Source organism: Balaenoptera acutorostrata, chromosome 20 (genome assembly GCF_949987535.1).
Source record: "Balaenoptera acutorostrata chromosome 20, mBalAcu1.1, whole genome shotgun sequence".
NCBI lineage: Eukaryota > Metazoa > Chordata > Mammalia > Artiodactyla > Balaenopteridae > Balaenoptera > Balaenoptera acutorostrata.
In genome coordinates this window covers 16,743,040-16,803,987 of record NC_080083.1, presented here as the reverse complement: position 1 = coordinate 16,803,987, position 60,948 = coordinate 16,743,040, and the positions used below count along the sequence as shown (strand labels likewise).

Below are 60,948 nucleotides of genomic sequence, written 5' to 3'. Positions count from 1 at the left end.
TGATTCACTTTGTTATAAAGCAGAAACTAACACACCATTGTAAAGCAAGTATACTCCAATAAAGATGTTTAAAAAAAACCCAAAAAAACAGTAAACAGATTTTAAAAGACATTTACTTTTTTTTTTTTTTCTGGCCGTGCCTCAGAGCATGTAGGGATCTTAGTTCCCTGACCAACCAGGAATGGAAACTGTGCCCCCTGCATTGTGAGCTCGGAGTCTTAACCACTGGACTGCCAGGGAAGTCCCAAAAGACATTTACTTTTTAAAAGTAAGGAAGGGGAGAAGACTTGGAGATGGGGGATAACAGCAGCATTTTGGAAAATGTTGAGCATATCGCCCAAGTGATTTAACAGAATAGAGAAGCAGAATTCTGAGATAGCAGTGGGGAACCAACTACATTTTCACCATAGAATCCTCAAAATACTCAGTAACTGGAAATTACAAGTATGTATATCTGGAATTGGAGGTGGGGTGGAAGTAAAATTTAAAATAAAGAGGATTGGGTGAAAGCTGAGAAGTAGTTAGATGCCAAATCCCCTCTGCTACTCTACACTATGGGATGAACGCCCCTCGTACATCGCAGCAGATGAGTGGGTGTTTATTCTTAAAACAAGGAATAATAGAAGGTCTTCGAGGGGGGGAGGTCGACTGGCACAGTTGAGGGCTACACTGAAAGGTGAAATTATATATTATATGTACTAATTATTTATACATGCTGAAAGTTCAGACCCCCCTTTCCTCCTACTGGGATCCCAGAATGCTAGAAGTAAAACCTATATCCTCTGGTTGGAAGACTTAAAGAGCCTTTTCTAAGTAATCTGAACAACTAAAGAGGAAAGATCTAAAGACAGAGACATTGGGCTTCCCTGGTGGCGCAGTGGTTGAGAATCTGCCTGCTAATGCAGGGGACACGGGTTCGAGCCCTGGTCTGGGAAGATCCCACATGCCACGGAGCAGCTGGGCCCGTGAGCCACAATTGCTGAGCCTGCGCGTCTGGAGCCTGTGCCCCGCGACGGGAGGGGCCGCGATAGAGAAAGGCCCGCGCACCGCGATGAAGAGCGGTCCCCGCACCGCGATGAAGAGTGGCCCCCGCTTGCCGCAACTGGAGAAAGCCCTCGCACGAACCGAAGACCCAACACAGCCAAAAATAAATAAATAAATAAATAAATTAAAAAAAAAAAAAAAAAAAAAGACAGAGACATTTCCAAACAAATGACCAATCCAGGTCATCATAGTGAAACTCACAGTTGACTCAGAGCATTTGATTTGCTTTTGTTTCCCCATTATTCATCATAACCAAATGCATGGATTACTGGCTTCTGAGAAAAGCCTCTAACACTGATGACAGAGACAAAAGCAAACAAACAGAAAAAAAAAAAAAACTCAGAAGAAATAGAAATTAGGCAGGAAAAAGAAAACTTCAAAAAAATAATCACTATCATCAATATTATCAGAGGATAAGAGAAGATATTGTGTCCATGAAACAAGAACAGGATGGTATCAGAAAAAGAGCATTAAGAGAACAAAAAACATGATAGTAGAAACGGAAAGCTCAAGAGAAAGTTGAGGAAATCTCCAAGATACTAAAGCAAAAAGAAAAAGAAGCAGAAAATGTGGAAGAAAAGATAATAAATTTAGAGAGACTGCCCAGTGACCTGAAAAACCAAATAATCCAAAAAGAGAAAACAAAAAAAACAGAGAAGAAAACAGCATTGAAATTGTTCAAGAAAATGTCTCAGAATTGGAGGATGTGTGCTTATAGGTTGACAGAGCCCACTAAATGTCCAGCAGAATTGTTAAAAATAGACCCACTCCAAGGCACATTATTGTCACATTTTAAAGCCTTAGAGACAAAAAGATGACCTACTAGTTTCCAAAGAGAAAAAACCAGTTTTCATAAGATCAGGAATCAAAAGGACTTTAGATTTCACTTGAAACAAGAAAACAATGGAGCAATGACTTCAAAATTCTGAAGGAAAATTGTTTCCAACCAAGAATTCTATTACCAGCCAAACACTCATTCCAGTGTGAAGGTAGAATCAGGCATTTTCAGATACACAAGTTCTCAAAAAGTTTACTTCATATATCCTTTCACAACAAGCTATTAGAAGTTGTGCTCTACCAAAATGAGGATGTAAAATAAGAGACAAGAAATGGACACAAGAAATAGGAGATCCAACCCAGAAGAGAAGGGAAGGAAATCTTCAGAATGATGATGAAGGTAGGTATCAAGATATAACTATGCTCCAGGTGTAAAGGGAGACCCCTCCACATTGGAGCGTCTGACTCATCAGGCAATCATATTGAGGGCTGTCATAACTAGCCCTCTGCTGGTAAATGTGCTCCACCAAAAGAGAGGAAGTAAATCAAGGAGGAAGGCATAAGACCCAACTCAGAGAAGGGCGAAGGGAACACCAAGGAAGTGCCAGGATGACAGCTGTGCAGCAGGCCTGGAGAGCAACTAGCCTGGATTGAACGAGATTGGAGGTCTCCAGGATGGAGGAAAATGAAGGTCTCCAAGAAATGATGTAGAAATGACAGAGCACCTGATGTGAATAAACTTTGGGAAAACTGTACGATAGGCCTTTAGATGGTGTGAGAAGGGTTAATAATGTATACAAAGAAAACTAAGTTAACAAGGCAATTATTAACTTTAATAAAAATAAAAATAAAGGAATCATAATCATCATATACCACGATGCCCAACTATCAGTATATACATAAGCATTCTAATGTAAACACTGAATATTGATTTAATTTTAAATTATAATCACATTTGATTTGAGAGACCTAAAATTTCCCAGTATACCTTATAGCTAAATCATAATCTAAAGGGAAGCTGATAATGTCTGAAATTGATGAATAAAATATGACTGTATGGGGGCTTCCCTGGTGGCGCAGTGGTTGAGAATCTGCCTGCCAATGCAGGGGACACAGGTTCGAGCCCTGGTCTGGGAGGATCCCACATGCCGCGGAGCAACTGGGCCCGTGAGCCACTACTACTGAGCCTGCGCGTCTGTAGCCTGTGCCCTGCAACAAGAGAGGCCGCGATAGTGAGAGGCCCGCGCACCGCGTTGAAGAGTGGCCCCCGCTTGCCATAACTAGAGAAAGCCCTCGCACAAAACGAAGACCCAACACAGCCAAAAAAAATAATAATAATATGACTGTATGACTTTTTTTTTTTTTTTTGGCGGCACCTTGCTGTTTGCAGGATCTTAGTTCCCCAACCAGGGACGGAACCCGGACCCATGGCAGTGAAAGCATGGAGTCCTAACCACTGGACCACCAGGGAATTCCCAAAATATGAGTGTATGTATTCCATTTTTTTAAATTTTTTTTAAAAATAAATTTATTTATTTTATTTATTTATTTTTGGCTGCTCTGGGTCTTCGTTGCTGCGCACGGGCTTTCTCTAGTTGCGGCGAGTGGGGGCTACTCTTCCTTGTGGTGCGCAGTCTTCTCATTGCAGTGGCTTCTCTTGTTGTGGAGCACAGGCTCTAGGCACGAGGGCTTCAATAGTTGCAGCACGTGAGCTCAGTAGTTGTGGCTCGCGGGCTCTAGAGCGCAGTAGTTGTGGCGCACAGGCTTAGTTGCTCCGCAGCATGTGGGATATTCCTGGACCAGGGATTGAACCCGTGTCCCCTGCATTGGCAGGTGGATTCTTCACCACTGTGCCACCAGGGAAGTCCCGTTATGTGTTTTTTTCACCATAATTTTTTTTAAAAGCTGGGCATGGAGATTTGGAAGAAGAGGGACAGGCTTGCTGCTTGGCTTGCCACAGAGAGTAGGTTCTTGCACCTAAATGTGTCTCTTTTGTGTCCCTTTTAGCGTCAGAGCACTCCCTGGATCCCGGCTCAGCTTCCAGCAGACAGAGCACATGGGCAGGGCCAGCTCTGGAAGGGTGACCCCTTATCTCCTCTTTATAATCTTCTTTTTTTTTTTTTTATTGAGGCATAGTTGACTTACAATGATACCTTAGTTTCAGGTGTACAACATAGAGAGTCTATCTTTTTATAGATAATGTAAAGTTATTATAAAATATTGGCTATATTCCCTGTGTTGTATATTACTTCCTTGTATTTTTTTTTAATGAAAGGAGAGATAAATTTTACTTAGGTAGTAATTTTACTACTATTTAAGCATTAAAACATTTATGGAAATTTATTAGTTTAAAAAAAAGTTGTTATTTATTCTCCTACAATATTTTTATTTAACATCTGTAGGCTCTGTATTTCTTTTTTAAATTTCTTTTTAAAATTTCTATTGGAGTATAGTTGCTTTACAATGTTGTGTTAGTTTCTACTGTACGGCAAAGTGAATCAGTTATACATACACATATATATCCCCTCTTTTTTGGATTTCCTTCCCATTTAGGTCACCACAGAGCATCGAGCAGAGTTCCCTGTGCTATACAGTAGGTTCTCATTAGTTATCTATTTTATACATAGTATCAGTAGTCCGTACCTTTTTTATTTTATACCTAGTAGATTGTACCTCTTAATCCTCTTCCCTTATCTTGCCCCTTCCCTCACCCCCTCCGCACTGGTAACCACTAGTTTGTTCTCTGTATCTGTGAATCTACCTCTATCTTGTTATATTCCCTCATTTTTAAAATTTTTTTAGATTCCACATACGAGTGAAAACATACAGTTTTGTCTTTCTCTGCCTAACTTCTTTCACTAAGCATAATCCCCTTCAGGTCCATCCACATTGTCTCAGATGGCAAAATTTCATTCTTTTTTTATGGTTGAGTAATATCCATTGTACATATATACTGCATCTGTTTTATAAATAACACATTATCTGTTGTCTTTTTTTTTAATTCTTGAATTTTATTTTATTTTTTTTTTACACAGCAGGTTCTTATTACTCATCAATTTTATACACATCAGTGTGTACATGTCAATCCCAATTGCCCAATTCATCACACCACCACCACCACCCCCCCGCCGCTTTCCGCTCTTGGTGTCCATACATTTCTTCTCTACATCTGTTCTCAATTTCTGCCCTGCAAACCAGTTCATCTGTACCATTTTTCTAGGTTCCACATATATGCATTAATATACGATATTTGTTTTTCCCTTTCTGACTTACTTCACTCTGTATGACAGTCTCTAGATCCATCTACGTCTCAACAAATGACCCAATTTTGTTCCTTTTTATGGCTGAGTAATATTCCATTGTATATATGTACCACAACTTCTTTATCCATTCGTCTGTCGATGGGCATTTAGGTTGCTTCCCTGACCTGGCTATTGTAAATAGTGCTGCAATGAACATTGGGGTGCATGTGTCTTTTTGAATTATGGTTTTCTCTGGTATATGCCCAGTAGTGGGATTGCTGGATCGTATGGTAATTCTATGTTTAGTGTTTTAAGGAACCTCCATACTGTTCTCCATAGCAGCTGTATCAATTTACATTCCCACCAACAGTGCAAGAGGGTTCCCTTTTCTCCACACCCTCTCCAGCATTTGTTGTTTGTAGATTTTCTGATGATGCCCATTCTAACTGGTGTGAGGTGATACCTCATTGTAGTTTTGATTTGCATTTCTCTAATAATCAGTGATGTTGAGCAGCTTTTCATGTGCTTCTTGGCCATCTGTATGTCTTCTTTGGAGAAATGTCTATTTAGGTCTTCTGCCCATTTTTGGATTGGGTTGTTTGTTTTTTTAATATTGAGCTGCATGAGCTGTTTATATATTTTGGAGATTAATCCTTTGTCCGTTGATTCGTTTGCAAATATTTTCTCCCATTCTGAGGGTTGTCTTTTCATCTTGTTTATGGTTTCCTTTGCTGTGCAAAAGTTTTGAAGTTTCATTAGGTCCCATTGTTTAATTTTTGTTTTTATTTCCATTACTCTAGGAGGTGGATCAAAAAAGATCTTGCTGTGATTCATGTCAAAGAGTGTTCTTCCTATGTTTTCCTCTAAGAGTTTTATAGTGTCCAGTCTTACATTTAGGTCTCTAATCCATTTTGAGTTTATTTTTGTGTATGGTGTTAGGGAGTGTTCTAATTTCATTCTTTTACATGTAGCTGTCCAGTTTTCCCAGCATCACTTATTGAAGAGACTGTCTTTTCTCCATTGTATACCCTTGCCTCCTTTGTCATAGATTAGTTGACCATAGGTGCATGGGTTTATCTCTGGGCTTTCTATCTTGTTCCATTGATCTATGTTTCTGTTTTTGTGCCAGTACCATATTGTCTTGATTGCTGTAGCTTTGTAGTATAGTCTGAAGTTAGGGAGTCTGATTCCTCCAGCTCCATTTTTTTCCCTCAAGACTGCTTTGGCTATTCGGAGTCTTTTGTGTCTCCATACAAATTTTAAGATGATTTGTTCTAGTTCCGTAAAAAATGCCATTGTTAATTTGATAGGGATTGCATTGAATCTGTAGATTGCTTTGGGTCGTATACTCATTTTCACGATATTGATTCTTCCAATCCAAGAACATGGTATATCTCTCCATCTGTTGGTATCATCTTTAATTTCTTTCATCAGTGTCTTATAGTTTTCTGCATACAGGTCTTTTGTCTCCCTAGGTAGGTTTATTCCTAGGTATTTTATCCTTTTTTTTGCAATGATAAATAGGAGTGTTTCCTTAATTTCTCTTTCAGATTTTTCATCATTAGTGTATAGGAATGCTAGAGATTTCTGTGCATTAATTTTGTATCCTGCAACTTTACCAACTTCATTGATTAGCTCTAGTAGTTTTCTGGTGGCATCTTTAGGATTCTCTATGTATAATATCATGTCATCTGCAAACATCTTCTTTTCCAATTTGTATTCCTTTTATTTCTTTTTCTTCTCTGATTGCCATGGCTAGGACTTCCAAAACTATGTTGAATAATAGTGGTGAGAGTGGACATCCTTGTCTTGTTCCTGATCTTAGAGGAAATGCTTTCAGTTTTTCACTATTGAGAATGATGTTTGCTGTGAGTTTGTCGTATATGGCCTTTATTATGTTGAGGTAGGTTCCCTCTATGCCCACTTTCTGGAGAGTTTTTATCATAAATGGGTGTTGAATTTTGTCAAAAGCTTTTTCTGCATCTATTGAGATGATCATATGGTTTTTATTCTTCAGTTTGCTTGTATGGTGTGTCACACTGATTGATTTGCATATATTGAAGAATCCTTGCATCCCTGGGATAAATCCCACTTGATCATGGTGTATGATCCTTCTAATATGTTCTTGGATTCTGTTTGCTAGTATTTTGTTGAGGATTTTTGCATCTATATTCATCAGTGATATTGGTCTGTAATTTTCTTTTTTTGTAGTATCTTTGTCTGGTTTTGGTATCCGGGTGATGGTGGCCTCATAGAATGAGTTTGGGAGTGTTCCTTCCTCTGCAGTTTTTTGGAAGAGTTTGAGAAGGATGGGTGTTAGCTCTTCTCTAAATGTTTAATCGAATTCACCTGTGAAGCCATCTGGTCCTGGACTTTTGTTTGTTTGAAGATTTTTAATCACAGTTTCAATTTCATTACTTGTGATTGGTCTGTTCATATTTTCTATTTCTTCCTGGTTCAGTCTTGGAAGGTTATACCTTTCTAAGAATTTGTCCATTTCTTCCAGGTTGTCCATTTTATTGGCATAGAGTTGCTTGTAGTAGTCTCTTAGGATGCTTTGTATTTCTTCAGTGTCTGTTGTAACTTCTCCTTTTTCATTTCTAATTTTACTGATTTGAGTCCTCTCCCTCTTTTTCTTGATGAGTCTGGCTAATGGTTTATCAATTTTGTTTATCTTCTCAAAGAACCAGCTTTTAGTTTTATTGATCTTTGCTATCGTTTTCTTTGTTTCTATTTCATTTATTTCTGCTCTGATCTTTATGATTTCTTTCCTTCTGCTAACTTTGGGTTTTGTTTGTTCTTCTTTGTCTAGTTCCTTTAGGTGTAAGGTTAGATTGTTTATTTGAGATTTTTCTTGTTTTTTGAGGTAAGCTTATATAGCTATAAACTTCCCTCTTAGAACTGCTTTTGCTGCATCCCATAGGTTTTGGATTGTCGTGTTTTCATTGTCATTTGTCTCTATGTATTTTGTCATTTCCTCTTTGATTTCTTCAGTGATCTCTTGGTTGTTTAGTAACGTACTGTTTAGCCTCCACGTGTTTGTGTTTTTTACGTTTTTTTCCCTGTAATTCATTTCTAATCTCATAGCGTTGTGGTCAGAAAAGATGCTCGATATGATGTCAATTTTCTTAAATTTACTGAGGCTTGATTTGTGACCCAAGATGTGATCTATCCTGGAGAATGTTCCGTGTGCACTTGAGAAGAAAGTGTAATCTGCTGTTTCTGGATGGAATGTCCTATAAATATCAATTAAATTTATCTGGTCTATTGCGTCATTTAAAGCTTCTGTTTCCTTATTAATTTTCACTTTGGATGATCCGTCCATTGGTGTAAGTGAGGTGTTAAAGTCCCCCACTATTATTGTTCCTGTCGATTTCCTCTTTTATAGCTGCTAGCAGTTGCCTTATGTATTGAGGTGCTCCTATGTTGGGTGCATATATATTTATAATTGTTATATCTTCTTCTTGGACTGATCCCTTGATCATTATGTAGTGTCCTTCCTTGTCTCTTGTAACATTCTTTATTTTAAAGTCTATTTTATCTGATATGAGTATTGCTACTCCAGCTTTCTTTTGACTTCCATTTGCATGGAATATCTTTTTCCATCCCCTCACTTTCAGTCTGAATGTGTCCCTAGGTCTGAAGTGGGTCTCTGGTAGACAGAATATATATGGGTCTTGTTTTTGTATCCATTCAGCAAGCCTGTGTCTTTTGGTTGGAGCATTTAATCCATTCACATTTAAGGTAATTATCGATATGTATGTTCCTATGACCATTTTCTTAATTGTTTTGGGTTTGTTTTTGTAGGTCCTTTTCGTCTCTTGTGTTTCCCACTTAGAGAAGTTCCTTTAGCATTTGTTGTAGAGCTGGTTTGGTGGTGCTGAATTCTCTTAGCTTTTGCTTGTCTGTAAAGCTTTTGATTTCTCCATTGAATCTGAATGAGATCCTTGCCGGGTAGAGTAATCTTGGTTGTAGGTTCTTCCCTTTCATCACTTTAAGTATATCATGCCACTCCCTTCTGGCTTGTAGAGTTTCTGCTGAGAAATCAGCTGTTAACCTTATGGGAGTTCCCTTGTATGTTATTTTTCATTTTTCCCTTGCTGCTTTCAGTAATTTTTCTTTGTCTTTAATTTTTGCCAATTTGATAACTATGTGTCTTGGTGTGTTTCTCCTTGGGTTTATCCTGTATGGGACTGTCTGCGCTTCCTGGATTTGGGTGGCTATTTCCTTTCCCATGTTAGGGAAGTTTTCGACTATAATCTCTTCAAATATTTTCTCAGGTCCTTTCTCTCTCTCTTCTCCTACTGGGACCCCTATAATGCGAATGTTGGTGCATTTAATGTTGTCCCAGAGGTCTCTTAGGCTGTCTTCATTTCTTTTCATTCTTTTTTCTTTATTCTGTTCTGCAGCTGTGAATTCCACCATTCTGTCTTCCAGGTCACTTATCCATTCTTCCTCCTCAGTTATTCTGCTATTGATTCCTTCTAGTGTAGTTTTCATTTCAGTTATTGTATTATTCATCTCTGTTTGTTTGTTCTTTAATTCTTCTAGGTTTTTGTTAAACATTTCTTGCATCTTCTCGATCTTTGACTCCATTCTTTTTCCGAGGTCCTGGATCATCTTCACTATCATTATTCTGAATTCTTTTTCTGGAAGGTTTCCTATCTCCACTTCATTTGGTTGTTTTTCTGGGGTTTTATCTTGTTCCTTCATCTGATACATAGCCCTCTGTCTTTTCATCTTGTCTATCTTTCTGTGAATGTGGTTTTTGTTCCACAGGCTGCAGGACTGTAGTTCTTCTTGCTTCTGCTATCTGCCCTCTGTTGGATGAGGCTATCTAAGAGGCTTGTGCAAGTTTTCTAATGGGAGAGACTGCTCTGTTGTCTTTTTGACAACAGCCATTCTGACAGGTGTGAGGTGGTGTCTCATTGTGGTTTTGATGTGCATTTGCCTGATGATTAGTGATGTTGAGCATGTTTTCCTGTGCCTGTTTACCATCTGTATGTCTTTTTTCATGTGCCTGTTGACCATCTGTATTCAGGTCCTCTGCTCATTTTTTAACTGGGTTGTTTGTTTTTTTTTATATTGAATTCTAAGAGTTCTTTATATTTTTTGGATATTAACCCCTTATCCAACATATCATTGGCAAATATCGTCTCTCATTCAGTAGGTTGCATTTTCATTTTGGTTATAGTTTCGTCTTTACAGTCTTGATCGTGGTAAAAACCCATCCACTTCTTTGCCTTGTTGCCTGACCAATGACCTCTGTCTGTCCTATCTGAAGATCCAGGGACCAGCTTCAGAACATGCTGGAAGGAGGGCTTGGCTCTCTGGTATGAACCTTGTAAATTATCCTATGGACATCCCATCTACTCACCCATCCATCCATCCACCCATCTATTCATCCATCTACCCATCCATTGTTTCAAAATGTATTTGTTGAGTATCAGCTCAAGAGGCTGAAGAGGTGCATATGGACACCCATACAGACAGACCCTGCCTTCATGGAACCTACTGTGGTGAGGGATGTAGGGAGGTTAACAGGAGAATAAAATGCTGTGTGATATGTGCTGTGATAGGGTCTTCTAGCGCTAACTTAGGAGCAGCGCAACTACAACTGCTTTCTCTTTCACTCTGTGATGAGAGTTCACAAAGGAAGTTTAGTTTTAGGCTGTGACTTGAAAGATTAACAAGACAACCAGTAAAGTGGGGAGAGAGATGCAGGGAGAATGTGTCTGAGAGAAGCAAGGTCATAGACAACTCTCTGGAGATAGTAGAAAATGCAGTTGAGGATCTGAAAACAGTTGAGCCAAGGAAGGAGTGGTAAGAGCTGAGGCAGAGGAATGCAAGGAGAGGATCTTGTAGGGTTGTTTAAGCACCTTGCAAGGTGCTGAGGGGGGATGTGAACATGTATAAGACAAAATGAGTGGACCCAGTTTGAGAGGCAGTGGAAGACAGGGGAAGAGATCAGAGCAGACAACCCTCACACCCTGTCTTCTCTCCTCCAGGCTGGGTAGTCTCAGGTCTTACAAATCATTCCTGGGGCTCCCTGCTGTGTCCAGCCATCCCTGTCTTTCCAGGTCCACTTAGGTTGTACCCCTGTGGGCCCCAGGCCCAACCTGCTCAACCCAGTTCCTCAGGGGCCTCTGTCTGAATGTCTGGCTCCCATGTCCAGGTGTGAACTTCCTAAACCTCACCTTTGGGCCACAGCCTCAGCCCCGGCTCTATCTCCAGCTTATCTGCCAACTGCTCCTGAGGATAAACCGGTTCTTGTGAGCCAGAAACCATCTCCTCTCACCTTAGGGCTTCCTCAGCTATTCTCAGATGAACTTCTCAAGGAGGGTCAATGGTCACAGGGCACTCCTCCCTGAGATAGTGCTGACGCCTGTCACCCAAAGGGTGACAAGGACTGAAGAAGGAGAGTCACAGCACCTGCCATGAGTTGCTCATGGTCCATTAGAGGTCACAGAAACAAGAATAGTTATTTACAGCATTAACTGAAGGAAAAGGAAATGGGGCAAATGAGAACTGAACTAAGCCTGGTAGAGGAGGGCCCTGCCTGTGATTGCCAGGCAAGGGAAAGTTCTTGTAACACACGTGATAGATGGAGACTTCCCGCCTTTGAGACGAATTAGTCACTGATGGGGCCTGGCTGCTGGGGACGTGATAGTCCCCCTACACCAGTCCGCAAAAGAGAGTCAGCAGGAGTCCCAAGAGTCTATGACTTTGAAAGGGGCTGTACGTACAAAGCCAGGGGGTCTCGGTGAAAGAGTGGTCATCTAATTTGCAGTCAAATGCTCCACCACTGAGCTATTCCCCCACAGGAGCCATCTAATTTGGAAAAATTGAGTTTTGTCCCAGCACCATCACAGGGGCCCAGGGCCTGGAGGGTGGGCAAAGAGCATGGATGGTCTTGGATATGAATCGGGTTCTCTTTCAGCTCACACGCGCTGTGTGACCCTGGCAAGGGACTTCACTGCTCTGAGCCTATATCACAGGGTTGGTGTGGAGAGTTGGGTAAACTGGGAAGCAGGTTACACACCCAGTGGCTGTAGTTCCTCTGGGGGAGGCTCAGCCCTGCTCCCCTTGTGGCTCCTCAGAGCCGCAGGCCAGGGGAGAGGCCTCCTCCAAGGTCGAGACAAAATCAGAGAATGTCTTAAGTCTCTGAAACCCTTTGTCTCTCCCCGAGCTTCTGGACTCTTCCTCACCTTGCCCTGGGCAGGTGTCAGGTTGGCTTCGTGGGAGTGGAAAGGCCATAAATAGCCTGAATGGGGGCTGGGTGGGGGGATGGGCTGGGGTGGGGTGAAGCAGTCTGTTTTGTTGCACTGTAGCTTCCCACCCAGCCTGGCCCCAGGAGCCCTTTGACCTGGATCCATGCATAGCTCTCTGCCCATCCTGCAGAGGGCACTAGGGTCGGGGCAAGGTTGGGTGGGGGTCTGTCTCACACAGACCTCATTGGCTCTAGGAGAATCTCATTGGCATCACCGCCCAGGCCAAGCTGCTGTACTCCCTGGAAACGTGGTCACCAGCTCTCAGACCTGGTCCCACACACCCACTTTCCAACCACTCAGAACCTTCTTCCTTTCACATCTTTGCCCAGGCTGTGTTGACTTCCTGAAACCATCTCTCTGAGACACCCTGCCTTCTTGTCCCGGCACACAGATCATCACACTTGAATAATCAACAGAAATATGGATTGAGCTTCTACTCTGAGCTGTTTGGGGTGGGGAGGTGGGAGGGTAGCAAGAGACAGAGGCTCTGGGTAGATATATCCACACACTCCATCCTCCAGGTCTTGGCTCACTCTTGCCGCTGCTTGTGATCATACCTCTGTCACCTTGGGGCCAAATTAGACTCAACCTTCAAGTCTTCACTGAGGTGTCACCTTTTCCAAGAGCCTTTGCTCAATACTCCTACTGTTTCCTTTCACCTGGAGTTGCCATACTGGTTTGGACCTCCCCAGGGCACTCCTAAAGCATGTTTGAATTCTGGCTGGCTTGTGTCTTGGGGCCTCGGTTACCCCAACTGTAAAATGGAATAGTAACACCTAACTCCTGGTGTGGTTGTACAGAGTAAATGAAATAGTAAACTAATAAGCTTGTACTGAATGCTGAACAAATGTTGACTATTACTAGCAGCATTTTAATCTCTCTGCATCCTTAACACCGAGTCCAGGGCTGATGATATAATCAGTGTCAAATACTTGTTTGGTGGATGGATGGATGGATGGAGAGATTAAATGTGTTTCCAGAATATGAAACAATCTTTGCCGGTGTTCCATGGGAGCTTGGGGTTGGGAGTGGGGGCCAGGAAGAACCTACAAAAGTGAACCTTTACTGTATACCTATCATACATCAACACATCAACAAGGAAGTGGCTGTTCCCAAATTAAGTCAGTGCAGAGGGCTTCCCTGGCGGTCCAGTGGTTAAGACTCCGCACTTCCAGCGCAGGGGGAGCAGGTTCAAGCCCTGGTCAGAGAACTAAGATCCCACATGCTGCGCAGTGCAGCCAAAAAAATAATTGTCAGTGCATCACACAGCACACAGTGAATACGAGTTGGTCAGTTCCAGTGGCTCTGACAGTTTCCTTGATACCTGGAAGGAGAAGGGCTTGCTCCAGCCCTTCCTCAGTCCTAGACTGGAAATCCCCAGAGGGCAGGATGTCTCTGGAGGCTGGGCTGCCCCACCCAAGGCCCTGTATAAACTGCTCAGAGAACTCCTCTTTGGAGGAGTAAGAGGAGAGAGGGGGCCTGGGCTGGGGAGGGTGCTCTGGGTCTTGCTCTGTGGATGCCGGCTGTGGGGCTTCCCAGGCACCCTTCCCTCTCCTGCTCCTTCCATATTCAGCCCTTAGTAGCCCACACACAGAAGGAATTAACTCTGGGCTCAACTTCTTGAAAGAAACTGAAGGCTTTATTCCTTGATCTTGCCCTCCTCCTTTTCTTTGCAAAGTCTTCCTGATCTTTACACTTCCTGCAGATCCCTCTTCCTTACTCTCACCTCCCGGACTCCAAAAACACTCTGATTGCCAGGGTGGGTCAATGGTTAACCCTCCAGCGGCTTTATATAAGCCTGCCTAGCCGCCTACCTGCTGCACTGTCGGTCCTGCAGTTCCCTGGATCTGGAGGGTGACCCGGCAGCCCACGTGGATCCACACCATGGCCACCTGCTGGCAGGGCCTGTGGGCCTATCGCTTCTACCTGATTGTATTCTTCTTACCCATTATCCTGCTGCCTCTGCCCATCCTCATCCCAACTAAGGTAAGGACGTGGGGTCCTGGGCACAGAGAAGCTCCAAGGGAGCAGGGGAGGGGCCGTCTGGCCCTGGGGTTGGGCATCCTCAGGACCAGCATCACCCACTCATCCCTCCTAGCCTGACAGCCTAGGCTGTCACCTCCTGGTCCTCCCGAGGCCTGAGGACTAAGAGGTCAATGGGGGCTTTTGTTTGGCACCCAATAGTAGGAGCCCAATGTGAATTGCTTAGGTGCACTTGGTATCTACTCCCTTGGGAGGCAGGAAACCAGCTCCGTAAAGGAGGTGCAGATGGAAGCAGTTGAGGTTGATTGGGAGGGTATGATCCGGGCTAGCTGCTTGAGAGGGAAGGAAGGGGATTAGGAGGAAGCTGGTCTCAGGCAGTTTGTGCAGTTAAGAGTACAAACAGAAAGAGAAGGCACTCACCTGTGATCCCAAGAGCTAAGTCTCCTGCGGAGGAGGGGTGGGAATTGAACGAGGAGATCCTGACAGTGGGCAATACAGCTGCACACCTTGAACGGAGGGGCAAATGCCACTGCTTCCTGCCCACCCCCATGCAAGCAGCAGGAGTCATAATTTCGGCTCTCATTTACTGGAGCCCCCACTGCATACCCTGTACCATGTACCCAGGAACCCTCTCTCCCATCTTATGAGGCAGGTCTGACTCCCATTTTACAGATGGGGAAAGTGAAGTTAAGTCACCCAAAATCCCAGGGCAGATCCTGTTTTCTGGAGGTCAGATAGTATACACTTTGGGGCCCCCCTTGTTAGTAAAAGAAGACAAAATTATGAATCTAAGATTAACACGGGACTTTGGGAAGGGTAGGTCCAGGAGGTGGCCTTGAAGTCCAAGCTTCACAGGAAACCTCCCTCTGGCAAGTGGCATAGATAGGCAGTGGCAGAGCTGGGGGTGTGGCCGGGCTACAAAGCCTGTGCTGCCTGCCTCCGGAAGCCTGAGACCGAATCCTGGCCCTGGCCTCACCCCACACCCACCGCCCCACCCTCACTTGCCCATTGAGCCATTTGCTTCCTTTAGTCACAGACAGGGAAATCGAGGCAAGATTTTTGTTCAAGGTATCCCAGAAGGGTAAGGAACTAGGGAGGTAGTGGCACAGCTCCTGGTAGGTGACAGGGCCTGGCTGACCTTTGAGATGACCCTTATCCCATGCCAAAGCCAGTGGCATCTCTATGCTAGGGACCCATCAGATCAGTTTCCAGACAGGCTGAGCCAAGTGTGTTAATCCCGGAAGGAAGGACAGACAGGAACTGTGATTCCCATTTTACTCCCCAAGAAGGTACAGCCCAGAAAGATTTAGAAACTTGCCCTCGGTCACTCGGGAAAGCCTGAGTCAGTATGAGAAGCCAGGCCTCCTTGCGGGAGTGCGATGTGTCAGGAGCCCCTGTCTTCCCTGTGCTGTACCCCTCCCTGCCGCCTGCTTCCCGCCTACAGATGTTGTCTCCCCTGTCCTGATTCAGATGAACTGTCCCAGGTTCCATCTGTGGAAGCCAGCCCCTCCACTGGGGCCCTGGATACCAGTCCCTCTAAAGGACTTTGCTCCTGTAATTATCCTCTCCTCTCCTGCATCATCAACTTTTCCCTCTTTGCCTCATCTCTCCCATCAGCATGCAAACAAGCTCTAATCCCTCTCACATTAAAAGACAAACAAACCCTCCTGCAGTCCCACAGTCCCTCCACAGATACCTTCTTTCTCTGCTCTCTCTCACAAAAGGCCTCAGAGACTGACTACACCACCCACCTCTCCTTAGACAGACAGCTCCAGTCTCCAGGACTCTGCCTACCGAGGGCTCTTGTCAAGTTCCCATCAGCGTCCGTGTCACCAAACCCCTGTTCCATGCTCGCCTTCCTCAACCACTCGGCAGCGTTTGTCACAGCTGGTCACCTCCTCTTTGCTATGCTGTCTTCTTTTGGCTTCTCCTGGTTTTCCTTTACCTTTGACCACTTTTCCTGGCTCCTTCTCCCTATCCTCACTCTCCCCCAGGTGATCTTCTGTTGTCTCCTGCCTTAAAAAGCATCTCTATGCTGATGATTCCCCAATCTGAAACCCCAGCTCTAATTTCTAAACTTGTGTTATCCAACTAACACTGGACACCTCCCCCCCGAACATTTCCTTTCACGCAGCGTACACGTTGGCATATCCAGATCACAACCCTGATTACTCATCTCAGCTGACGCCCCCCGCGATCTTACTCATCAAGATATGGCTCAACCGTCCACCTCAGAGCCATTCCTGATGCCTTGCTTTCCTTCACTTCCACAAGCACCAGCAGGTCCTGTTGACCAGTGTTTTCGCCAAAAATACACTGAATGGAATCGCTTTCCACTACCTCCACTCTGGTCCTGGCCGCCATCGTTTCTCTCCCATCCCTACTCCTCCCCAGACCATTCTTTTTTTTTTTAATTGAAGTAAAGTTGATTTACAATGTTGTGTTAATTTCTGCTGTATAACAAAGTGATTCAGTTGTACATATATGTACATTCTTTTTTATATTCTTTTCCATTATGGTTTATCACAGGATATTGAATATAGTTCCCTGTGGTATACAGTAGGACCTTGTGGTTTATCCATTCTCTATATAATAGTTTGCATCTGCTAACCCCAAACTCCCAGTCCATCCCTCCCCCACCTCCACCTCCCCCTTGGCAACCAGAAGTCTGTTCTCTATGTCCCCAGACCGTTCTTCACCCAAACTCCAGGATGATCTATTCCAAACATAAGATCACTACCCTGCTTAAAACCCCACATAGGCTTCTCGTCAAACTTAAAATAAAATCCAAACCTCTCAGGGTAGCCACGAGTCGTCGGGGGCTCCTGCCCCGTATCCTACCTCTTATTTGCTCTTCTCCAGCCTCTCTCTTCCTCAAATTGCTCATCTTCCTGCCTGCAATGTTCTTCTCCCAGAGGCCTCCCTCTCACTTCTTACATGTCAGCTGAAATCCACGTCCTCAGAAAAGGCTTCTCTGAGCAGCACCAGTCATTCTTTATTACAAACACCTGTTATTTAAAGGGCTTTCGCTCTCTGAAATGATGTATTCCTTTATTTTCTATTTATTCTCTGACCCCCCTACATTAGAATGTAGGCTCCGTGAAGGCAGGGACTTTGTCTTTTTCCATGCAGAACCCCCAGTACCTGGCACATAGTAGGTGTTCAACAAATATTTGTCAAATGAATGAATGTGGGCAAAGAGGGCCCCGTTGTGACTTCCTGCTGAGTCCCTGCTCTCTGCAGTGGATCCCGAGCTTACCTCCATGCCCCTGGGCCCTGAAGTGGGAAAGAGGAGGCCCAGACTAGGCTCAGACCTGTGTCCACATAATACTTGTTGACATTTCTTCAGTATTTTTTTGTGTGCTAGTCATTGTACCAAGCACTTCAAAACACTAACCCATTTATTTCTCGCAATAACCTCTGAGTTACTGTGAGGTTACTACTGTTGTCTCCATTTTACAGACATGTAAATTGAGGTCCAGAGTGATAAAAGAATTTGCCTCAAGTCCCAGCTAGAAAAAGGCAAAGTCTGGACTGGAATCTGGCCTTGGCTAAGGCTGTCTAAGGATGCAGAGTCACCACTTGAGCCATCTACCGTCATGTCCATCCAGCCGTCAGCCAATCCTTCCACTGTCGTTCAGTCTGGGATGTCTGTCGAGCTCTTGCTCTGTGCTGGGGGTTACCAAAAAGGAATACAGATGTTCTGTCCTCAAGTTGCTTTCAATCTAGAGGACCACGGGTTCATGCCACACGGAGTATAGCCAGAAGTCTGCAGGAGCTCAGGGGAGGGAGAAAATCCTTCCAACTGAGTTAAGGGAGAATCTGAGTTGGGCCTTGAAGGCTGAGCGAGATTTCAACAGTCAGAGGCATCAGTAGAGGGCAGGCCAGGTGAAGGGAATGGCAGGAGCAAAGGCATGGGGATTGGAAATAGTAAGGAGTGTTTGAGGAGTCAGCAACAGAATCCTAGAAATGCCCATCGCCCACAGGGGGGTCCCAGTGGTTGGGGGCCAGTGAGGCCTGAAGTCTTCTCAGTGCTTCCCCAACCCTGCAACCAGATACCAAAGAAGCACCATCAGTGTGCCAGAAACCTTACATCTATTCATTCACTCATCCACTCATTCATTTATTAGGGAACAAGTATCGTGTGACAGGTACAGTTTAGGTGCAGAGGGTGGGAGGTAGGATTCAGGGGAATTTGCGATCCTGGGGGTGCGGGGGTGTGTGGAGGGACACACAAAAAGCATATACTGTCCATGCAGTGAAAACCATACAGCAGGCCGTGACTATGGCTTGGGGAGGGGCTGCTGTAGATGCGGTGATCAGAGAAGGCCTCCTGGGGTGCTGATATTTCCCCTAGGACCTGACTGGCAAGTAAGAGCCAGCCAAGCACAGCTCTGGGCCAAGAGCCGTCTAGGCAGAACACGTAGTGCAAAACCCAAGGCCAGGGGTGAGCTTGGCAAGGTGGAGGGATAAATGAGGCCGGCACGGCATGTGGACCTGAGAGAGCAGAAGATGACTGAGGTTAAGTTTAGAGAGGTAGGGAGAGGCCAGCCAATGTCAGCCCTATAACGTCGGGGAAGGAGTGAGGATTTTATGCTGAGGGTCACGAGGGATAAATACTTACTCAGAGGTCAAAGAGCTAGTAAGTTAGAGTCGAAAATGCAAATACCTCCCAGGACCCAAAAGAATCATCTGTGAAAACTATCTGCCCGTGGTGTCATGTTTGCCAGAACAGAGCTTAGCTGAAATTCAGACTGTATTTACAGTAAGAACAGAGGGCAGGATTTCTTACTCTGAATCCCCTGCATTCCTAGGGTATAAGAACAGTAGGTGTGTGTGTGCACATGCACTTTAAAATCTGTGTGACTAAAATACCCTTACTGCAAGCTATTCCTGAACCCCAAAGACAGACCAGGATTACGGGCATGAAAACTGTGCAAGGAATTTGGACCTCGCTTCCGGGGCCTGCCTCTATCCTCCCTGATAAACAATGCTTCCCTGAACCCTCTGCCCCTTGTCTGAATTCCGGGCCCCCGGAAAACACAACACAGTGTTTCGGGCATCGTGTAGATGCCTGACTTATTTCCATAGACTACTTCTCCTGTTCATGAGGGCCTTGGTGTTCCCACCAATGAAACAGGAACGCGGGGTGTGTCTGGTCAACACCCCCACGGCAGTGAGGTGTGGTCCCTAAGTGTGGCCTCGATCAGCACTGGACCGCATGAAGTCTGGTTTTCTGGCCTCTGAAGGTCCTGGGAGTAGGGGCCAGCCTCCAAAGCCAGGGAGATCCCTGGAGAAGAGAGAGAACGTTCCCCAACTCGAACTTCACCCCCAGATTACCAAATCATGTCCACACTTCCAGCACCTGCTAGGTGAAGGTCAAGAATGGGAAAGCAAAGGAGACTCTTTAGCAGTACAGTTTCCTGAACGGAATCCAGCAGCAGGGCCCAGGGCAGTTGTAGGGCTCAGATGCACAGGAGTGCGGGAACGCTTCTCTCATCATCAACTCCCACCTGCTGGTTTGCTCTTTAGGGGACACAGGCGGGCCTGGCCCTGGTCCTGGCCCAAACTGTGATGTCAGGACTCTCCCCCGCACTTTTGTTTTCTCTGACACTCAGACCCATTGTTTTCCCCTTTGGCCTCTTAAAGCAGAAGATGATGCAACAAACGCATTCACGTTAAGGTGCAGAAGTAAACAAAGATCACTCAAATGAGATCAGGCGAGGCTAGGAAGGGAATCAGCCTCCATCCTTGCTTTCGGCAGAGCCTCAAAGGCAGGGGGTGGGGACGCTTTAGAATGGAAAGAGGGAAGGCTTCAGGTGTGCCCTGACTGGAGGTTGTTGGCAGGGGGAAGCTGGAGGGGGGCTAATTAGAAGTGGGGTATCCTCTCTGATTGTTACGAGAGCACATTTGCCTTTCGCTGATTAGTCCTGAGTTGGAAGTGGAGGTAGCGAGTGGGGATAGAAAATTAAGGAGGCTGGCGGTCATTGAGCAAATCCTGCCCATTTGGGGTCAGTTGCTAGGGAGGTGGTGGTTTGGCTACAGGGCTGTTTGCTGCAGAGATTGTAGGACATATATTTGCGTATGGACTGGCCATTGTCGCCTTTTATGTTTAGTCTCTCAAAGGTATTCGGCATTTGGATGGGCCTATTATTCCTGGAATGAATATCACACACACACACACACACACACACACACACACACACCCAGACCACTCTGCACCTTCTTCCCCAAGTCCTGTCACATGGCTCCTCTCCTTGGGGTCACTACGCACCTAGACACTCAGGAAAGGCACCTGGAGCTTTCCTCCTCCCACCCGCCCCAGCAGCCATCACTCAAACCCTCTGTCTTCTGTCTCCTAACATCTCTGGAGTCTGTCCTCTCTCTCCGTCTTTACTGCCATGACTTCTCTGAGCCCCTGTCTTCTCCCCACTGGATATCCCAGCATGGCCACCTGTCACCTCCCAGCTTCTATGTCTGCCAATCCACCTGCCACGTTATCGCAGGTGTAAGCCCCCTATTTTCATCTTGAGGTGATTGATTTATTTAATTAGGTGACACATGCACATTGCACAAAGTCCAACAGCACAAAAGAGTGAAACATTTCCTTCTGTGATGAATGTAGACAACAAACCGCGATAGTAAAGAGCGATATTTTTGACTTTGCCACCAGTAGGAATCAGAGATATTTTCAAATCATCTGAGAGCTGTTGCCAGTCCCTTGACATATTATGTTAACCATGACTTTGAAATGACAGTAGCCATTAGCCAGTGAAGAGCTTAGTAGTTAAGAAAGAGTCACATTATATCACTATCTTACCCATTTTTTCATATTTTAATAACTGTATTTTGATATAATTGGTTTCCTTTGTAATCCTGTGCATTTTATTTAATGCATTTAAAAACATTATTCTAAGAAGGAGTTGGAAGGCTTCATCAGGCTGCCAAGGGAATCCTGGTACCAAAAAAGGGTAAGAATCCCCGAATCAGAGATTTTTCCTATGGGTATACAAACACCTGTGGACACATTTTAAAAAAACACATATGGCAGCATCAGCGTAATCTTTTAATAGAAACCCTAACCTGACCGTGTCACCCTCTTGGTTTACAGTCCTTCAAGGGCCTCCCGTTTTCACCTTTGTCTTCCAGATAAAGTCCTAGATTCCTCTCACAGCAGGCAGGCGAGGCTCTTTCCGAGCATTACATCACTTACCCCACAAGAATGTATCTTGATCTTTTATGCCTCATTCCGTTCCCTCTGTGCTTACTCCCTCACGCTAACACCTTTTGCCCACCCACAGAACTCCTATTCATCCCTCAGTACCCACTCAGTGTGCCCTCTCTGGAAGCCTTCCTCAGCCCAGATGGAGGGAGGCTCGGAGAAGGGGCCCCTTCTCTGGGACCCCATTCTCTGGTCTCTCCTTTGCAGTGGTGCTGGCTGCCACCCAGGGCCTTGCCTCACTTCCCAGCAGCATCCCTACTTACCAGGCGCAGAGGGGCAGTGGGAGTAGCCCACCCCGGGGCTAACCTTCAATCACCAGGACGAATAAAATGTGACACCTTTGAGACTGTGGGCGTTTTTGCTGCTGCCCAATGGCCACAGGCTGCTCTGTGCCCGTAACAGGTAAAGGCCGTGATGCCCACAGGTCCCCACCCTGCCCACACCCAGTGTCCAGAGTCTTCATCTGTATGTCACGCATCCACCCTGGTTCCCCAGCAGCCCGGGAGCAGGTTTCTGTGCCAAGGCCAACCCAGCCATCGGCTCACTGCCATCTACACTCCTTTACAGCTTAGACCTTCGCAGTCACACCCCTCATCCTCACAATAACCCAGCAAGGAGGGTGTTTCTCTTATTCTCATTTGTAGAAAAGGACCCTGCATAAAAGACAGTAATGTGTGTATAGTTGGAAATGCTCAATATTTCTTATCAAAAAAAAAAAAAAACCCAAAGCTGAGAGAGGTTAAATAGCTTGCCCAAGGACATGCGGCAATAAAGCTGGGCCTGGGCACTCAGGTTTTCTGACCTCTGACCCTTGTTTCCTATCACAAAAGAAGAAAGTTGCCAGCCTTGGGGTTTGGAAGCCATCTGAGGCTTTATCTCTTCTCTTCATTGTTGGCTTTGCCAGGCAGCCCGCCGTGACTACGGACCAGCCCACACAGGGCACTCAGACCCCCTGAAGGCCGGGGCCAGTTCTGATTCATGTCTGTACCCCAGTGTCTGACATTCCTTCACTCATTTATCCAGTGTCAGCTCCGTAGAGGTGCCAGGCACCCTGCTGGTGTGAGCAGAAACAGACCCAGACCCTGCTCCCTGGAGAGTATGGTCTGGCGACAAAGGTTGATATTCATCATGAGAAATTCGTGAAAGCAAATGTTTAACTACAGACCGTGATGAGTGCTCTGCAGAAGAGGTACAGCGGCATAGGCTGTGAAAACTGGGGAATATACTCCTGAAACCCATGGAGGCTTCCCTGAAAAAGGAATATTTGAGTTAAGATCTCAAGAATGAGTAGACATCAGGTGAGCAAAGTGGGGAGGGAAGAGAGGAGATTAGATACAAATGCCCTGTGGCTATAGGGAAGATGCAGCATTTGAGAAACTGGAAGAGGGCCACTGTGGCTGGACCAGAGAGAGCAAGGAGGAGAGACACAGACCAGCCCCCAAATTTTCCTAAGAGCAGTGGGAAAGCCTGCAGGGATTTGAGCTGCTTTGAGGTGTGTGTGTGTGTGTGTGTGTGTGTGTGTTGGGGGGCAGGGTGTGGATTAAACAGGTTTGTGCCTCAAGATCACTCTGGCTACAGCAAGAAGAGATTTCAGGGGCAAAAGAGGAAGCTACGAGGTGAATAAGGAAGCTCTTGCAGAAATCTTGGTAACAGATGCAAGGGCTTGGACCAGGCTATTGGCCCAGAGCTGGAGAGAAGTAAAGGGGAACATTGGAAGTGTTGAACCAGCAGGACTGGAGACCTGGAGCAGAGAGGTTATTTGTCCAGTGAAAGCCTGATGAGCAGGCAGGAGGCCCAGTGCCTGCCGCTCAATAGCAGGGACAGCCTGGGGGGAGAGAGGAATGGGGATCTGACCACGGTAGTTTCCTGGCACAGCAGGGCCAGGGGCCCAAGTGGGAAGGAAGGATTTATAGACCCAGGCCAGCACCAGCAAAAGAGGGAGGGGCTAGAGACAGGGAGGTGAAAGAAAGTTGACCCCTGTCCTCCAGAGCCCAGGCTGAGAAAGGAGTACATTCTACAGCCAAGGAACAGCTGGGGAACAACTAGCCTGCTGGCCTGCAGAAGGAGGACGTACTGACAGAGGTAGAAAGAAGAGCATTAGCCGCCAAGAGAAAACTCTTCCCTGCTGGTATCTGAGCTCCAGGAGGGGCTGCCTCAGACAGGGTGCAGGCTGTGCCCTGTGCCAATGGCATATGGAGTCGTGCAATGTAGCATGACTGGGGAGTAAGCCAGTTGGGTCCCATGCCATAGGCCACCAGCTGAGCTTGGCCAGCCCAAGATGCGTTGAGCTGGGCAACAAGGCAGAGAGTATAAGGTGGCCCTGGAGCCCAGGTCTGATTCCCGACTTCCCACTTCTAACAATGGGGATACAGATCGTGGAATCAGACACATTACGGGGCCAAGGAGAAAGGATCCCCCAGGTTCTGTTCCCATTTCTGAGCCATGAATGCCACTGGCTGTCTGGTGAAGACTGTGGGCCCTTCTCAGAATACTGCTCTGAAATGCACAAAATAAAATGTATAGGATGACAAAGGAAACCAACCATTTTGAAATAGTTATAAAAATATGAAAAAATTAATTGCAATTCAGAAATACAGGTGCTTCCTTATTAAAGCATTAAATAAGATCTAGTGTTGGTATAATAACTACCATAATTTCAAAATAGTGATGGATGTAAACAATATTTTGAGATATATTTTGGGTCCATTGCAACCACTAATCTGTGCAGGTACCTAACAGCTGACAGCCACAATCAAATATCTGTGACAAAATCGCCCATAGCACCGTTAACAGCTATATGGTTTTGGGAATTCCCTGGTGGTCCAGTGATTAGGACTCGGCGCGCTTTCACTGCTGCGGGCCCGGGTTCGATTCCTGCTCGGGGAACTAAGATCCCGCAAGCTGCACGGCAAGGCACCTCCCCTTTCCCCCCCGCCACAACGCACACACAAAACAACAGCTATATGGTTCTGTTGCCTCTGTTCATAACCTTAGTTAGATGTTAGCTAAAAGATGAAATTGTTTTCCCATCCAATTTCATGAATCCTGGGTATTCCACGCCCCATTTAAGAGCCCCATGAACCAGGAAGAGCAGGTCAGCGAGTTATGGACCGACTAACTCTACAGTTGGACCGACTACCCAGGAGGGTGGGATGGGGTCACGGGGCCAGAGCCACCAGGGCCAGAGAAAGCTTCTGAATGGAACTTTGAAAGTGGTTTTGGGTTTTGATCCAGAGACAGACGGACAGACACGGAGAGGGACACAGGGAAGTTGTAAAGGAGTAGAGGAGCCATAGATTCAACACACTGGTGCCCACAGCTCTCTTTGGAGGGTGCAGTTGGGGACCCAGAAGTGAAGGAACTTGCCCAGAGCCGGGCAACAGGAAGTGGCAGGCCCCAGCGAAGACAGTTCCATTTGGATCCAGAGCCCTAACTCACTCCCGTACACCCTGCTGGTCACAGCGCACCTGAGGCTGGGGGACACCCTCCAGTAGCAAGGGAGCAAGCTCAGGGTAGAAGGCAAAAAGCTGGGGCTCAAGAACCAGATGGCCTGGATTCTTCGCTGATTTGTGTGACTTTGAGACATTTACTTAATTTATTTGCACCTTTGTTTCTTCATCCATGAAATGGGAACAATAGTCATTACCTCACAGAGCAACTAAGTGTGATTAAAAACCACCTGGAGTGCATAGAGCACCACGCCTGGCATGGAGTAGTCCTTAACGACACTTCTGCTGTCGTTATTAGCAGAGCTTTCTTCTTGAATCAGCAAAGTCATCGGGCCCAGCCTCCCTCCTTGTCTCTGGCCAGAGAATTCTGGGGGGTGAGGGCATGGGGGGCACACCAGGGTCCAGAGGGCTGGCTTGCCCTTAGCCCCAGGGGAAGATGGGTAACAGGCTGTGCACACTGCAGGTGAGAAAATGGTTGAAGAAACAGCAGCTTCAGCAGAATCTACCGCCTGCTGGGGGAGGAGGAGGGGTGGGTCTCTGCTCAAGGATCAAGGTGGCCCCACCCCTTGTGCCAATGAGTTCATGTCCAGGGTGAGAAAGGTGGTGGAAGTTTCATGGAAAGAAAGTGAGCCTGGCATCAGACAGACTTGGCCGGGCAGGCTGGGTGCCACACCACCCCCCAGGATGCCACTGATGTAGACTACTCGGGGAGTGCTCTTAGAATTATGCAATCCTGCACACCTTGCCTGGGTTCCAGCCTGGCTCTGCCACTCCCTAGTTCTGTGACCTTGAGCAAGCCACATACCTTCTGGAGGTCATCTATAACATAAGACCACCACACTCATCCATGGCTGTAACTACAAACGTGAAAACACCCAGCTCCTAAGAGTTACTCAGTAAACAGCAGCTTCGTCTCCCCAAGACCTTCCTTCAAGCTTCAGGGTACTAACGGCATGAAGTATAAGGGGTGAGCCCAGCCTGTACCAGGAGAAAGCAAGAGGGGCAGGGCAGTTGAGACAGGTAAGAGAGGAGGAGCCCCCAGCCCATAGTCCCAGCAGGCAGCCTCTTCCTTTGGCAAACAAAGAGTGGGCAGGTGCCCCGAGGAGGCTCGGATGCCAGGCACCCCCTTCCCTGGAGGCTTCCTTCTGGCTAATGATTCCCCCATCCCCCCTCCCCAGGCCTGCGGAGAGGCTCTGTCAAGGAGGGTGGGCCCCTGACATCTGGGGTTGTCTGACTTCATTCCTGCTCCAGGTCCCCTCCCAGGCCTGAGGTCAGGCCTTTCTAGCTTTGGGAGCCTCATGAGGGAAAGGGGGGGGGTCTCTGGTACCCCAACACTCACAAGACTATGACTCAGGGTTTACTCCACAATTCCCCGCACAACACGGGGATGGGGGAGTTATGTGAAACAGTGGTCATGCCAGGATTACTAGGAAGGAGACCCCACTATTCCTAAAACTTTTCAGTGGTTTATTCATTCAGAAAAGATTTGCTCTGAAGCCTCCTGGGTCCTGAGCTCCAAGGATCCAGATACAAAATTGACTCTGTCTTCATGGAACTCACCTCCTAGCAGAAGGAAGAAATACTACTTAAATCGTCATACAAATAAATATATTCTTACAGGCTCTTGATAAAGCAGGGAAGGCCAGGGTGCCAGGCAGGGATCCACATTTCCCAGGCCCCAGTTTCATCTAGATGAGCCCCCCATCTCATGTAAGGATCCTCACCTGAGCCCCCTGCAGTCCCCAGGGGGACTGGATTATAATCCAGTGGCTGGATTATAATGTCTAGGCCCCCCAAGGTTAAAGACAAGGTGGTGAGTGCTTTGCTTTGTTTTCTATTTCTATTTTTAAATGGGACCTTGGGCTCAGGAATCAAGGACTGTGAGTTTCACAGGCTCTCCCCACACTGTTACAAACGGCCTGCTTTCTCTGGGGACAGGAGGTGACATGACTCTGGGACACAGGCCTGCCCCCTCCAACAGCTTTGCTGTTCCCCTCCCGCCTGCAGGAAGCTTACTGTGCCTACACCATCATCCTCATGGCGCTCCTCTGGTGCACCGAGGCTCTGCCCCTGGCCATCACCGCCTTCCTCCCCACCGTCCTGTTCCCCATGATGGGCATAATGGGTGCCTCCGTGGTAAGCCTCCCCACCCACAGGAGGACGTGCTCCCAGGGATGGAGGGGGGTCTGCCCTAGGACGCTGATGACGGGGGAAGCCTCATCACAGACAGGGCACATGGAAGAGGGGTCCCCGCCTCTGCTTGGCAGGTTGGGGAGCACTGGAGGAGGAGTCAACTAGAAGACCGGGGGGAAGGCATTCTAGAAATGCCGGGTGCATGGTTGGTGCCAAGAGTTAATTCAAAGTGGGAGCAACTAGGCCTAGATGAGGGAAGGAAAAGGGGGCCTTGATAGCCAGCTAAAGAGTTTGTATCCTTCTAGTTCAGTGGCTCTGAAACTTGAGCGTGCATCAGGATCACCTGCGGAACTAGTTAAACACATTGCTGGCTCTGCCCCAGAGTTTCTGACTCAGTAGATCTGGAGCAGGGTCCAAGCATTTCATTTCTAGCAAGTTCCAGGTTGTTGATGATGCTGGCCCAGGGACCACACTGAGAACTGCTGCATTAGTTTCTAGAAAGAGCATTAAATGCTTTATCTCCCAGTCAATGGCTTGCCACAGGAGTGGATTCAGGTTAGATGATCTCTCAGTCATTCCTGAGGGGAGAAAGAACGAGTTTGGCAGGAAGAGAGGAAACTGGTTAATATTAAATGGCAGATGATCCAAAGACCATTTCCATCTGGGTCCAAGAGCCCAGGGGACCAACCTCCGTTTGCGGGAATATCAGTATCGGCACCCTGTAAGCCCAGAGGCACGGGGGGACCCCTTCCTCCTTCTCAACTGTCCCCACCTGCCAGGTCAGCACTGAGTACCTTAAGGACACCAACATCCTATTCATCGGGGGGATGCTCGTGGCCCTCGCCGTGGAGCACTGGAATCTGCACAAACGCATCGCCCTCCGCGTGCTCCTCATCATCGGGGTGCGGCCCTCCCTGTGAGTTCCCACAAACCAAGTCTGGACGACCTGGAGTGGCGGTGTTCTGGGCACCCAGGCCTTGAAGGGATGCTGGAACACCAGCGTGTCTGTCTGTCCGTCGCTAGGCTGATCCTGGGCTTCATGGTGGTCACGGCCTTCTTGTCTATGTGGATCAGCAACACGGCCACCACGGCCATGATGGTGCCCATCGCCCACGCCGTTCTGGAGCAGCTGCACAAGGTGCCCAAGAGCAAGGATGTTGAGGAGGGCGAGAACAACCCCGCCTTCGAACTCCAGGAACCGAGTCCCCAGAAGGAAGAGACCAAGCTTGATGAGAAAGGTGATGCCAGGCCCTGCCCCAAACCCTCAGTTCTTGAGGAGGGTCTGAGACGATGCCCATGATAGGAGCAGTCATCCTGGCACGTTTAGGGAGAGAAGAGGGAAGCAAGAAGTTCAGTGACCAACGTGTCCTGGTTTGCCTGGGATTTTCCTGGTTTTGAAATGAAAAGTCCCACAGGCTGGGAATTCCCTCAGTCCTGGGCAAACCAAGATGCTAGGTCACCCTGGCAAGCCGAGAGCGGACGCCTGGGTGGGCTGTCAGGGGCCCAGGCTCCACTCTTCCTGTGTGGTTCGGACAGTCTTCTTCCCTTCTCTGTGCCTCAGTTTCCCTCTCTCAAAAGAGGGGTTGGGCCAGGTGGCGACTGTGGGGTCACTCCGGCCTGAGACTCCAGGGAGTGCTGGCCCTTGCAGACCTGGAAGCAGCCTCTGCCTTCCCCCCAGCCTGGGTCTAGGCTGCTCAGTGACAAGGTACCCCAGAGGCCCTGGAGCCCCCACCAGGATCCCCAGAACTGGCCCTGCGCCCATCCCCAACCTGAGCTCTCCCTTGTTCCCAGACAACAAGCAGGACGGCCCTGCCCCGCCTGTTCCTTCGGAGCCCAAGGCACAGCAGGACGAGGAGCAGCTCCGCTTCACCCGGGGCATGAGCCTGTGTGTGTGCTACTCGGCCAGCATCGGGGGCATCGCCACCCTGACTGGCACCACAACAAACCTGGTGCTGCAAGGCCAGGTCAACTCGTGAGTGACCGAGTGGGAGGGGGTCTGCATTCTGACTGGGGGGGGCAAATGGAGGAGGCTGGTCACCGGGCAGTGTCACACAGCAGCCTGAATCCCTCTTCAGGCTCTTCCCCGAAAATGACAACGTGGTGAACTTCGCCTCCTGGTTTGCCTTTGCCTTCCCCACCATGGTCATCTTGCTGCTGCTTTCCTGGGTGTGGCTGCAGTTCCTCTTCTTAGGCTTCAAGTAAGTGGTGGAGTGGGTAAGAGCTGCCCAGGTGCCTGCCCTTACCCTCTAGGAGCTTCCAGTTGGGTACCCAGGTGGCCCTGCGGAAAAGGGCATAATCACCATCCTGGTGAGAGGGCCTCTCCCTCCCAAGGCCCTGCTGTGCACTTGCCCCCCCCCATTTGAGGGAATTACTGTTTGGAGAGTATTAGCCCATCTATCAGATGAGCAAACTGAGGTTCAAGACATGGTACACAACTAGATGTGTCAGTGCTGGGATTGAAAACCAGATCTCCTGATGCCCAGGCCAGGTCCCATTCCATAACAATCCCCAGTCCTTTGGCAGGTGCTTAAGAAGCACACGCTGTGAGCCTGGTCAGTTACAAAAGTCCTTGTTGTGCTCCTACTGTGTGCCTGGCCCTCTGCTAGGCACTGAGAACACTAGAAGCATTAGACAGTCCCTGTCCTTGGAGCTCACCATCTAATGGGTGATGATAAGGTAGGAGCAGTGACAGAGAGAAGCCCAGGTGCTGTGGGAGCACAGCCCAGGATAGTGAAGATTCCAGAAGTCCCCTGGCAGAGATGATGCCTGAACTGAATCTTGTAGAGTTAGAAGTCAGCCAGGTAGAGAACGAGGTAAAGTCATTCCAGCAGCAGGAAGAGCTTGTACAAAGGTACAGAGGCAAGAAAGAGCATGCTGGGTTTGGGGGAACTCTAGTTCTGTGTGGCTGAAACGCAAAGAGGGAAAAAGAGTATCAGCATATGAAGCTGGAGAAGTAGGCAGGGGAAGATTATGGGGAATCTCATGTGCCACATAAAGAGTATGGACCTTGTTCTTGAGGCCAAGAGTAGTAAAGAGGTTTTATTCCTACTTCCAGCCCTTGATTACTAGTAGTCACTAGAGCTCTGAGTTGAAAATCATGTGAGACCCTGCTGGAGCTCAGTTGGAATCAAGTCTGGGATTGATTAGTGATGTCTGCTATAGTACAGGCTAAGTGTGGTGGTATGACTGTTATTGTGGTATAAGTTGTTATTTGTCCATCCTGCCCAGGCAGTGGGGAGCCATTGAGAGTTTTTAAGCATCGTTGCTGTAAAATTGCTTGGGCAGGTGCAAGGAGGCTGGATTGAGGTTGGGGATGGTACAAAGCAAAGTGTTAGTCAAAGAGACCAGCACAGTGCTAAGCAACATAAAGGATTCAAAGATGTGTGAAGCATGGTTTTTCCCTTGAGGAACTCACAAGTCCAGCAGGGGAGTTGAGGTTTGCCCAAGTGAAAAGTTAAAAGTCAAAGTGAGTTAAGCACATGGAGGTGGGCTGCAGACTCCTGTGCCTCAGAGGACAGTGTGGGTGGGGCCCAGGCTGGCAGAGGATGCCCAGAAGCGGTAAGAGAAGGAAGGGAGGATTTCCTGAAAGGCTATTGGAGGCGGGGAGTGATGAGTCAGGGCCAGAAGGAGGCCTGGGGTCTAGGCCTCTAGGGCCTCCTCACTCTGGGCGAGGGAGGGCTCAGCACAAGAGAATTCCTGGAAGGACAGAGGGCCAAGCACAGGGAAACCCAATCCCCCATCCTCAGCCTCCCCTCTGCTAAATAAGAGCCAGGACACCCCAGAGTCTTCTGCTTTTCTTCCAGAACCTTGGGAACCTTTACAACTCATGGCAGTTCCCTGGCAGTCCAGTGGTTGGGACTCAGCACTTTCACTGCTGTGGCCCTTGGTTCACTCCCTGGCCTGGGAACTAAGATCCCGCAAGCCGCGTGGCGTGGCCAAAACAACAACAACAAAACCACAGGCAATCAGAGCCCCTTGCTCCCCTGCCTGGCGTGGTGCCCTTACGAGCTGTCCCCACCCCTACCCCTACCTGCAGCTTCCGGAAGAACTGTGGCCTGGGGGACGAGATGAGGGAGCGAGAGCGAGCAGCCTTCGAAGTCATCCGGAGAGAGCACAAGCTGCTGGGCCCCATGACCTTTGCAGAAAAGGCTGTCAGCACCCTCTTCGTCTTATTGGTGGTGCTCTGGTTCACTCGGGAACCAGGCTTTTTCACCGGCTGGGGTAACCTGGCTTTTTCCGATGAGGATGGGAAAAGGTGAGCATCGTGGGGAGGAGGAATACTTCCAGGAGGAGGGAAGGGAGCAGGGCCCCCAACACAGAACAGGAGGTAACGCTGGGTTGAGGTGGGGGGAACTTACCAGGAGGGGTGGACACATCTGTGGGAGGGGTTCCTCTCCAGCACCCCTCCATCCTGTGACCCTGAGCAGCCCTAAGCCGCTAAGCCTGCCCTCCCTGCCCCGCCCGCAGCATGCCATCCGATGGGACAGTAGCCATCTTAATCGCTGTAATTTTGTTCATCATGCCCTCCAAGATCCCAGGGCTGACTCAGGAACCAGGTAAGCACCTGGTCTGGGGCAGGGAAGGGCCTCTGGGCAGACCCCGCCTTCTGGCATGCGACGTCCCTTCGACCACACTCGGCAGGAGTAGACCAAGCCCAGAGAAGTTGGGGTGATTTGCCAAGGGCACAGGGACTCAGGGACAAAGTCATGATGTTGCAGAACTGAGGGTCCCTCTCTTACATGCATTAAGCTCTGATAGAGACCCGTACAGAGGGGGGAAGGGAAGGGAAGGAAAGCCTGTTGGCTCTTGGTGACCCATCCTCTTCTGCTTGGGGAGTAGGAAAACCAGGGAAGCTGAAGGCCCCTCCTGCCCTCCTCAACTGGAAAATAGTTAAAGAGAAGATGCCTTGGAATATCGTGCTCCTTCTGGGCGGTGGCTTTGCCCTGGCCAAGGGCAGTGAGGTGACAGACCCCGCCCCCTCCCCCACCCACTTGAGGGAGACCCTGTGACAGGGAAAGAGGGGCCCTGATTCTCTCCCACACAGGGGAGCCCTGACCCCCCACTCGGGAGCCCCCTGGTGGGCAGAGCCTTTGCAGCAGCTGGAGAAACAGGTTAGAGCCCTAAGAGAGGGGGAGGGAACACAAGCCATAGGGACCTCTCCCTAGTCGGATTCTCAAAGCCAAAGAGAAGGCGGGCTTCTCCGGTGAGCAGGGACTGTACTCGGTGACTACTCAGTCCATCCCCTCACCGCCTGCCGGACAGAGAATGCCAAAGCTTTAGCACCAGGGAGTAGTTGGCTGGCGTTGGGTTGACGCAGTTTGCTGGCTGAGGCCACCAGGGGGCACCATGATCATACCCAGCCAGGCTCAGGGGACCGGGTCATCATTCCCCATAGCCTCCATCCAAGACAGAAATCCCTGAACCTGCACCCCCAGACCTCGGTGTTCTGGCTAAGCTCATTCACTGCATGGACAGGAGCTTTCCTGGGTCAGGGATTGGTTAGTTCATCCATCAAGCGCTCACTGACTGTGCCAAGCGCTGTGCTGGGTGCTGGGTGCTAAGTGGGCAACATTGTATATAATAAAGTCCCAGCTCCCTGGGGCTCACAGTCTGGCATTATAGGTGTGGGCAAGGCAAGACCTTGGAGCTCTTCTGACCCTGTGAACTGTCCCCGTCCCCCTGTTGGCCTCTTCCCAGCCTCTACCAGGGCCCTTCCCCTTCTCCCTCCTTGCTGGGAGTAAGGTCCCCTCTGTCCCAACCTGCTAGGCTGGAGGGGGCAGGCAGAGGGCTAAGGGTGGCCAGGAACCTCCTGAAGAGAGGTCAGGAGAGCAGGAGTAAATGGGGTCAAAGGTCTGTACTCTCACCAAGCCCCAGGTTTCCCAAGAAAGCCCCTTCGCTTCCCATCTGACCCTTCTGCCCACACCCAACCGTCCTTCAAGAGCAGTAGAGGCGGCTCCTAGGGTTCAGCTGGGTCTCATCTTCCCTCCCAAGCTGCCCTCGACTCTGAAGTTTCCAGAGAGGCGCAGGCAAGAGCAGGACCCTCCCAGAGCCTCAGCAGGGGACTCTGGGGCCCCAGGCAGCTCAGCCTCCCACACACCACCCTCCTCTGCCTACAGGAATCGGGCCTGTCAAAGTGGCTGGGGGACAAGCTGACCCCGCTGGAGAGTGTGCCGCCTCCCGCCATTGCCTTCATCCTCTGCCTCCTGATCGCCACCTTCACTGAGTGCACCAGCAACGTGGCCACCACCACAATCTTCCTGCCCATCTTGGCTTCCATGGTGAGCTGGCCCTGCAGACAAACCTCCTCCAGGCAGCCTTCTGCCCACACTGCCTGCCGGGGCCCTGCCTGAAGGTCAGAGTGACCTGTCTGCACCTCCTCTCGTTTCTGGGAAAGGACCCCTGAGCTTCCACCCTTCCCCAGGCTCTTCAGTAACTTTGGGCCCCAAGGCCCTCTGCCCCCTGACTCACTCCATCCCTGATGACATCACCCCTGGAGTATCCTGATGGGGCTCACTGGTGGCCTCGCCCACCTCCCTGGCCCAGCTCCTGTTCTTGTCATTCCTGAGGTGACAGCATGAAATTGCTCCCCGGAGCGTCCCCAGCCCCTTCTTCTCCAGGAGCGTTCCCGCAGCCTTTGATGATGACACCCACAAGCCCCTTTGAGATCCGTTTAATGGGTCCCTCCCCTTCCCACACCCCACAGGGCAGGGCTGCACACTTATCCCCTCCAGAGAGGTCAAGGGGCCCTTTCCAGGTCACCAGGTGCCTTCTGGCAGAAGTGGTGGGTTCATGGCCAGAGTGTGTATTGGGGTGGGGATGGGGGCTGTCCCTCAGAGAGGGAAGCAGGAGAATGGGGGCCACGCCTTCCCCTCTGGGAGGGGGCTGAGATCAGCTCTGCCCCACTGTCTCCCCCTCCAGTCTCAGGCCATCTGCATCCACCCCCTCTACGTCATGCTCCCCTGCACGCTTTCCAGCTCCCTGGCCTTCATGCTGCCTGTGGCCACCCCGCCCAACGCCATCGCCTTCTCATTCGGAGGCCTGAAAGTGACACACATGGTGAGTGGCAGGGGTCTCCAATGCCTCAGCACTCCCTGCTCTTTCTTTCCATCTTGGTGGACCACAAAGTAGCTGAAAGTCACTGAGATTCTCAGAGTTTAGAGTGGACCCTGTTGGGGTGGATGGCAGCAGGGGAGGCTGGAACATGATCCCCAGTTGGAGTACCTTCAGGCCCTGCCAGCCCTAGGCCACTGAGAGGGAGAGGAGGGGTGAGGAATTTAGGGAAGGCACCAAGATGCCAGGCACCCGAACCCAGGGATATGGACTCAGAGAGGATGACTCAGGGCTCTGGAAGCTCCCCTTTCCCCTGTTAGCACTGGGATTAAAGCCAGTGGTGGGGGCATCACCTAGTGCTGCAGGTTAGACCCAAGGGAGGACTTCCCAGGGAGAGTTTTGCTAGTGAGAGAGCTCCTGAGCACCTATGAACACCTAAGGGATGGGTACTGGCCCAGCTCAACACCCACTCATTCAGACTGGCTCTCCTCACCCCAGGCCCAAGCAGGATTCATGCTCAACATCCTCGGGGTCCTGGTCATCACGCTGGCCATCAACACCTGGAGCATCCCCATGTTCGACCTGCACAGTTTCCCCTCCTGGGCCCAGTCCAACACCACAGGCTTCTGTGGGGTCAGCCAGGCAAACATCACAACACCTAGCCCCTATACCACGGTATAATCTGGCCCAAGCCAGGAAGACCCACCTCGTTCCTATTCCTCTGAGCTGGGAGGGGAAACCCAGGCTCCAAGCCAAACATTGAGAGAAAGGCACATGTATACCTAACCTCATGTGTCCCTTCAAGGAAGATGTATGTGAGCTCAGTCCTACGTGTCTGAGGAAAGTGTGTGTATGTGTATGTGTATGCACGTGTGTGTGTGTGTGTGTGTGTGTGTGTAAAGACGGTGTGTCATGTGAGGATGTTGTGCAAGCGGGGTTTGTGTGTGTGATGATCCTAGGTGGTGTATGCTTGACAATGTACACTTGTGAGGTCACAGACACGACAGCGTGCTCTGTCTGGCACTCCAGGTCTTTGTCTCCCCAGCTTGGTGGGTGACCAGACCCTTTTGTCCTCTATTTATTGAAACTCAGGGTTGGAGCTGCCTGGGCAGCAAAGCCTACCAGCAGTTGCCATGGCTACAGTCTCTGGGACCGGCCCAACATACTGAGTTCTCCCCAGCCTCTCAGGTCTGGGGGGAGGTTCAAATATCAGCCCCATTAAAGTCTTTCAGTAGAGTCTGTGGTGGTTTTTCACGGCACTTTCCAGGGCTGGTCCCCAACATGGTTCAGGCCCCAGGTTGGGAAATACGCTGGGAGGGGACCTGGCATCTGTCCTGTATGGCAGCCCCCTTGGCACCCCTCCCACCCAAGGGAGAAGGTAATGGCCAGGGAGCTCTGCCAAGGCCTGTCGGAGTGGACGCAGCCACCCAGGAAAGCAGCACTGACATCACCCAGCCCGGCTAATTGGGAGATTCCACTCCCTGCATGTCTTTGAGAAAACCAGCCTCCCCGTTCCCAGAGCCCTCCCTGGGCATTTACGTAAAACCCTCTGCCCCTGCCAACTCCTCACAGACCCCTCCACCAGCTGGAAAAACCAGTCCCACCAGACCAGGGGAGGCAGGCTGACCCATGCTAGGTGCCCAGAAAGAGGGACCCTCATCCAAAATGGCAACCTGCAGCAAGAAGGATACAGGTGAGACTCACAGGAACAGGTTCAAAACTATGGCCTTCAGAGTCCAGGACCAGACTGCGCTCTGGATCATTCTGCCTCCCAACCTCTCCTCCCCCACTCCTCTGCCTCTCCGCCTTCATGAATTCCAGAGTTTTCATTTATCTGGCAAGGTAAGGTGGGGGTGGGGAAGGATGTCACCACATCCATCATCCATCCTGGGAGCTCAACATCCCTTCCTGGCTGGAAGTTCATCTAGATGGAAGTTTCCAAGAGTTCCCTTCTGCTGCAGTGGGAGAATAAAAAGAGATCTTTACCATCACTCTCACGCCCAGTAAAACAGGGAAATGAGTCGTGACGAAAGAAAACCAGAAAGGATTTAATTCTGGATTTCCCCCCTGGGCCGGGCCTGCACTCAGTACTCCCAGAGCTGGGGGTTTGAGGGCTGGGGGGAGGGGGCCGCTGCATGGGGGAGAATATCGCTGCCCCCAGGGCACAGGAGATCCTGACAGGACATGCCAGACCTCCAGCAGAATGAGGAGCGTCAGGAGAGGGGCCCTGCCCCAATCCCAGACCCCCAGGCTGGCATTCTTCACTCATGAAGCACAGTCATAAATCACGGCTCCCACCCAGACCCACACTCGGACCCCCGACAAGGCCCCAGGCGACAGCCCCCTCCATTGGGAGTGGGCCAGGCCCAGAGTGGTGGGACTCCACCAGTGGCTTACCCGCAGTGGGTTCCTAAGGAGTAGCCCCAGCCCCATCTGCAAGGAGGACCCTCTGCTGCTACTTTCTTCGGGACCCTGGTTTGGTACCCACAGTCCAGCCCTGGCTGGGGAAGAGATAGGTGTGCTTCCTAGGGGACACATGGCCCTCCACTGTTCTCAGCTCCCCTTTGGACCTCTCCACTTCCCCTTCAGTCTGGCTCAGAGAGGGCCAGATGGGGACTGAGATCACACAGCAGCCCCACGGGATGAGGACTGGGCTGGCCCTGCCTTCCTTCTCAGGCGAGGAGGTGGATGGAAACTGGCCTAAGGGTGGAGGGGTCGGCTATGGTGGGTGCCCTGGCAGGGCTCGGGGCAGGCTTCCCCCCAGGTGCTTAGAATCCATCCTCCTCAGCAGGCGGGAGGGCATACGGGAGGCAGGCGGCACCTCTTGTCCTAATCACTGTTATTAGCTGGGCAATAAAGAAGCACGGACTGGGCCTTTGAAGAAAGGGCCGTCAACCCAGGTCAGGTGTGTGCAGGCGGCCTAGCAGCTCAGCCCCTCCTGGGCACACACACTCTGGGCTGCAGGTGGATGGGGCTCTGCGGGGATGGGGGTCTATGCCCTCCCTGCCTGGCCACTCACAGCCCTTCCCCCCATGGCTTCCAGGAAGGTAGCAAGGGGTTTTGAGTGTCTCCTACGAGCTGAACTTGCGCAGTGCTGGGACTCACAAACTTCTATGGTCGTCAGCTTCCCGTTGCTAGAGAAGATCAATGAGGCCAGAACAACTTGAGGACAGTCTGCCTGATGCGGCTGTGTCCCTAGTTCCTAGCACAGGGCCTGGTACGGTGACTGTTGTATGAATGAATGAATATATCAGAAGGATGGGGGGCTTCTTGTTCCTGGAGGGAAGTCTGCCCTCAAAGCCCTTTTCCAGACTGCTGTGTGTGAAGTGCTATGTGACCTTGAGCCAATGTCACCTTTTCGGCTCATCAGATAGGCCCAGTTTTCCCCTGCCCCTGTCCCCTAGGGCCCTGGGAATGTCCCTGTTTCCCTCCCCCCTCTTCCTGCTGGCCAGCCCCAGCCCCAGAGAACTGTAGCAGCCAGAAGGCCCAGCAAAGAGCTATCAAGACAAGTTTTTTAAGGAGAAACCTGGCATGTGTGCTTGTTAGGGGGATGCAGAAGGTGGGAGTAGGGATATTGATCCCCCTCTCTGGGTTCACCTTGACTTGGGCTTTAGGTCAAGGGAAGGTCTGTGGGTTAGGATCCTCAACTCCAGAGTAGGCCCCCTGGGGGCTCAGGCCATGACTCCCCTGTCTCCCCAAAGTCTCAGAGGGGAGGCTGCTTCATGAAATGGGAGGGGTGAGCTGTGCAGGCGGGTGGGCAGTGCAGCCAGGGGTGCAGGGTGAGGGATGGGGTAGGACTGGGATGGGTGAGGTTCTGGTGGGTTCCAGCCTGGAGAGGGTGCCCCCTGCAGTCTCCACTCAGTCTGGGCCCCATTAGTCACGATTAGCAGAGCCAAGAGGTTTTACTAGGGGCCTTAAAAGAGTGAGCCTCAACCTCAGGGAAAGGAAGGGGGAGAGGAGGGGATGCAGGTGGGGGCAGATGGAGCAGCTGATTGGGAAGACTGTGACAGGGATTCAAAAGAGCTGCTCTTAAAGGTGGGGAGACCCACAGACACCTATACACAGAACCACTGATTCCTGGGTCACACAAAGGACAACACATAGACATGCACAGACACCTGCGTACATAGTTACACACTCACAGGTACTCATAGCCCTTCAGACACCCAGAGTCATTCATGGACACACACACACATACACAGTCACAGACATTTGTACAAACACTCACTCAGACGCTCACATAAACACGGATGCCCATGCACACAGTGTCAGACCTGAGTGTTCCCAGAAGTACAGAGAAGCTCACACACACTGAGACACAGTTTCTGGCACAGACACGCCCAGCATCACATTATAGCTCCACAGACTTAATGCACACCCATGGAGACACATGTGAGCATGGTAACAGAAATGTAAATACTTGCACACTCACAGTCACACACACACACACACACCCCGGCATTGCTCCTCCCCATCTCCACAACCATGCCTCCTGCAGCAGGAGGGATTAAGGTGAGACAGGAGAAGCCTGCCCTCCCCACCCAGCAGGACTCGAGCTACAGCCCTCACCACTGGTCCCCCCCACCAAGCTCTCAGCTTGGAAACTCCCTGGATTTCCCAGAGGGTCAGCCACCCAGAACTGGCTCAGACCTCCCAACCCAGCGCCCTTGTCACACACCTTCCACGGCCCTGGCCAGTGCTCCTCTGATCATCTACAGCCAAGGAGCTGCCTGCTCTCCCCCAGGAAGCCCGTCCTGACTAACTCCAGACCTCTCCAGCCCTTCCTTGACCTGGGGTCCTTGGGCCTCAGGGCCTCCTGACAGCCATGCTTGGGCCCTGTCCCTCTGCAGATGTTCTTAGGGTCTTCCACGCCAATGGAGTGAGACTTGGAAGGCCTGGGAAGTGGCAGGCTCAGTCTTGGGAACTCACTTTTGGAAGACAAGTTCAGCTCACATGAACACAAGTAGACAGGGAATTCCCTGGCTGTCCAGTGGTTAGGATTCTGCGCTTCCATTGCCATGGGCCCGGGTTTGATACCTGGTCAGGGAACTAAGATCCCACATGCTGTGCAGTGTGGCCAAAAATAAATAAATGAATAAATTTTTTTTAATTAAAAAAAAAGCTCACATTCTCTTAAAACACACACACACACACACACACAAGTGGACAGAAGATAGCCAGTCCTGACATGGGGTGCTAGGAGGGAGCCCCCCCTTCCATCACACTGGGACTCCCAAGAGTGGAAACACTCTTCCTTCTCCCTGGGGACACCAGACTGCCTCATGGCAGACAGTGGCCAGAGAGATTTCCCTCCCTAGTCAGGGCTGTTACTGGCTCAGAGCAGCCCAGCCCTAGGCAGAGCTCAGCAACAGACAGTGAACCGGTTCTGACCTCCAGTCTCCAGAGAGACAAATCTTCCCCTGGTTCCAGTCTGTTTAAACACCAAGCTACAGCCCGTCCAGGCCAGAGCCCAGCTCAGCTACATCGGCAGGTCCTGAAATTAGGGTGCTGGAGTGTGTGGGACAAAACCTCCAGATGGAAGCAGCTTCCAAGGGGAGCAGAGACGACCTTGCAATAGCTAGAATTGAGGGTAGACACCAGGACAGACTTTCTGGGTCTAGGAGAGAACTCTGAGGGGCTGGAGAGGATGAGAAAAGGAGAGGATGGTCCTGTCTGGAGGCCGAGAATGAGAAGAATGACCTCACAAATCCTCTTTCAGTCTCAATTCCCAAGGCTCCTGCTTCTACTCCCAACTGCATGCAATGAGGAAGTAGTACTTCCCAAAGGAAAGAGGGAGTCAGAGCCCGCACCCATTCCTGGGGCAGAGGTGGGATCCTGTCTCAGGAGGGAAAGAAGTTCATCTCAGCCATCAGAGTCTCACTGTAGGAAGGTGAAAATCACAGACTCTCCTGCCAAACCATCAGAGTCTCCCTGGGACACTTGGCCCCTAAATTCATTTGCCTTTCCTTGATTTTTAATGAAGTTGAAAACTTTTCATTTGTTTATTGGCCATTTGTATTTTATCTGTGAATTGCTTATTCATGTACTTTGTCCATTTTTCTGCAAGACTGTCTTTCTTCTTATTCACTTAGAGGAGCTCTTTATATATTATGAATATTAACCCTTTGTCTGTTACATATGTTGCAAAACTTTCTTCCAGGCTGTTTTTTGCCTTTCAACTTCGTTTATGGTATATTTTGCCCTAATGAAATATTTAGTTTTTTACATAATCAACAAACATTTCTTTATGTTTTCTGCACTTGATGTCATGCTTTAAAAATGAATTCTCCATTCCATAATTATAAAAATGTTTCCTATATTTTTCTATTTATTTGTATGGTTTTCCTTTTACATTAGATCTTTAATCCATCTGGATTTTTTTAAATTTATTTTTAACATCTTTATTGGAGTATAATTGCTTTACAATGGTGTGTTAGTTTCTGCTTTGGATTTTTTAATGTAGAGCATGAAGTAAGATTTAAATTTATTTCTTTCAGATGGAAAACTCACTATCCCAAGTTCACTTATTGAATTTTTATACTTTACTACTGCTTTAAAATATGTTATTATCATATACCAAATTCTCACAAATACCTAAGTTTATTCTGGACTCTATTCTCTTCCATTAATTTATTTGTTAATTTGCACCAAGATCACACTGTTTTAATTGCAGAAGTATTATTGAACATTTTGAAATCTAGCAAGGCAAGTTTCCTCTATTAGTCTTCTTTTTCAAAAACTTCTAAGCTATTATCATGTATTTACTCTCCCCTAAACTATATATATATGTATATGTGTATATATATATATATATATATATATATATATATATATATATACTTTTTTTTTTTTTTTTACTTTTTGGCCACACCACACGGCATGTGGGATCTTAGTTCACCAACCAGGGATCCAACCCACGTCCCCTGCAGTGGAAGCGTGGAGTCTTAACCACTGGACTGCCAGGGAAGTCCCCCTCTTCCCTAAACTTTAAAAAGGAATTCAATTAGGACTCAGCGCTCTCACTGCCCTGGCCCAGGTTTGATCCCTGGTCAGGGAACTAAGATCTCGCAAGCCACACAGCGTTGCCAAAAAAAAAAAAAAAATCAACTTGTCAAGTTCGGGGAGTGGGGAATTAGACTTTTGATTTAAATTACATTTAGTTTAGGGGCTTCCCTGGTGGCGCAGTGGTTAAGAATCTGCCCTGCCAATGCAGGGGACACGGATTTGATCCCTGGTCTGGGAAGATCCCACATGCCGCGGAGCACCTAAGCTCGTGCGCCACAACTACTGAGCCTGAGCTCTAGAGCCCACGTGCCACAACTACTGAAACCTACGTGCCTAGAGCCCGTGGTCCGCAGCAAGAGAAGCCACCGCAATAAGAAGCCTGCACTCCGCAATGAAGAGTAGCCCCCGCTCACTGCACCTAGAGAAAGCCCACGTGCAGCAACAAAGACCCAACACAGCCAAAAATAAATAAATTTTAAAAAAATAAATTACATTTAGTTTATAGATTATTTAGAGCAGAATGGCCATCTTTACAATACTATATTGAGCTTTCCAATTCAGGAACATGATACGCCTTTATATTTATTCAGTTTATTATATGTCTGTCAGTAAAGTTCTATTGTTTTCTTCATGTAGGTTTTAAGTACTTTTTATTAAGTTTAGTCCTGGGTATTTTGTAATGCTGTTGCTATTGTGAATTGGATCTTTTGTCTCCTTATACTTTCTTTTTTTTTAATTAATTTATGTATTTTTGGCTGCATTGGGTCGTCATTGCTGCACACGGGCTTTCTGTAGTTGCTGCAAGCAGGGGCTACTCGTTGTGGTGCGTGGGCTTCTCATTGCGGTGGTTTCTCTTGTTGTGGAGCACGGGCTCTAGGCGCACAGGCTTCAGTAGTTGTGGCTTGCAGGCTCTAGAGCGCAGGCTCAGTAGTTGTGGCGCACGGGCTTAGGTGCTCCGTGGCATGTGGGATCTTCCCGGACCAGGGCTCAAACCCATGTCCCCTGCATTGGCAGGCAGATTCTTAACCACTGCGCCACCAGGGAAGTCCCTCCTTATACTTTCCAGTTGGTTGTTTTAGTTGTATAGAAATGGTTTTGATTTTTCTATACTTAACATATATTCTGCTACCTTGCTAAATTCTCTCACTAGTTCTAATAGTTTTACAGTTGATTATCTTGGATTTCCTAAGTAAACAATCACATCATTTGTAATTCTTGAAGAGCTTGCCTCTTTCCTTCTCATATGTATGTCTCATTTCTTTTTCTTATCACACTGGTTAGGACCTTCAGAATAATGTTGATTTGATAGCAATGATAGCAGCCTCCAATTTACAACTTTATTGGTTCTCTGGCCAGAGTATCCATAATGAAATATCTGTGAGTCTAGAAAACAATTAACCCTGTATACATCAGATAGGAGCAATTAGCAAACACACTAGAAGGTCCTGACAGCTGCCCTTTCACTGTGAAACTCCACTGGTTATCAGGTTAAGGGAGCAGGGCTTTTATTGCTAATATGAGTCCTAGAGAAAGGTGGATTAAGTCAGGTCTCCTGTTCTAGCCCCAGAACACAACTCCTATACCCAAGCAGGCAAGCCAGCACATCCTCATTTCCCACCCAGCACCACTGGGCTTGATAAATAGAAAGGGGGCACATGCCTGTTGAACATCTATTATATACCAGGGATAGTGTTGAGAACTTTAAACATAGTCTTATTTAATCCACAACAATTCTGTGGGTGACTAATATCGTTCCTTTGTTAACAGATGAGAAAACTGAGGCACAGAGTGGTAAGTATGGAAGGTGACACAGCTAACCTCACTCACAGATGAGTTCATTGTTATCTGCCTCAGCACCCTCTTTTTGAAATGGATATTCCCTGCCTAGACCAAGAAGTCTCCAAATGTTTTAGTCTACTCTACACTGGTGCCAGATGACCACCAGGATGTCCCTGCCAAGGTTGACATTACTTCCCTCCTTGGAATGAGACAGAGTAAGTAGGGTGGAGCTGACCTATCCACACTCTCCGGCCAGAAGACAAATCCCAGGCTTTGCTGGGAACTCTACCACTACATACCTGGAGCCTTTAGTTCTAGGAAGAGATATAAGTGGGCTTAGAGGCCAGAACAAGGGGGGAGGGAGAGGAGGGAAGGAATGGCCGGGGATAGGAGACAGGGGTGGGGCAAAGAAGATGAAAAGGGAACAGTGAGTAGGAGGTGGGGACAAGGTCTGGGCCAGGAGCCTGAGTCCTGGCGGGAGCAGTGGGGACCAGTTGCCAGGGCTCTCCAGGCACTCCACCTCCAGTGTAGACTCTGAGCCACAGGGTCCACTCTGAGGGGGCCAGGACCGGGGCCACAACCACATAAATTTCTGTTTCCATCCTCCAGACCATAAAGAGTGGCCGTGGGATCACGACACAGAACAGGGGCCCCCATCTCCACCTGCTCAGACACACAGATACACACACAGGGCAGGATTACTGACCCAGACCAGAGACATGTGTACAGACACAAGGGTGTACACCCACAGATGACACACAAGAGGGCACGGACACAGGCCTGGATAAAGGGACACAGATCCACACACAGACATGGGGAAAGACATAGACGCAGACGCACAGCAACCCAGGAGACAAATGTGCGAACACACGGAGACACTCACATACCCACAGACACACAGGGGAAGTCACGGACACATGTACATGTGGGTGGACACACCCACACACCCAGGGAGACACACTGAAGGTGTCAGAGGGACTGTAGAGAGACAGGCAGATGGCTGGACCTCGTGGACAGACAGTCCCCAGCAAACCTATGCTTGTGCCTGACCCTCAAGGGGTCACAACTATTGCCTGTCCATGGCAGGCCTGAGAACCCCGGGCTGCCACCCGAAACTGCTCCCCAGAACCCCCTCGCCAGCTCCGTGAACACACATGCGGTGGCCCAGCTCTCCTGACACACGTGTGCATGTCCCGACAGGCCTGTGCCCCACCCATGGGGGCTGACATCCCTGTTCTGCGGTGCAGGGAGGGGCCACAGGACAGCCCCCTCCGCCACAGGCCACAGGCTGTGCCCAAGGGGCCCAGCCTGGTCCAGGAGGAGGGAGGCGTTGTGGGGGACCAGGGCGTGGCCAGGGCGGGCACAGGAGCCGGTACCTGTCAAACAAGAGCCAAGGAACAAACTAGGTTCTTAGTCACCTTACTCTTCTCCCCGTTTTGGCATCAGCCCCTCGGGGCAAGGGGAAGCTGATATCATAATTATTGGCTCGCCCAGCAGCTGCCTCCCCTCACCTGATGTCAGCACAGACCCAGGACGGCCGAGCTGACGGACTGATAGACAGACGGAGCTCCTGGCCCCCCAGACCCCGGCCCCCACGCCGACCTGCTTCACTGAGCGGTAAGAGGAGACCCGGCCCAAGTCAGCCGTGGAGGCCAGCAGGGCTGGGCCAGGGAATGGGGAGGGGGGTTACCTTTTTAATGGGTCCTGGGAGCGACTGGGAGCACCTGGGTGCTCCCTTTCTTCTCGCTGCAGCTCAAGGGAGAATCAGGAAGCGGGGTGAGTGCCTGGAGGGCAAGGAGGACCCCCTCCTCCTTATTCCTCCCTCTTCTTCCTGTTCCAGGTTGTCTAACTTCAGTCCTTCTTGCTGTAGCGTGGTTTTTCGTCTGGTGTTTCGTGGATTTTGTCTGTGTGTCTCTGTGTGTTGGAGAGGGTGTGCTTAGCCACCCCATGCAGGAAAAAAGTAAGGACACAGAGGGGCTAAAATTGGAAAACTAGAGCTGAAAGACAGGGAGGCAGCTTCCCAATTTAGTGGCTTTTCCAAGTGGAGAGGGGGAGCCCAGCTCTGGGGGCTAGTTGGTGCTAAGGGTGTCTGTTGATCAAGGAATCACTCACTGCCTCTAAGCAGCCTCAGCTGGGGTCTAGATGCCTGGGCCTGCGCAGAGGACTGGGCTGCAGGAAGGAGAGGGTGCAGCTGGTGGAGAAGCAGACAGGTGGTGAACAGGTGCTATGGCCACAACCTGATGCTGCACTCAAGGCAGAATCCCCCAGAGGTCTAGACCCCAGAAACCAAGAGGCCTGGTGAGCAAACCTGGGATATGCAGGGAGGTCTCAGACCCTGGACGCCTGGAATGGGGGGTCTGGGGAGCAAAGGCCCTTAGGGAGCTGGCCAGAGCAGCAGGAAGACCCCTCTGGCCCCCATGGCTTTTCCCCACCCCCTATCTGATCAGGTAAGGTTCTGGCATTCCCCGTGGAGTCCCCAGGCCCTCCCCAAATGTCCAAAGAAGCAAGTTAGATTAAGAATAGACTCGAATGAGTGGGCGTGTTTGCCTCTTGTCTCTGCACCTACAGGTGTGAGGAAGATATGTTTGCGTGTGCATTGTGGCCCGTCACGGCTGGTCAGCGGGAAAGGACCTGGGTGGAGAGGGCACCTCCTCTCGAGAAATCATCTCATCCATTCCACCCGCCTCTAGGCTGGTCGTTTCCCAAGCCAGGCAGGTCTGCCCCCTCCTCACTTTCCTAATCCCGAGAGAGGAAACTCGGGCATTCGCTCACACTCCTGAAGTCAGTCCTTCCTGGAGTCTGAAGTCTCTGCTGCTGCAGGATCCGGCTCTGCTGCCCCCATAGGGTTCTCTTTTCCCTGCTGATAAAACCCAGTTCCTCTGGGCTGATGGGAGGGTGAGAAGGGGTGGGTGGCATTGCACTCCAGTCCTGTCCCCGTCGGGCCCAGCTCAGGCCCTTTTACCACCTTGGGCGTTCCCTGACCCCCAGGACGCAGGCAGTAGAAGGGCATCCCCAACCGATGGGGGCAGCGCCTCCGTTCCTGGACCCCACTCTCATGGTGGGCCAGGTAGGGCCAGAGTGGGGCTGGGTCCTGGGGAGGCTCTGGTCCTCAGGAGCGAAGGCGCTGTGAGGAGAGGCACATGTCCTCTCAGCTCCCTGCCCGGCCCCGCCCATGCCGCCTCTGCGGAGCTCAGCTCCGGGCTCCAGGGCCTGCCGAGGCACGCTGCCCTCCCAGGCCCGGCGCCTCACTCACCTCCCAGGGCCAGGAACCTGTTCTCCCGGGAATGCCAGGGAGTTCTCAAAGGACTTTATTTCAGTAAAGGACTTTATTTCTTGATTCTGCTCCTGGGAAGGCAAGAGAAAGATTAGAGGGTTGGGGCACCCTCCCTGCTCCCCATCTTTGTCTCATCCACACACTAATCCCATATGACCCCAACCAACAGCTGTGCCTTCATTCATTGTGAGACAGGAGAAGGCCTGGGACAGTTGAAGACAAAGGGGGAAGCCCACTGGTGACACTTGCCTTCTGGGAAGATGTCGTATGTCCCCACTTTGGTCTCAGGGAAAGCCTTCCTTTAGCCCCCATGGAGAGTTCCATCTGCCCTCTAAGAAAGTACCACTTCCCATGGGCTCTCCATCCTTTTCTGCCAGGAAGTCCTTCCTGCTGTCTAACCTCCCTCCTTCCAGCTTGAGTCTTCATGGACCGGCAGAGCCCCCACTGCCTACACAGGGCTCAAGCACCTAGCTAGAGACTGTTACTAAGTCACACTGAAATTTCTGAAGACCTTGTGTACAGGAAGGGACAGAAATAACGCCCCATGCCCGCTGCCCCTCTATTAGTCTCTCTGGCTCCACACTCTGATGAGAAGGGGGCTGTTGGGAGACATTTCTGCCTGCCTCCCCTTATTCCCCTGTAACAGAGGGATGCCAGGGACAGAGGTCCCGCAGATATGGCCTCCCCTCTTTCTTTCCCAGTCACAGCCCAGCGTCCCTGCTGAGGCCTGCAGGAGGGAGTTTTTAGCAAGCTGAGATTGGCTTCTGCAGCAGGAGAGATTGACATTAGACTTCAGAGAGATGTTTCAGCATTTTAAATTGAGTTTAGCTGGACTATGTGACCACAGGAGGTGGTTTCCTGAGTGGAGAGGCAACCATTGATCTGTGATGGGTGTGGCTGGGCTGGCAACATGCCCGGGAGCAGGGGAATGACAAGATGACCTCTGGGAGAGTGGATCTCAGAAGCATCAATCAAAGGTCCCTGAATGATTTTGGTCTTTCCAATTTATTCCTTCCCATCCTTTGCCCCTTCCTCCATCTCTGTGCCCATCTCCAACCTCCACCCTTCCCTATCCATAACCTCTCTACTCCACCTCTCTTTCCTTTCACAACCCAACTCTACCCCCATTCTCATCTCTAACCCCAGTCCAGCCCTCTTCCTATCCAATCCACATCCCCAACCCCGATTTCACCTCCACCTCCACCACCTTATTTCTCTCTTTGCTTTCTCCCTCACCTCCTCAGCCCCAACTTCATCCTCATCCCTAACTCCATCTTCCCATCCCACACCATTCCACCTCCCCAGGATGGATCTCTCCATACACCAGAGATCCCCTTTGGAGGTCAACACCCCTCATCGGTGCCCCCGCCAGGTCCTGGTATGTCCTCCACATTCTCCCAGTGTTCAGGACAAAATGGATTGGATAGGATCATCCCTGGAGAAGCCCTCAGCTTCCTGATCCTATCTGAACTTTAAAGGCTGGTTGCTGGCCAAATAGTAAAAATGAGTTCAGGTGCAACAAGACAAGTCTGATGTCCAGATGGACCTCTCAACCCTGCAGGTGTGTGGCAGGTCAAGTGGGGAGATGAAGAGACGTCCTTAGAGGGCCCCAAAGGGAGGCAGTGGCAACGTTTTTGGGGGGTGCTGGGAGCATAACTGATCCTATTAAGCATGGCCAGGCCCAAGGCAAGGAGATGGACAGAAGCTAAAGTAAGGAAGCCTGCTGGGTTGTTTAGGAATGACTGCAGTCTTGAGCATCCCCAGTCTCTACCCCGCCTGTGGCTCTTGCTTAGTCAGCTCAGATTAATGGAGCCGGGGAGAGAATTAGCTGAATCGTGATCTCTCAGGGAACTTGACTCGAGAGCCAGCTGTGAGTCACAGATAAAAGGAAACCCATGCTCTCATGGCTACTCCGGAAGTTACAGAGGGTAGGTACCACTCAAGACCCCCCAGGATGCAGCAGAGAGTTTCCCAGAGGTCTGACCCTAACCCTCCATCCCATGCTCATGGGAGGACACATGATCAGTCTATTTCAAGCCCTGCTCCCCCAGCCTGAAACTACTGCTTCTGACAAACTACAGACAACCTGGGCACCAACACACACACACACACACACACACACACACACACACACACACGCCCAGAATAGGGCATGTCCCTGGAACCGGATCACCCGGAGACAGTTGGAGATCCCACCTACACTTGTAAATTCCACAGCCATGTCCCAGACTACACCAGCCCATCATTCTTGGAAGGCATAGGACGTGCATGAGGATACACACACACAAACACACACACACACACACATCACTGTGATCAGAAAACCCAATTTTCAGACTGTTCACTTAGCAGAGGCAGAGTGACTGCAGCAGTGTTCACCGTCAGAGGTGTCCCCAGCTCCCTCTGGGAGGAGTTCCTGGAGCCCACATTGGGCCCCAAGGAGCATGTGGCTTTGGAGAAGAGGCTCAGCCTCTTGGGGCCTTCTCATGATCATATCCAATCTGCCCAAGGTGAGAAGGGTTTTGGAGAGAAAGTTCTTTGGGATGACAATGCCAAGCCCAGGAGGATCTGTGTGTGTGTACGTGTGCTCTGGATGGCTTTGGAGGAGAAGTGCTACCTGTATGTATTTGTCTGGTACTAGATCTGTATCATTAGTAGTGGTGGTGGGATTAATATCCCTAATAATAGATTGGTAGTAATGAGCAGTCTTTATGATAATAATATGTACAGAGCATGAGAGGCCCCTGGCTCAAGGGATGGTAGGTCCCTGAGCCATCTCAAGCCCCCAGTAAGGTGAGCAGGCAGAAGGGGGTCTGGATCCCTCCTATGTGGAGCACCCAGGGAGGGGCAAATGGTTGAAGGGGCAAAGATCTCAGCCCACATCCCTCTCCTGAAATCCTATGGGCCTGGGACCCCAGGGGAGGAGGCAGGGGTGCCAGGCAAGATGGTGTCGGTTTATCTTCCTCAGAGCATTTTGACACCCTGCTTCTCACTCAGTCCACAGGACAGCCAGGTGAGGTATGTAGGGCAAAGAAGAGGATCCCATTTTATAAAGGAGGAAATGAGGTTAATTTCTGTTGACTAGCCCACGCTGATGGCAGAGCTGGGAGAGGAGATTCTAGGGTCCTTGATCGGAAGGACTCCCTGTGCGGGAACAGGCGGGCTTTGTAAGGCAGCTGGGGGTTTCTGAGATAATAAATGCCAATCTAGGGGATGAGGTGAAACAAGGCCCCAGTCACCCCTGTGGGTCTCACCTCTCATATCCTCAGCCACCAATCACCAGCACAGCCAATTAACTCCACAGCCAGTTATTAGAGCAGCCCACAGGAGGCTGAAGGTGGGACCACCAGGCTCAGCCCTGAGCGACTTTGTTATGGGGGCAGGACTTCTGGGACACTGGATCACAGAGATAATGGGTGCTCAGAGGAGACCAACTTCATCCCACCCCCCCAGCCCCTTCCCCTACCCTCTTTAGCCAGTGTGGCTGGAAGAAGCGTGTTGTAAGGAAGGAGGAAGGCCATATTTTACCATCTGTGAAAAATCCTCCTGTCCCTTCAGTCACTGCCCACCTCACCATCCACTCTTCGATCCCTTTCACAGCTAGGCAGACTGAGGATTAGAAGGAACTTTCTTTGGAAATCAGACCACTGCTTTCTGAACACTGCCCCCTGGGAGGACTAAGCAAGCAGGGAATCCCCACCCTTCAGGAGCCCAGCTCTCCAGTGAGGCCCCAGGGGCTCTAGGTCACCTGGCTCACATACGAGTCCCTTGCCAGACCTAGTCTCACCATCAGACCCAGTCATGCCTTTAAAAATTCCTGGCGAAGGTGGGGGGTGGAAGTCACCTTCTCCCTAAATTGCACATGTAAGGGTCTCATGATCTTAGAAGTGAGAATTTTGCCTCCCCCTCCCCCTGCTAAACTTGGAGGGCAAGATGACCTTGCTTCTGGGAGTAAGATCTGGAGATGGGCTCACAGCCTCAGAGCCTGAACTCCAGAGTAGGCAGGAGGGAGGAAAAGACAGACCATGAATGACACCAAAGACCAAAAGATTCCTGGGGGTTGGGGTTGTTTAGGTGGGAAGTGTCTTGGAAAGAGTCACCTAAGGAGTAGGGAGAACCCAGCAGAGCCAATCTCTCAGACCAGGTGCCCATAGCAGAGGAGAAAAGGGGGCCTGGTAGGTGTGTCTTGGAAAGAGTCACCTAAGGAGTAGGGAGAACCCAGCAGAGCCAATCTCTCAGACCAGGTGCCCATAGCATAGGAGAAAAGGAGGCCTGGTAGGTGTGTCTCAGAAAGAGATGGATGGGAGATTTGAAGGATAGCATTTCTTATTTCCTTGAAACCAGCCCCTCTTTCTTCCCATCTACCAAATGAGCAAGGACACCCATTAATCTGTCCCACTGTCCATTCATTCCTCTGTCTGTCCATCTATCCAGCTTTCCATCCAGTCATTTGTCCACCCATCAATCTGTCCATCCATTGAGCTGTCCATTTCACCCACCCACCTATCCTTCCATTCATCCACCTATCCCTCCATCCATCCATCCATCATCCATCCATCCAAGGAGGTCAGGCCCCACTTGGTCTCCCCAGGGCTGCTGGGAAGGGCCTGTGGTCCAGTGGCATTTATGGGGCATGTGACCTGCCTGCCGGCCTGGGGAGGCAGCCCCGCCCCAGCCCTCAGGCAGGGGGCTGGTCCAGGCATGTGGGAGTATTTATACCTCGGTGGAAGCTCCTGGGGAGTTCCTGGGCTGAATGACTCCCCGAAGCCGTGATGGTGGCCATGGCCCAGAGCCTACTGTGAGTGCTTGGATTCAGCTCCTTTGGGGCCAAGGCTGGGTGGCAGGGGCTGGGGACGGGCTGGAGAGATGGGAAGCTGCCCACCATGGTCAGGGATGGTAGAAAGGAAGGGGGGTTCTGGGCAAAGGAGAATGGGGGAACAGGAAGCTGTTGGAGTTAGACATCCACAGCAAGGCTGGGACCCACCCTGCAGGGGGGATGAGTCCATGGCCGTTTACTAGCCCTTGGTGAATGGCAGGAAGGATAGGGCAAGAGGACTGAGATTACAAGAGAGATTAAGGTTAGACATCTGGAAGAACTTCCAGGTCAGCCCCAGGCATGGAAGGTGGTTCAAGGACAGGCATACCGAGTGCTGCTCTAAGACAAGCCTACTTCCAGAGGCAGAGGAATGACTGAAGTGGCTTCAGGAGAGCCCTGGTTTGGGGAATGGGAACGACTCAGCTGCAGGTGTCAGTGGCTCAGATTTGAGGAAAGCATCACATGGGGGACATGATCACTCTTCATCTTTTGTTCTTATTCCCCACTCCACCCGCTGCCCTTTTCATCTGTAGTTGCTTCTCAGAGTGCTTTAATCAGATCTCAAGGCAGGGGCAGCTGACCCACTTCCTGATACCGAGCCAGGGTCAAGAGCCAGAGGGGACAGGATTTTGGCCTCAGAACCCCCAACCTTGATGGGAGCAGAGGAGCTAGAAACCCCAGACTCCCAGTATCCTGGGTGTCCGGCCTCAGGAGTGGCCCCCAGGCCCTTCCCTGCGACCCCCACTAGGCAACTACCAAACTGCTCCAGGAGACCCCTCCCAGCAGCCGGGAGGGTGGAGCCCTGGGTGGGGCCACAGGCAGCACTGGGCACGGTCCCCACCCCTTGTAAAACATGCTGCCACAGCCAGCAACAGAAACCATTAAGGTGGAACTCTACCATCTCCACCTCTCTGTAAAGGGCGGGTAGGAGCAGCCCGCATGGGAGGGAGTGTGTAGAGTCCAGTGAGGGCCCTTAGTGTCCTCTGTGACTCAGCCACTCACAGAGGGTACAGGGACAGACCCTCCCAAGGAAACCTCCAACCTTGCCCCCCACCTGCCACTCTGGCTTCCAGGTGTGAGCAAGGAAGTTGAGGTGTTCCTGAGGTGGGGCTGTGTAGCATAATGGTTAAGCATTCTAGCTTTGAAGCCTGTGTCTGAATCCTGGGTAGCATCATTTACTAGCTGAGTGAACTTGGGCAAGTCAGTTTAACCTCTCTGAGCCTCAGTTTCCTCGTCTATAAAATGGGGGTGATAATACAACACCTCCTTTCTGGGGTATAATAACTCACCCAGCTGTTCCTGGTCCCCTTGAGGATTTCCTCAGAGAGGTCCCTCCTGAAGAAAAAGCAGAGATGAGGGCCTAGCTGACAGCTCTGTGGACCATATATACATCCACAGGACCAGCTTCAGCATCTTTAGATGCAAATGGTCCCAGCGCATCATTTTACTTATAACGAAACTGAGTACAGAAAGGGGAAAGTGACTTGTCCAAGGTCACACAACCAGCAAACAGGATGTCCCCCGCTCCTACCCCACAAATGCCCCCTCTGCCTTAATCCTGGGGTACTGGGAAAAGAGTCTCTGAGGGGTGGGGAGATATGCTGGGTAGAAGGGACAAAAGGCCTGGCTGTTTGTGAGAAGGACACAGAGCAGAGATTTGATAACACTGGTTGTTGATCCTGTGGTCATTCTTTCTGAGGAATTTCTTCCTCGTCATGCTTCCTACTCAGGTTAGAGGACCATTTCTTTCTTCCCTCCGACTCCAGGGAAGATCAGGTCTACTTCTTCTATCCCTACCCCTGCCCTCCCACTCCTCAAGGATCATGGAAGGAGGAAAAGTTCTGAGAGTAGGGGGTAGACAGAATACCTGGATACTAAAGTGGTCTTCTGCTAAAGTTTTGCCAGCGTTGCACCCCTGGAGTGGTTTGGGGGCGTAACTGGGGCTCTGAGGCCTGAGACTCAGGAGATGTGGTTTTCAGTTTTAACTATGTGGCCCTGGGCATGTCATTTCTCTCTGGGCCTTAATCTTCTCCCCTGAAAGATGGGATTAATGACATTTCTCCCCTACCAGTGGTGTATGATAAATGCTCACCCAACAGCTCTCCAAAAAAAAAAAAAAAAAAGGACTCATTTGTAGCATTTGCAAATTTCCTTGGGTAAATATTCCCACCAAGGCCAATTTGGGCCAATTTCACCAAAAATGGATTTGGAAACAGATGGGTAGAGTTGGCCCTAACAAGTCCATAGCAGCTGGCTCCAGCACACCACTGCCTGCTACTCTCTGGGGCAAAGGGAGGATGAAATGAGATGATAGATACGAAGGTGCTTTGTAAACTGCAGAGTGCTTATAGATGTGAAGTTGTGATTAGGAAAGTCCTTACAGTCCAAGGGACCCCAGGGCACTGTCCACCATTGAGAGCCCTGGACTAACTCTAGCACAAAAAGAGAGCAGGTTGTGGGTTGTGAAAGCCCACACTGAGTGGCAGGGTCATGACTGCCATCAGGGGTAGCTCCTGGGATCCAAGCAAGGAGGAGAGCTGACTGGACCTCCTGCACTGGTTTGCTGACGATATTTGCAGACACACATCCTATTGTGCCCCCTGAAACTGCAGCAGGTAGCGTAAAGGTTAGTCTTCAATGGAAGATTCCTCCTGAATGCAGATGCCAGAGCCCGGACACTGCAATCATCAGAGAGGCCTCTTGAGGGATCCAAAGCAAGAGTCAACTCTGCTTCCTTCCTACTCTAATCCCTGGGAGTTTCTGCAGCCATTCTCCCTCAGGGGAAAGGCTAAAATGATCTCTGAGGCCAGAGGGTCAAGAGGAGGGAAGTTTAGCCTCTGCCAATGGGGGAGGATGAGGTCAGAGAGACGGAGGTGGGAGGCAGGAAAGAGGAATTCCCTCTGCTCTCCTGGTCCTTACCCACAGAGCTCATCATTTAGAATAACTCTGTCCCACTGCTAATTATTAATAATAGCTATCATTTACTGAGCACATCCTATGCATTAAGCTATTTGCAAGCAATATATCATTTAACCCTCCAGAGAGGTACGTGCTATTAGCCCTATTTTATAGATGAGGAAACTGAGGTCCAAGGAAGGACGCTGAGCGAGTTGCCCAACCAAAGTCCCACTGTTAACTGGGATTCAAACCCAATCCTGACTCTAGAGCTTCTGAACTAGATAATGCAACTTTAAGAGCTCCACCAGCTACTCGAGAAAGGAGTCAGGGGCTAAGGCAGCCTCATCCCTCTCTCCACAAGGGGGGAGGTGGGTCCACAAGCCCTGTTATCAGAGGAGCAAAAGGAGATACAGAGAATTACACCGTTTTTTCAAAGTCACACAGCCAGGAAGTGACACAGCTGGGACTCAAACTTGGGTCAGCCCAAATCCAAAACCTTTGCTCTTAACCATATGTTTTCCTGCCTCTGGAGAGGAGAGTGACCACCGCCCCATGTGTTACAAACCCCAAGACCTGGGGGAGGAAGGGGCCCAGCCTTGCCTCTGGTAGGGCTGGAGAAGGCCTTGGGAAAGCACCTCTGGACCAGGGCCAGGAGTGGCAGGCGGGCCCGAGCTGTCCAGGGGCTGTCCAGGGAGCAGGGGCCAGGCCGGGCAATCATGCGGAGCCGGAGATGGGCTGCCCTGCACCTCGGGCCCCAGGCCTGCTCCACCTTGGTGTCCAGTTACGGCCAGCTCGGCGCTTCCCTGGTCACGCCACATTTAGCATTGCCGAGTGAGCGGCACCGGGACATGGAGAAGGGGCGGTGGAGACTCTTGAAGGGGCGGGAGAGCTTCCACCAGGCCCCCACCTGGACCCCAGCTCCTAGCCCCCTCTGCCACTGATCCTCTGAGGGACTTTGGGCAATTGCTCTCCCTTCTTTGTCCCCACTACCCCCTTGTCAAATGAAGGAGAGAGCTTATTTAGCAAAGATGTACCAACCCCAGGTTGGGCACATGGGGCCACCACGGCCACCCCTCCCTCCCAGAGCTCCTGGGAGAGCAGGGCTGGGGAAATGCAGTTCTTCTGCTCTGCCGGAGGGGGTCTTGGGTATGTGTAAACCTCGTGCTTTTCTTGTCGTTTGGCGCCCAGCCCATGCACCCCCCCACTCTGACCCCCAACAAATGAAGAGACTAAGGAGTGTAGCCTTCAGAGTCAGACAGATCTGGGTTCAAAACTTGACTCTATCAAGGATTAGCTGTGTGACTTGAGCAAGTCACTTAACCCCTCTGAGCCTCAGTTTCTTCATCTGGAAAGTGAGGTTAATAATGTCCCTCACTCACAGGATTATTCTGACAAACCAATGAGAAAATTCTCCTAATCATTTACACAGTGGCCAGTCCGGAGCAGGCTCTCAGCAAAGGGTGGCCTTTCTCAGAAACTACTTGGGCAAAGAGGAATAAATTCAGGAGAAACTGCCCTTTGCAGATGGTGGAGAAGGAAGGCAGAGAAATGAGGGTAGTAGTAGTAAGAACCATACTAATGTTATAAAGCAGAAACTAACACACCATTGTAAAGCAATTATACTCCAATAAAGATGTTAAAAAAAAAAGAACCATACTAATAATGATATTAATAACGAGTACTAATAATGATATTAATAACGAGAGCTGGCATTTATTGAGCACTTATGACATGCTAGGCACTGTGCTAAATTCTTCATGTGCATGATTTCATTTAATCCGGCATCCCCATGAGGGCGGCCCTCTCTCTCTCCCTGTTTTTGCAGATGATTGATGCTGAAGCTCAGAGAACTTCGCTAACACAGCTAGCAAGGAAAGGCAAAGGCTGGCTTTGAGCTGAGTCCTCTTAACCACTCAACTGTGCTGGGTACAGAGTTCTCCTATAATTCTAGAAGGTCTGAACAGAAAGAGCCCTCACATGTCACCTAGCATAGGCCCTGAGTTTTTCGAATGGTGAGTGCAAAGCTCAGAAAGGGCACTGGCCTGCACAAAGTCACAGGTACTTTGGAGTGTGGAGGACATAGGAGAAAACCAAATATGCCACACGTTCCACAGTGGGCCGGTGGTGGCATCCCCAGTGCCGTGGGGCATGCCTGCCAGGCTCACGGGGCCACCAGGCATCCAAGTGCCCTCAAGTCCACCAGCCTCTCTCTCTCTCTGTGTCCTTCATACTCTGTCTCTCACATTGTTTATCTGCTTCCTTCTGTTTCCGATGTTTCTCTCAGTTTGTCTGTTTATCTGTCTCTGTCTGTCTGTTTCCCCCTCTCATCAGACATCTGGCTGGAGTCAGGGTCCCGGCCCAGGGACGGGGTGGGAGTGGAGGTGGTGCGCTTGGGCTTGGTCAGCCCTGGACGGTGTTCCTCACACTCATCACAGCTGGCTTTCTTCGAGGCCAGGACTGGGTGATGGTGTCGCTACTCCTGCCGCAGTCTGACGTCACGCTGCTGGGCCCCACCAGACTGGAGGGCGAGCCCCAAGGGGACCACATGCAGGCACCGGGCCTCCCAGGCTCCCCTGCCCCACAGAACGTAAGTACCAGGCACTTAGGCCCAGGCTGAGGCCAAGACCTGAGAGGTGCACGAGCAGCAGGGGGACCATCACCCCCACCCCCCAGGGACCTGCCTGCATCTGTCTTGTCCCTTCCACCAGCAAATAAGTACCCAGTGACTCCCAGATCCAGAAGTGTCAGACCTGGGCCTCTGCTTGTCCCTTCAGTCTGGGGCCTTCCCAGGGCAGGGCAGTGCATCCATCCTACTGGGGGCGACCCAGGTTTAGAAGCTGCGTGCTCTCGTCAGACTGGGGCTTCCAAGGGCAGGCTATGTCTCGCCAGAGCTCAGCCACAGACCCTTTACCTTAGCACAGAGTAGGGTCCCGGTGCAGTCTCCGCTCACAGGCTCTCTACCCTCTGTCCACCCCAGAAGCATGCCGGCTTCAGCTGCTCATCATTCGTGCCCGATGGCCCTCCAGAGAGGGCACCCTCACTGCCTCCACACAGCCCCTGCGCCGCGTCACCAGGTCCCGAGCAGGTCCACTGCCCAGCTGGCCCTGGCCTGGGCCCCTTCCGGCTCTCACCCTCAGACAAGTACCCCGGCTTCGGCTTTGAGGAGGGCCCGGCAAGCAGCCCCGGGCGCTTCCTCAAGGGCAGCCACGTGCCCTTCCACCCATACCAGCGGCATTTCCATGACGATGTCTTCCCTGAGGCCCAGACCGCCTTGGCCCTCGCTGGACACTCCTTTAAGACCCCAGGGGCGCTGGAGGCCTTCGAGGAGATCCCCACGGATGTGGGGGAGCGTGAGGCCTTCCTGTCCGGCTTCCCAGCAGAGGCCTGGTGCAACGGGCTCCCCTACCCCAGCCGGGAGCACAGCCCCCAAGTCCTGGTGAGTACCAGTGGCCGGCGGCCATCCCACCTACCCCCATCCCAATTCCTGGCAGCCCAGAACAAACCCCCCGCCACCCCTTTCCAGACCTTTCCGCTCAGGGTCAGTGTGCACCAGGAAAGCAGCAAGCTCAGAGAGCTGGGGACTCTAGGCTTCATTCTGGGCCTCCAGGTCAGCTGGGGAGGGGATGCTGACCTGGCCTGGCATGGAGGGGGACAAGGTTGGGGAGGCCGGTCAGACCGAGGAAGCTGGAAGCTTCCCAGAGGCTCCTGAGTCAGGATTCCAGTGTGCAGCTTCTCTCTGTTTGTTTAAGTGTCAAGAATCTCCAGCCAGACCTACACGCCCATATGCAAATGTGAGAAGAAAAACACATTCCAGAGGCCAAGAGAAAGGGTTTAGGGAGGAGCCACAGGGCACAATGTTCTCTCCAGCATCAGCCTACAGAGTTGAGAGAGGACTTAAGTCTTCTCAAAGGACACTCCGGCCCCATTCTTTACCCAGAGTGAGGCCTGTGTATATTCATAGAAATACCTTGAAAGCACCTTGAAAGCTCATTTCCTTTCATAGCCATACCCACAAGCTGTGTGACCTTGGGCAAGTCACTTAAGCTCTCTGAGCCTCATCAGAAAAGTATCATTAATAGTACCTCATAGGCTTGTTGCCTTGGGAAGAGGAAGACTAAAGGGAGCTTTGCTCCCCACTCCCCAGCCTGGGCAGTGCCTACTCCAGATGCCCACCAGATCTCCTTACCTCTTGCTTTCAAACAGACTCCCATTCTATCCACAAGCCACCCCCAACAAAAGCCTGTTTCCCAGGTGTGGAAGATAGAGAAGGCGCTGGGCACCTACCAGTTGTGGTCAAGACGGAGTCTGCTTCTGGTTCTGGGGCCCTTTGACGACGTCTTCCTCAGGCCCATTGAACGTGGCAGCAGCCCCCAGTAAAGGGACCATCATATCAGTTACTGCCCCCTAAATGTCCACTCAGTGCCAGCCCGTGGTCACTGTGCCAGAGGCTTTCTTTCAAGTGCCCTGTTTAATCCTCATGACAACCCTCTAAAGAGTTCCCACTAACCCCATTTTGCAGATGAGGAGACTGAGGCTCCATAGAGACCAAGTGACTTGCCCAAGGTGTCTCTCAGCCTATAAGAAGTGAGGCTGAAGTTTGAGCCCTCTTTCTTACACACACACACACACACACACACACAATGTAGAGAAGAGCTTGGGCCCAGAGACCCACAGCAGGCTGGTCAACTCTCTGAGTGACCTTGGGCACATCACTTCCCTTCTATGAGCTCAGCCCCATCATCTGCCAAATCATAGGGCTGGACATAGTGTTTGTGGCCCTTCTAGACCTGAGATTCTATGATTAGGGTTATCTCTGCATCAGCAGCCCCAGGGCACATCCAGAGAGAGCTCACAGCTGACTTGACCCTCTGGGCCCAGATGCTGGTTCCCAAGGCCCCTGGTAACCCCAGGAAGAATGGTCCACCTGCTCTTGGCCTTGTTTACCTTCCTGTTCCTAGCTGCACACTCTGTCTGGCCCTACTCTGGGTAGAACTCTATGCTGGCCCCTGGGGGCTCCATGTGGGGCTCACAACCCATGGGGGCCAGGATCTGGCCACCACCGCCAGCAGCAGCTGCAGGCTCTCTCTGCCAGAGTGAGAAAGGCCACGGGGCTCCAGCAGACCAGCAACTGTGTAGACTCCCCAGAGCAGAGAGCAGGGGCTCTGAGTTGGGGATGGCCAGAGCAGAGGGGACTCGCTAGCCCCCACCAGAGAGCCTGCCAGAGTTCCCTTGGGCTTTGCAGAAGAGGAAGTGGCAGGGCCTTGGGGGCCCCAGTTGGACCAACCTCTCTGGCCACTTCCTGTGCTCCCCTCACCATGGCTCTGCAATGGGAATTCTAGAGCAGTGGTCCTTTGCAGACCTACTCTGAGGGGCTGATGGCTCTGACCCAGCAAGCAAGTCCTGAGCCAGGCTTGGTGAGTGGGGTCAGGCAGTGCAGCCTTGTGCCATTCCAGGGAGACCGCTGGTCCTACCCCAGCTTCAGTGTGACCAATGACAAGTCTCCCCCATGTCCCCGGACAGCCCAGCCTCAGTCTCTCACCTGCAGGGAGGTGGGGGGGGGTGGGGAGCCCTGTCAGTTCCAGCCTCAGCTCCACCACTAACTTGCTGAGTTCCCTCAGGAAAATCCCTGCCCTTCTCTGTTCTCTATTTGTTCTCCAGGAATAAGCTCTAGGGGAGGCAAAGTAGGGGTTGCTTTTGTGTAAGGTTCGAGACACAGAAGAGAAAAAGGAAGAAAAATATGGTCCAGCCTGGTCATCTGTTTTTTTTTCCTTCCAGCAGGGGTCAGAAGTCAAGGTCAAGCCCCCACCTCTGGAGAGTGGTCCAGGGATGTACTGTTACCAGCCCCCCTTGCAGCATATGTACTGTCCTTCCCAGCCCCCCTTCCACCAGGTGGGTCTGGGGCAGGTGGGCAATTTTCCCCAGGGTCTCAGGATATTACATGTGTGTGTGGTGTGCGGGTGTGTGTGTGCGAGTGTGTGTGTGCACACCTGGATGGGCAAGTAGGGACAGCAGGGCCCTGAATCTCAGGCTGGGCCACCTGGGGTGGGGAACAGGGGTTCATGGGGAGGGAAGCAATTGCCCTTCTCTTGGGGTGGATTGGGCTTGTCTGAGACCCTGGCAGTGCCTGAGAGGTCTCAGGAAAGACAGTGAGACAGAGACTGGGGCAGGGCCGTATGTGAACCAAAAAGGGAGAGAAGAGGAGAGCTAGAAAAGGACTGAGTAAAGAGAAAAGGAGTAAATGGGGTGACACACAAGGCTGAGCAGGCCAGGGAACGATGGGCCTTCGTCTGGGTCAGCCACCATCTTATGTGGCCTTGGCCTCAAACTTCCCTTTAGCCTAGACAGGGTGGGACCAGGAGTGAAGTTAGGGGGCCTTCCCAGTTGGAGGTTCCAGGTCCCCATCATCTCTGGCCCTATCCCCCTTCCCACCCCACTGCCCAGCCTCAGCTCCTCCCAGATGTACAGGAAGCCAGGTAATTGCCCCACACTCGCATGGGATGGAGGTTTTTAAAAAGAGAAAGAAAAGAGCCCTAGAACAGCCAAGCAGCTCCCAGGAGTCGCCGGGCAAGACAGAGCAAGTGGCTGCCCAGCGCCCAGCTTCATCCACCTGCAGCCTGGCACTGAGACAGGCCCTGCCTGTGGAGCAGGTTCTGCTCCCAGCTCTTTGGCATTGGCCTTGATCTTCACCAAGCCAGGGAGGCAGGCACGTGGGCGGGGGATGGGGGTGTGTTGGTCAGACTGCCTGCTTAGTGGGGAGAAAGAAAGAGAAGGAGGGAAGCAGAGGGAACACATGAGGGATCATCCTCACTCCATGACGAGCCTGGCTGGAATAGCCGAGCCCTCCTGAGGCTCACGGTCTGACCCAGGGTAGGAATGTCCCTGAGGCAGCCTGGCCCAACAGGGACTGAGCCACAGTAGGGCTAAGGGACTACCAGACCCCAGACGGCCTCGTCATGCCCAGCCCTGTCTTGATGCCCTCTATTTTATGCACCCCCTCCTCGAACA

At 50.6% G+C, this 60,948-nt stretch overlaps 2 protein-coding genes across 2 annotated transcripts in view; both read left to right on the top strand.

Moving 5' to 3' along the window:
• Nucleotides 1-14,171: 14,171 nt before the first annotated feature.
• SLC13A2 (solute carrier family 13 member 2) lies at nucleotides 14,172-35,046 on the top strand. The gene is made up of 12 exons (XM_007183892.2): nucleotides 14,172-14,320; nucleotides 26,996-27,124; nucleotides 27,901-28,037; nucleotides 28,145-28,359; nucleotides 28,913-29,093; nucleotides 29,197-29,319; nucleotides 31,158-31,376; nucleotides 31,589-31,677; nucleotides 31,961-32,082; nucleotides 33,238-33,399; nucleotides 34,040-34,177; nucleotides 34,670-35,046. Exons 1-12 carry the CDS (start codon nucleotides 14,219-14,221, stop codon nucleotides 34,850-34,852), a joined length of 1,800 nt encoding a protein of 599 aa, XP_007183954.1. The 5' UTR covers nucleotides 14,172-14,218; the 3' UTR covers nucleotides 34,853-35,046.
• A 21,361-nt stretch (nucleotides 35,047-56,407) lies between these two features.
• The window catches only part of FOXN1 (forkhead box N1), a 13,060-nt gene continuing 8,519 nt past the window's right edge, over nucleotides 56,408-60,948 (top strand). Inside the window, exons 1-3 of the mRNA XM_007183891.2 lie at nucleotides 56,408-56,530; nucleotides 56,921-57,379; nucleotides 59,722-59,832. Coding sequence (XP_007183953.2) covers nucleotides 56,408-56,530; nucleotides 56,921-57,379; nucleotides 59,722-59,832 — 693 coding nt within the window. The remainder of the gene's footprint in view (nucleotides 56,531-56,920; nucleotides 57,380-59,721; nucleotides 59,833-60,948) is intronic.

Coding starts and splice junctions, on each gene's coding strand:
- SLC13A2 (XM_007183892.2), top strand. CDS start 14,219: ATGGCCACCTGCTGGCAGGGCCTGTGGGCCTATCGCTTCTACCTGATT. Junction 29,094..29,196: donor CTGCAAGGCCAGGTCAACTC/GTGAGTGACCGA, acceptor ATCCCTCTTCAG/GCTCTTCCCCGAAAATGACA. Junction 31,678..31,960: donor AGGGCTGACTCAGGAACCAG/GTAAGCACCTGG, acceptor CTTGGGGAGTAG/GAAAACCAGGGAAGCTGAAG.